Source organism: Panicum hallii, chromosome 9 (genome assembly GCF_002211085.1).
Source record: "Panicum hallii strain FIL2 chromosome 9, PHallii_v3.1, whole genome shotgun sequence".
NCBI classification, from domain to species: Eukaryota; Viridiplantae; Streptophyta; class Magnoliopsida; order Poales; family Poaceae; genus Panicum; species Panicum hallii.
In genome coordinates this window covers 27,938,269-28,010,357 of record NC_038050.1, presented here as the reverse complement: position 1 = coordinate 28,010,357, position 72,089 = coordinate 27,938,269, and the positions used below count along the sequence as shown (strand labels likewise).

Genomic DNA, 72,089 nt, shown 5'->3' with positions numbered 1-72,089 from the left:
TAGTGTTTGGGGTTGCTTTCATGACGTGCTGGCATGAAAGGTTCGTTATATACAATTGTGGTTTTCTGCAGGTACATTAACCACGATTAATAGGTTAAGATGGATAGGATTTATCGACTAGTTAATATAGGGAGAGACGTATGTATTGTGCCACCGAAATTAACCACGTAAGTCCAAAGATATTTGGCAGTTGTTTTTTGTTGTGAGGTCGAATAGTACGTGCATGCATAATCCATGATCAAACAAAGTGAGTGCATTGAATGTGTTGTTCTTTTAAGGACGTATAGAGTGTTGTCTATCTCCAGTGCAGTTTCGATAGGATTCTTGCGGCAGCCTTAGTTGAGTTCTCGGCAGGTGTCGGTGTTTAACCGGCTGCCCACCGAGGGATATACCCAAGCTGGTAAGTTTTGGGTGAGGGGACGCTGAGATCAGGAACTCGAAGGTACAAGGAACATAAAGCTTAGACAGGTTCGGGCCGCTAAGTGCGTAATACCCTACGTCCTGTAGTGGTTTGTATTGCCTTAGGTGTAGAATGATCTAGGGATCGTGTTTTGAGAGGGGTCCCTATTCTCCCTTATATATCCGAGAGGCCAGGGTTACAAAGATACTAACTAACACCAGCTAAGGAATTGTACCAGAACATATCCCGAGTAGATTCACTCTGTGTCGATTAGCTCTATCTCCTATTTAAACGGGATAAATAAGAGATAAACGAGATAAATAAGAGATAAGACGGACTTAATCTCTTTAACTACGCTATGCACACAGCCCCGTTGCCCCAGGTCTGACAAGCCCCCGAGCTCTTCGTAGCTGAGTACTGTAGGCCTATCGAGTACTTCCGAAGTAGTTTTTGACTTCTTCAAAAGCTTCAACTTGAAGTCCTTCTTCGAGTACTTGCTTGGCTGCATCAAAGCTATGAGGTGCTCATGCCCCGAATTTTGTTTTTAACATGGTGTGCGATTTGAAAAAATCGCACTCCATATGGAGTAGCCCCCCAAGCCTTAGGTTGAATCGGAGAATCAGGCTGAGGGTCCCATTAGTTTGTAATCCTGCTTATCCTTCAAAGAAATTTGAAAAATAAGTAGTCGATGCCACGTATCCCGCAGCCCCCGAGCCTTGATTCCAAATCCCACAAAATTGGAGATAAGGATCTGAAAACCGTAGCATGCAGGCTAAAAATGACAACTTGAGAAATTACCAAGATGATGATACAAATGATGGAAATTAGATCATGAATCCAAAAACCCCTTTTTTCGGGCTAATTAACCCTGAAAAAATAAGTAGGTGGATACGTAATCCAAACAGTCCACCAAATGACCCCTCAGCTTCGGAATATTCCCAAAAATGACTCTTGAACTTCAGAACAGCAAATTTTCCCTACCCCACAGGTTATTTAACCCCTGCGGCAACAGTGAGAAAAACTGTGCTTCCAATTTGCATTTTGCCAAGATCCACAAAAATCCCCAACCAGAGCCACGCGCCGCCGCCATCCCCCTCAAAGAAATCCCCCAACCCTGATTTCCCCGCCCCTCTCCCCGCAGCCCCCGAGCATCTCGTGGCAAGCGAATCGGAGATGGCGCCCAAGAAATCCGAGATCGAAGGGAAAAAGAAGGAAGCGCAGCCGTCGACCGGAGGGTGGACCTATAGCAAGTGCTCCCTCACCGATCTGAATAGGCTAGTTTCTGAGGGATTGCTGCAAGAGAAGAGTCTGGTCAACTGGCGCCCCTCTTTCCGTGAAGCCTTTCCCATGGAAAATGTTGACGAAATCGTCACATTTTACCATTTTGCTGAACGGGGATTGGCTCTCCCCTCCTGTTCTTTCTTCCGTGGCCTTCTGTATTATTACGGGCTTGAGTTCCATCACCTCAACCCAAATTCCATCTGCCATATTTCCATTTTTATCCATTTCTGTGAAGCCTTTCTCGGAATCGAACCCCACTGGGATCTTTTCCGCTTCCTCTTCCGCGTCAAACCCCAGCCAACCTCGAAAAAACTTTCTATTGTGGGGGCGCCGGCATTCAACTGTGTCAGCAGGCCAGCTAAAGATACCTCTCATACAAATTCCTCTCCAACCTTCCCGGTTGGAAAACCATTGGTTCTATTCTGAAAATCACGCCCCCCAGCTACCCGAAAAAACAAATAACCGACCTGTGGTGAGGCTGGAGTGGAATCTCGAACCGTCCGGAGGAAACATGGATCAAGTTGAGGAGCTGTTAGTCCTCATAGAGGCACACAAGATGACGGGGGTGACTGGTGCTTCCGTCATGTTTTCTTTCTTCAAACGCCGAGTCCAACCATCCTACAGTGCCACCGACTTGGATTCAAGTACACAGGCTCTGAAGATCCATCTCGCATGTGCACAGAGGAGCTGTCAAACGACGCCGCCCTCCTCCGAGTCAGGCGAGTGCTGGTGGACGTGGACGCCATGCCGTTTGTGCCGAAACTGTTTACCGTGCGGAATCCGCCCAAGCCTGTAAGTACTCGACTACTTTTTGTTGAAAGCTACCTCTGTTATGCCATCGCTGACTGAGAGCCTTCTGCAGGGACACACCGAACTATACTGCAACTACCCGCCGCGACCCGATATCCCCCGGCCAGACCACCTCCTCCCCAGCGCTGCTGTAGAAGCCAAAAGGGCTCGCATAGCTGCAGCTCAGCGCAGCAGCGGGTCCTCAGAGGATGTGAGCCCCCAGGCGGAGGAGGAAGCTGAAGGAGAAACACGACGGGATAACTCCTCCAAGCCAATCGTGGAGTTGGCCGACGCTTTGCCGCTGGTGCCGCAGGGTCGTCGGATAGTGCGGAAGCGGAAGGCGCAAGAAATCGAATCCTACGGGTACTTGCTGTTGCCTTGGTGTATTGCTATGTGTTGATAGTGTGTCATGCTTACATGTCCTCATGTATTCCTTCCGCCTCCTCCACCCGGGCCGATCCCGAAGAAGAAGAGGAAGCTCCATCGGCCACCGCAGCAGTCACCATCGCCGTGGCGGGGACCGCGCCCATGGCTGGTGAAACCCCACCGCCCACAACGGGAACGCCATGACAGGCCTTGCGGGTGAGAAGGGCCATCAAAAAGAAGTCTACACTGTAAGTTTGCCTCTGGTTGCACAATAAATATTTTGATCTTTTGACTTGTGTGTTGACTGACATCGACTTCATTAGAGCTGCGACCGCCACGGACCTCCAGCTGACGCCGGCCTCGACTACCCCAGCCCCCGAGTCTTTGACCCAGGAAGGGTCTTCGGGCGTGGGGCCAGTCGCGGCAGCTCTAGCCCCCGAGCCATCGGCCCTCGAAGAGTCAACGCCCGCGGAGCCAGCCACCGAGGCGGACGCGACGCTGCCCGACCTGCCGCCTCCCGAGCTCCAACAAGTCGAAACCGGAGCTGGTGGCGGGGAACAAGTCGAGGCCCCTGATGCCGCTCCTACGGATGGCACAGGTAAGCAATCGACTGCCCCCGGCTAGCTGCCGAGATCCAAGCGCTATATGCTGAAAACCCTTTGCGCTTGCAGGTGCTCAGCGGTCACCGCCTGAAGAGGCGACGGGAACCTCAAGGAGACCCGTTGAGCTGCTCCTGACCGGGTCTGGGTACCAGGATGTCCTTGCCGACGACTTGGCGGATGATCCGTTGCTGACGGACAACAACATAGAGAACTTCAGGAAGGCGTTTGGCTTTGCCATGGTACGACCTGAGTACTTTCCTACTGGTAAACACTGTTGAGTTGCTTATCTGAATTTCCCTTCTTATGCAGAATGTGATCGCTCACTCCCAGAAGAAATCAGAAAAGCTGAAAACCGTTGTGGGTGATCACCAAGAGCTCACCGCCTTGGAAAGGCGCATCGCTGACGACGAAGCAAAGATCTGCTCTCTCGAGAAAGCGAATTCTGAACTCCGAGGACAACTCAAGGTGCAAGGGAAAGCGCACCAAGAGCAGCTCAGAGAGCAGGAAAAACCGCACCGGGAGCAGCTCCAAGATCAGAGGAAAGCGCACCAAGGTAAGCCATTGCTTCCCTCGAGTACTTGCATTTATCAATTTGTCCTGGGTTCTGAAAAAGCTCTTCACCACAGAACTTAGGAAAATGTTAATATATAGAGAAGAGCTGCTTACTGACGTGAAGAACCTGTTGTATCAGCGTATAGATGATGTCGAGAGGCTGCAGAAGGTGATCAGCGATACTGAACAATAGTTCGCCGAATGCCTTCAGCAAGTCAAGACGCTGGGCGAGGAGAAAGAGCAGCGACAGAGAGAGCTCAAAGATCTCAGGGGGGCTGCCCGGGAATTGGTGGACATGGTGGATCCCCCAGAGGAAGGCGAAGCAAGCCCGCGGCCCCTGCTAGAGCAACTCCGCGAAGCCCCGAAGAAAGTGCTAAAATTCCTCACCGAGGCTCCAGTTGCGTGCGTCAGCAATGCCCTTGCTGTTGTGAAGTCTTTTTTGCCGAACGCGCGATTGGAGATATTTGCTCAGGGCATGGCTGCAGACTGCACCGAGGGTCAATTCGACCAACACCTCCAAGAAGCCCAACCTGTAGCGGAACAAATAGTCCAAAGCGTATTGCAGGATTAGGGTATAAAGAACAAGTTTTTACTTTCTTGTACATATAGTTTCTTTGATGTCTCTACTTGTGTGTGTGTGCCTTGGCTGAATTGGAATCCAGGCTTACGAGGCTAAGTAGTAGACACTACCCTGGGTGCAGCGACCTGGAAGGTAGTCATAGCTCCGAGCGGGTACTCATCTAATAAGGTAGCCACAACTCGACCGAGCGGGTCCAAACTGTTAGGAAAGATCGCGAGCATCATCGTGGAACTGCCGTGTGTAAGGTAGAAAAACAAAACTACCCCGAGTGCATCGACTCTGGGTGTAGTCAAAGTTGCTCCCCTTATGAGCGCGCTCCTTGAGTTAGGTAAGAACCGGACGAACGGTTAAAACTCGATGGGAGCGGACGCGGGCATCGCCGTGACTCTGCCGTGTTAGAACGACTCACGATGTAGTCGAGGTACCTCTTTACGCGAGCCCATCCAACAAGCTGGATATAAACCAGTCGAACGGATCGATTTGTTGGGATAGATGCGACTGCTGTTGCGTGCAACCATCCAAGGTCGCGGTGGAAGTCGAGCCGTAGAAGATATGAACGGAGCGGATGGTTGCGTCGAGACATGAAATCGATGAGATAGAAACGTGGCCATGGCCTCCGTACAATTCATGACAAGGAGCGGAATTATGTAAATGCTGCAAGTGGCCGTAGCCTCTGCATGTTCACAGAGAAACTTTCAACCCGAGTCGTGTGCCGTGTAGCCTCCGAACTGATTCGAGGAAGGGGGCCATCTAAGCCCCCGGAGATTCAGCTATATCCGGTCATCTTCTCATGGGTAAAACTTGCGCAGGTTCTGGATGTTCCAAGAGTTCGGAACGTCTTGACCCTCGGGATATTGTAGTCGATAAGACCCTGGTCTTGTAACCTATTTGACGACAAATGGGCCCTCCCATCTTGAATTGAGCTTGTGTAGGCTGGACTCGTCTTGAGTGCGACGCAAGACCAAGTCACCAATGCTGAATGACCGCTCCCTCACGTTGCGATCATGATATCACCGGATCCCCTGCAGGTATCGGGCTGACTGAACAAGAGCGGTGCAGCGAGCCTCTTCGATAGAATCGAGCTCTAATTGCCTCGCCTCGTCCGCCTCGCCTTCATTGTACATTTCAACCCTTGGGGACTTCCACATGATATCGGCCGATAAGATAGCCTCAGATCCGTATATGAGGAAGAAAGGCGTTTGTCCTGTGGCTTTGGACGACTGAGTCCGAAGCCCCCAGACGACGTGTGGCAGCTCATGTATCCATTTGCCCCCTTCTTGCTGTTTTCATCGTAGAGTCTCTTCTTGAGGCCGTCGATGATCAAACCGTTCACCCTTTCGACTTGTCCATTGGCCCTTGGGTGCGCGACCGAGACATACTTAACCTTGATGCATGCATTCTCATAGAATTCCCAGAATTGGTTGGCTGGTAAATTGGATCCCAAGTCCGTGATGATGGTATTGGGGAAGCCGAAGCGGTGCAAGATATCCGAGATGAAGTCAATAACCCGATCTGGTGTGAGCTTGGCTATCGGCTTGTACTCAATCCACTTGGTAAACTTGTCGATAGCCACCAGAACGTGGGTGAAACCGCCTGGCACCGTTGTGAAGGGCCCAATCATGTCGAGGCTCCAACAAGCGAAGGGCTAGAATGACGGTATGGTGATGAGGCTGTGGGCAGGAACATGAGTCTACTTGCCGAAGAATTGACAATTTTGGCATCTGCGCATGAGATCCTCCGCGTCGGATACTGCAGTGGGCCACTAGAAGCCGGCCCTATATGCCTTCCCCACCAGCGTTCTTGAAGCTACGTGGTTACCGCAGACACCCTCGTGGATCTCCCGCAGAATGTCACAACCTTCTTCCTTTGTGACGCATTTCATGAGAACACCTGACCGAGCGCCGTGCCGATAAAGCTTGCTGTTGACCAGGACAAAACCCTTGCTTCTGCGCATGACGCGTGCCGCCTCTGCGCTTCTGGCATCAATTCCTGCCGGTAACTTTTGATCCCGGATGAAGTCAATAAAAGCCTCTCGCCAGTCCTCTTGCAGCACCATAACCTCTCGACCAGGTTGTTGGGGACCCGCATCGATGGTTACCTGCGGAGAAGACTTGATGGATGGCTGCTTGAGCTCCTAGACGAAGACTCCCGGTGGGACCTGAGCACGTGTCGACCCCAGTTTGGACAAGGTGTCTGCGCCAACATTGTGCTCTCGCAGCACATGATGAACCTCCAAGCCGGAAAATTTATTTTTTAGCTTGCGCACTTCCTGCACGTAGGCCTCCATCATCTCCTTGTTGCAGTCCCACTCTTTGTTGACTTGCTGCACAACGAGAAGAGAATCGCCATACACAAGTAGTCGCTTGATCCCTAGTGATATTGCCAAACGAAGCCTGTGAAGCAAGACTTCATACTCGGCTTCATTGTTGGATACCGCCCACAGGATCTGAAGGACATACTTCAATTGTTCACCTCGTGGAGAAATAAGCAGAACTCCAGCGCCGCCGCCATCGAGTTTGAGGGACCCATCAAAGTACATGGTCCAGTGCTCTGGCTTATCGACCGGAGTTGGGACTTGATTCTCCCACCATTCAGCCATGAAGTCAACTAGAGCTTGAGACTTGATTGCAGTGCGTGGCTTGAAGTCGATTGACAAAGCCCCCAGTTCCACTACCCACTTTGATATACGCCCCGTGGTATCTTGATTATGAAGAATATCGGCCAGCGGGAAATCCGTAATCACAGTGATCTTATACTCGTCGAAATAATGGCGCAGTTTTCTTGATGCGATTAGAATTGCATATAAAAGCTTTTGCACGGCGGGATATCGTACCTTGGATTCGGAGAGTACCTCACCGACGAAGTAGACAGGCCTCTGCACTCCAAATGCATGGCCTTCCTCGCCTCGCTCGACTGTAATAGCACTGCTAACAACATGAGTTGTTGCCGCGATGTAGAGTAGTAGGTCCTCCTCTAGCAATGGTGCTGTAAGGATCGGAGGTGATTGAAGGTGATGTTTCAGATCCTGCAGAGCCCGCTCGGCCTCCTCCGTCCATTGGAACTTATCTTGGTGTTTCAAGAGCTTGAAAAAGGGTAGTCCTGTCTCCCCGAGTCGGGAGATGAACCTGTTCAGGGCTGCCATACAACCTGTTAACTTTTGCGCATCCTTGATTGTGGCCGGAGCCTCCATATCCATGATGGCCGTGATCTTGACAGGGTTGGCTTCGATGCCCCGGTTGCTAATGATGAACCCGAGCAATTTCCCTGAAGGTACTCCAAAAATGCACTTAGTAGGATTCAGTTTCCACCGAAATCTGCGCAGACTGCTAAATGTTTCCTCCAAATCTGCAATCAAGTCATCGGAATTCCTGGTCTTGATGACCACGTCATCCACATAGTCTTCAACATTCCGGTTCAGCTGATCCGCGAAGCACATCTGGATCGCGCGCTGATAGGTTGCTCCTGCATTCTTCAACCCGAAGGATATGGTTTTGTAGGCATATGTCCCGTACGGGGTGATGAATGCAGTCTTGATTTGGTCCTCCTCCTTGAGCGCTATCTGATGATATCCTGAGTAACAATCAAGAAAACAAAGAAGGACACAACCAGCAGTCGAATCGAGATCGGTGTAGTCCTTTGGGCAGTGCTTGTTGAGATCAGTGTAGTCAATGCACATTCTCCATTCATTGTTCTTTTACTTTACAAGAACGGGATTAGCTACACACTCTGGATGGATGACTTCTTTAATGAATCCAGCCGCGAGAAGTTTAGCTATCTCCCATTTGATGGCCTCACGCTTATCGTGAGCAAACCTTCGCACGCGTTGCTTCTTAGGCACAGCCTTTGGGTGTACATTCAAAGCATGCTCGATCAACTCCCTGGGCACCCCTGGCATATCCGCCGGTTTCCACGCGAATATGTCTCGGTTAGCCCGAAGGAAGCTGACGAGCGCGAGTTCCTATTTGTCACCTAAGCCCGCGCCGATGACAGCGGTTTTAGATGAGTCTCCGTCTTGGATGCTCGACTGGATGCTCGACTTGCTAGCCTTCTTGGAGGGAATCTCCAGCCCGGATTGGGATAGCTGGTGCGCGGCCGCGAGTACTTCTCCGGAAGCATCTGGAACACGAGTAGTCGAGGAGTACTGAATTGCCTCCTGATTGCAGTCGTACGACCTCTTCAAGTCACCTCGGAGAGTAAGAACTCCACTTAACCCTGGCATCTTGAGAAGTAGATAGACGTAATGTGGCACTTCCATAAACTTGGCAAGTGCCGGACGGCCCAAAATTGCATGGTAAGAAGATTCGAAGTTAGCTACTTCGAACTTGATAAACTCAGTGCGGTAGTTCTCCCTTGTGCCAAAGGTGACTGGGAGGACGACCGTACCAAGTGGATGTGCTGCGTTACCTGGGACGATGCTGTAAAAAGGGGACTTGCTGGGAACCAGCATGTCCTTGAAATCCAGGCCCATCTTCCTCAAAGTGCTGACGAAAATGAGGTTGAGCCCGCTTCCGCCATCGATGAGGACCTTGGTGAGCTTGACCTCCGTCACCACAGGATCGAGGACCAAGGGGAACTTTCTGGGTTTCGAAAAGCTCGTCCATTGGTCGTCACGGGAGAATGAGATGGGGACCTCCAACCAACGGAGTGGTCGTGGTACCGCCGGCTCGACGGACATGATCTCCCAGAGAAGCAGCTTCTGGTCCCGCCTGGAGCTAAAATCGTCATCCCCCCCCCCGAAGATGACGTTGACGACCTTCGAAGCGTCCTAGAACTTCAGGTTGCGCCCTTGGTCGTCGTGGTCATCATCCTCAGGTTCTTTATCTGCAGGCTTGTTGTTCTTCTTACCACCACCGGAGTTGCTGAACGTTCTCCGAAGGTGGTAGCAGTCAATAGCAGCATGGTTGGCACCCGGGTGCCATGGGCACTTTTTCTGCAGGAGCTTCTCGAACTCCTCCTGCATTGTTGACTTCTTGCCCTGCAAAGGATGATCCATAGCCGCGATGATATCATCTGGCTTTCGTTTTCGGGGTGGACCTGAAAAGTCCCGCTGGCATTTGTCGTTTGGGTGCCTCAGGTTGCTATCTTGACGCCACAGGAACCGCTCCCGCATCTTCTCCTCCTGTTCAGACCAATCGTGCATCATATCACGAAGGCCCGCAACAGTCTTCGGCCTGTTCCACCCAAAATCTCTGTAGATGCCTGGGTCGGTGATGCCGTTGTAGAAGCAGTCGATGATGTCGTCCTCCGAAATGTTCGCGATGGTGGCGCGGACGTCGAAGAAGCGACATGTGTAGGACCGCAGGAGCTCGTTACGTTCCTGCTTACACTGGGCAAGATCGTGACGAGTACCTGCACGAGCGATCGCTCCCTGAAAGTTGTCGATGAAGACCTTCTTGAGACGCTCCCAGGAGTCGATGGAGTTGCTGCTGAGGCTCTCCAGCCAGGTGAGCGGCGCCGGGTCCAGAGCCATCAGAAAGTAGACGACTTTGGTGATGTTCGAGCCCCCTGCAACCTCAATAGCTGTGGAGTAGCAACGGAGCCACTGCTGAGGAGCCTGCTTGCCGTCATACTTGGTGATGCCGATCGGCTTGAAGCCCTCATGGGACTTATAGCTGCTGAATGGAGTAGAGAAAGCAGGAAAACGATCACTGCAATCAGTCCCTTCAGTCTCGACCTCTTCACGTACCTTACACCTGGAGGAGATCACCGTCCGCGCATCACGGCCTTCATAAATGTGCTAGCGCAAGTCTTCTGTAGGAGGCCGATGATTGGCCTGTCGCGGGTTACCCCCTGAAGGTGGCTGTTGCCTCCCGCCGGGGGCCTGGCTCCCACTAGCGTTGTTGTTGTTGTGGCTAGGCTGAAGTCGAGGACGACCGCCAGCCGTTCGGCTGTGAGCCTGGCTCCGACTCTCACCCTCGCGCTCCTCCCTGATGGTGGAAGCTGGATTTTGTTGATCCAACTGGATCCAGGCCCTCTGCGCATAAAGGAGTGCTTGGAGCACGTCCGGATCGTGGCTGCGCTCGAGGATGGCCGCGACCCTGGCAATGTTAGCCACCGGGGTCCTGAAACCCCGTTCACTTACAGCGACAAACTCAGGGTCAAGCTCGCGATACATAGATCGCCTACGCTTGTTGGCCCTCCTTCACCGGATCGCGCGGGCCCTGTTCCTGGCCCTCCGCGCCTCGCGATCGGCGTCATTCTCTTCGCCAGCGTTCGCAGTGGCCTCATCCTCAGAGACCGCTTCGAAGTCGACGATGGGAAAACCACCATCATCCTCGCCTTCTTCCGCCATTAACACCTGGCGGGAGGAAAGCTCGTGAGAGCTCGCGTCGACTAGTTCAGTCGATCCCTCCGCCGCGGTAGCCAATGGCCTGCCCTCTTGAAAGGGCAAGGGCTCGAGGTGAGCCACAAGTCGACCCTCTGCCTTGAGTAGATCGGAGAGCGCCATGCCCCTCCAATGCACAATGCGCCCCTCCGGCATGGAGGTGATCACCAGATCACTAGCGCCTAAACAACCCGAAGCCCCCCGACACACGGTGGCTTCAGGCTTTCCGTCCTGGAGCAGAAAGTCCAGGTCCTTCTCTAACATGGAGAGGGACCCAGAGACGTTGGCCTCCTGGAGATCAGTGGCCGGTTTGCATGAACCGAGTTGGGATTGGCTATGCGGATCCCTAGATTGGAACGAATCCAACCCAGGGGAAGTTGCTGCAACGCTCGAAGAAGTCGAGCCTGGAGCAGACTCCACCTCAATCTTTGTTGCAGGAGCACAGGTTGACAAGTTGTCGAGATCGTCAATGAACTTGTCGAGGTCGCTGCAGAGATCCGCAGCGAAAGTCTTTGGCTTCATGTCGACGAGGAATCGCCGAAAATTGCCCACACCATCTGCGATGTAGACCCACGAGCCAAAAACGAATGTCATACCCTGAGAGGGAACTGACCTGGAGAATTTGAAAGTCGCCATCGAGCTCGCCGATGGATCTTCGACGCGTCCCCCTACCTGGCGCGCCAGCTGTCAGTGTTTAACCGGCTGCCCACCGAAGGATATACCCAAGGTGGTAAGTTTTGGGTGAGGGGACGCCGAGATCAGGAACTCAAAGGTACAAGGAACACAAAGCTTAGACAGGTTCGGGCCGCTAAGTGCGTAATACCCTACGTCCTGTAGTGGTTTGTATTGCCTTAGGTGTAGAATGATCTAGGGATCATGTTTTGAGAGGGGTCCCTCTCCTCCCTTATATATCCGAGAGGCCAGGGTTACAAAGATACTAACCAACACCAGCTAAGGAATTGTACCAGAACATATCCCGAGTAGATTCCCTCTGTGTCGGTTAGCTCTATCTCCTATTTAAACGGGATAAATAAGAGATAAACGAGACAAATAAGAGATAAGATGGACTTAATCTCTTTAACTACGCTATGCACACAGCCCCGTTGCCCTGGGTCTAACAGCAGGGTAGTCACATTCCGGCCATTCCATGCATCTAAACTCACCTTTATTGCCCCAGTCTATTCAACTAATTGTTGAAAACCTTCAATCTCACCATTTGAATTCTTGCTTCAGATGGCGGAATTTCCAAAGATCTTTTGGGACCACGAGGGACATGCTCATACCAATGCCTTGCATTGGGAGGGTTTTCCACATCTTTTGTGGGAGTCACTTCAGTTATTTTGCTACACCGAGCCCTCGCAATACGATGGAGTTGAGTATAGAGAAGAGGGCATTCCTCGGTGCAGAGTGAAGATGACCATCCCTCAACATCCTTTTTGATCTCTGTGGCAGCCCATCGAGATTAATGTGCTTGGCTATCGCCTCATTGACACTATAGAAGCGGCAGCCCTTGAAGCTATCCACATTTTCTGTGACCAACATCCAGAAGAAGTTGCCGGGTATCCTATTGGCCTATTCCCTGCAGCTGATTCTTGTGACCCCGAGTGGGTTTTTCGAGTATCACATTGTGGCGATTTGCTGGGAGATTTGGCCGAAGAGACACTATGTGCTACAATCAGATTCATGAATGCACAGCACCACTATCAGATACTTTAGCACCGCGGTATGAACCAATTGACTAGCATAGCTCAAAGTCATCACAGAAATGTTGACCAACAGGTTACTCAGATTGAAGAGCTCCAAGCTATGATCACGGCTAAAGATGAAGTTATCGCACAGCAGGATGAAACAATCATTCATCGAGAGGATCAGATCATTGAGAGTGACACATTAATCATTCAGCGCAATACCATTATTGAGTTCCTCCAGGAGCAAGTCCACGACCTCACCCTTGAGCTAGATGACGCCATCGCCCACATCAATGTGCTCCAAGAGAAGCCGGTACCTCTTGATGTACCTGAGGAGCTTGAGAGTGAAGATGAGGAAGAAGACCCAGAAGGGATTGAAGGAGTTTCAGATCTTGATTCCGAGCATGGAGATCCAGAACCTAATCCTCAACCCAATCGTTCTTCTTCTGGCAGCCAGTCGTCTGTGGGCAATCTCGACGATTTCTAATTCATCCGTATCGTCGATATTCTAGATGTGTTTAGTGTAGTATAGTGTAACATAGGGAGTGAGTAGTCTAGTTTGACCTAAGGGCCACTTGTTGTATTATATGTGGCATGTGTAGGTATGGTTTGATGTTAGTTAGTAGACTATCGAGATGTAACATAATGACCACTAGTTATGATCTATAGCCTGAGTTCCTGTCCGGTTATCTTTTGAGCTATCAATCTGTTGCACAATCTCCATATGTTTTATTTTTATGCGGTATATTTCTAAAAATGGAAGCAAGTATTGGTGATTTCTAATGGATATCTTCCATTCTTGAGATGGTTGGCGCTACACGTGGAACCCCTGAAAGTTTCAGGCCGGACCAGGCTAGCGGTTCCCAACAACCGCCCCCAGCGCCTCCAAAAGTAATGGCACGACAGACTGAGTTACTTAATCAGCTAGTGTAGGCACAGATGAACCAATTCCATCACCAGCATCGAGGTTGGGATGAACCTCCATCTGCTGGTTATCAGGACTTCTTCAGCACACAGCCTCCACTTTTCCACAAGACTGAAGAACCTCTCGACGCTGATGCTTGGCTCCATACTATTGAGTCCAAGTTTGCGCTACTATCCGCACCATGTTCAGAAGCAAATAAGGCACTTTTCGCAGCACAATAGCTTCACGGCACTGCCCGCATTTGGTGGGATCATTATTATGCCATGCAGCTAGAGGGACATGTAGTCACATAGGAAGAGTTTTGGACTGCCTTTAGGGCGCATCATATTCCTGAAGGACTTATTGAGTGGAAGCTCAATGAATTCTTAGCTCTTACCCAGGGAACCCGCACCGTAATGCAGTACGCATAGGCTTTCAATCACCTATGTCAGTATGCGGGTTACCATGCAAACATCGATGCCAAGAAGCGAGATCATTTCCGTCGTGGCCTGAACACCAAGCTCAAAGAACGATTGAATCTTGTGAGGGTAGACACTTTCAACAAGCTGGTCAACATAGCCATTACTCAAGAAGATTGCATTTTAGCCCATAGGGCTGAGAAGAAGCGAAAGATACCCACTGGACCCTCGAGTGTTCAATCCCTGAGGTATTGGTTAGTCCAGAATACAGCTACACGAGCCCCACCCCGGAACAATCAGTCAGGCAGATGGGTAGTTAGACCCCCTCAGCAGTCTAGATTCAACAGGCCACTAGTGCCTCCGCCTCAGCAGCAGCAACAGTCTGGATCAAGACTGAACTTTCCGCAGTTCAACCAGGGAAACAAAAACAATCGTTATTTCAATTGCGGCAGTTCATCGCATTTCATCAGAGATTGCCCTCAACCTAGGAAATCATTCCAAGGGTAGACGTCCAACACGAGCAGCAAGGGCAAGGGCAAGAAGCAAGTTGTGCAAGTCCGCCAAGAGAGGGTGAATTTCACAACTCTCTCCGAACTTCCCGAGGGTCCACCAATAATGACGGGTACATTCACTATACACCATCAACCCGTAGTGATACTTTTTGATTCTGGTGCAACTCATAGTTTTATCAATACAAAGTTTGGAACAAAAGTAGGCTTGGATACTATCCTACTAAAGGAGTATATATGCTAGTGACTCCTGGCGGTAAAATTGTCTCAAATCAAATCTGTAGAAATATGCCAATTCAGTTGGGTAGAAATCTGGTAAAGACAGATTTACTTGTGTTAGATCTAGAAGGAATGGATATCCTACTAGACATGGATTGGATGAATAGACACCGAGTATCATTAGATATCTCTTCCCGAGCAGTTGAGATAGACTCACCCTACCAAGGCACTACTATTCTTTATCTCTCACCATGGAAGTGCATCAACTCTTGTGCCTATGCTGTAGAAGGAATCAAGCTAGAGGATATCCCTATTGTATGTGAGTACCCAGATATTTTTCCGGATGATTTGCCTGGGATGCCTCCAGATAGAGACATTGAATTTATTATAGAGTTACAGCCCGGCACAGCCCCCATCTCAAAGAGGCCATATCATATGCCACCCAATGAGCTGGCCGAATTGAAAATTTAACTTCAGGACCTCCTTGATAAAGGTTTTATTCGTCCAAGTGCTTCACCATAGGGATTCCAGCCCTATTCATGAAGAAAAAGGACAATAGTCTAAGATTATGTGTAGACTATCACCCTCTCAATGCGGTAACCATAAAAAAAATATCCACTTCCCCGCATTGACATCTTGTTCGATCAATTAGCCGGAGCCAAAGAATTCTCTAAAATTGACCTTCGCTCTGGATATCACCAGATAAAAATTAGGCCCAGTGATATTCCAAGAACAGCCTTTTCCACCAGATATGGACTCTATGTGATGAGGACATCGCCACTAACGATACATCCACACCTACACCAGTATCTACTTCAACAACACCTCTTGGTCCTATTACGCGCGCTCGTGCTCGTCGGCTTACCCATCAAGTAAGTTCACTCTTAAGCTCAGGTTCATCATATTTAGAGAATGGAGACACGTGCACTCTTGTTTTACTCAGGAACCATGGATTGGATCAAAAGGGAAGAGGCATCGCGCAGGCTGGATTCGGACAGCAGGACAGACACGACTTGTGATGACCGTCACGACTTCATCCGGATTCCGTTTTGGTCGGTCAAGTACTTTCTGGAAAGCATATCAAATCTACTTTCCAACAGATCTGGAATCACCTCAATATCTGTTCGGAGTCAACCGCAATATTAGATTTACTACAGAGTCCTTTTCAGCCACGGTGCTGCGTCACCCTAATTGGCCCAACGGGCCGTGTATCAAGTAGAGTCCAAGACGGATGCGTCCTAGAGTTGGAACACGACCCCAGCACCCTTGTGGTCATTCTCCCACTTCTTTATAACCTTTAGCCACCGTCAAGAACACTCGGGTTTTGTTAGATTCAAGTTTAGCTTTTGCTAATTCCTTGTAGACGCGCGTGCTGATCCAGCCGTCCGTCCACTTGTTTTGGAACCCCACCATAATTGAGATTCGGTTTGAGACCTTCAATTACATCTCGTAATTTCAGTACTTGTTCTACTTGTTCTTGCTAGTTCTTCGATTGCTTGCAGGACAAGTGCCCTAGTGGCCGGGTATCGCGCTCCACAAGATCGCGGCAACCAAAGGAGGTGGTGTATCGGTTGCTAAGGCGCTGCATCCTTGGAAGGCTGTAGTCGGGCCGTGAACGTCGTCTCCTCTATCAATCGAGTTATTCCACGCCTCTCATTGAAAGATCAGGAACAAACCCTAACGGGTTCACATCACTATAAATTTCTGGTTATGTCTTTTGGTCTTACCAATGCACCAGCATATTTTATGTATCTTATGAACTCATTCTTCATGCCAGAGCTCGATAAATTCGTTGTGGTATTTATCGATGATATCCTGATCTATTCCAAAAATCTAGAAGATCATGCAAGACATCTCCATGTGGTTCTTCATAGATTGAGAGACCACCGTTTATATGCCAAGTTCTCCAAATGTGAGTTTTGGTTGGATACAGTTAAATTTCTAGGTCACACCATCTCCAGTGACGGCATATCCGTCGATCCGAGTAAAGTACAGGAAGTACTGGATTGGAAGCCTCCTACTTCAATCCATCAACTCCGCAATTTTCTTGGTCTAGCTGGCTATTATCTTCGTTTCATCCCTGACTTTTTTAGAATAGCCAAGCCCATGACCGAGGCACATTTGTCCAAGTTTTCCTTGCACCCCGGCAGTACCAAGATGTACCAAGACTTGAGACAAAACTTCTGGTGGACTCGCATGAAAAGAGAGATTGCAAAGTATGTCTCGGAATGTGATATTTGCCAAAGAGTTAAGGCAGCCACTTAAAAATTGCTGGAACCCTTCAACCATTACCCATCCCCTCTTGGAAGTGGGAAGATATCAGCATGGATTTTATCGTTGGCTTACCAACACTTCCCAAAAGCATGATTCTATATGGGTAATCATTGATCGATTAACCAAAACTATCCATTTCTGTGGCAGAACCAACCTGAATTATACCGGCTCAAGTACACGAGTCCACTCCAGAGGGCTCCAACGTACTTCAAACGGTATAATCCCTTGGCCTGTCGGGTAACGTCCCGATAAACCACTGATACAGGATCGAATAAGGTTACCTCACACGAAGGTGAGTCCAGAGATACAGTCACCATCATATTTTACATCACAGGAAATTACAATACAAGAGTTCCTTAAAGCAGTACGAAGTTCCAAATTTAGAGAAAACATTACAAACTGTTAAAGCTATGGTTTTTGGCAGCGGAAAACATACGCGATGATTTACAGCACGTCGTCAAGATGGATGTCATGCTAAGCCCAGGCACGACATCACTCGGTGTCCTCAGTGTTGGCCGGGGACAGATCCCATTCCACGGACCAACTGTCTGGAAGAGCACAAGGCCAAGGCAAGGGAAGAGTAGGGTCTTCAAGACATTACCTGCAAAACATATAACTAGCAAGGCTGAGTATACTAATACTCAGCAAGGCTTACCCGTTTCATGGTATACTTAGCCATGTAATTAGACTTATGAAGGCTTATGAGGGTTCTGGGTTTAGTTTCAGCTGAAAAGCAACAAAAGTAGATCCTTAATTTCAACTTTTAGCTTTTAGGTTCTAGTTGATTATCCATTCTAGATAAGCACCTATATCTACTCAAGTAAGGTAGAGCTCTTTACATCAACCATCAGCATTACTCATCATATAGTTGCTCTTGTTACTCTGTGTGATAAAGGGATCAAGCAGTCTCAATCATCGTGAGAAGCGGATGATTCTGAATCGAATTTAACCTTGCAAGGTAAACCTAACTCACACGCTTGGAACATCCAACGATAGTTCCGAAGCAACCGTTTGCCTTTCATTCCGACTCGTGGACAGGTCCACCACAAGCGACTGCAGGACCATACGCACTTCCAAAGTGCAGGACATACGTCTGTAGCGCGACTACAAAACCCGTATTCCTGGTTGCCCTTGCAACACGTATTCCCACACGTCGAACTAAGTAACCAGAAGAAGCAAGACGAGTGGTGGGAGGTATGTCCACTCCTCGGGCCGATTGGTTACTAGGCTTGCCGCTTACCCAAAACTCACGGCATGTGGTTAGTACTTTCAAACGCTTAACCCCGATCGGCACACACCGCGACCTTAACCAATTTAACAACACAGACGGGGTATCATTCCTTTCCATGATACTGCACATAACCCCGTCCGTCATCCTTATAGTGATTACAGTAATGTAAACATTACAACTCCTATATCGCGCGAGTGATAGGAAATCACCCGACTTCTACCGGTCCTATTAGCATAGCAGCTAGTCGGACTCAAGTTCTAGTATTCAGTACATCGGTTCCTGGGGAAATGCAACTAGGGTTTCATCTCAACTCATAGACCTAATGCAAGATATAATATATGGGTATATAATTGCATAATGTAGTAATTTGAAATACTGGGTTATGCACCGGGGCTTGCCTTTATTGGTGGGGCTGGAGTCAGTAAAGTTAAGATCTTCCGAACTTTGTTCGGGGCTTCCGATAATCCCTTGGTGACGTTCACTTGGTCTTCAAAAACATCCTCTGCAAACTTCTAGGAGATCTCGTAGGTACCGTTTGCGGAAGTAGTCGTGTCTACATGTAATGCAACATTACATTCAAAGTGTGCACATAAAACTATCTCACTTCACAATAAAGTTGCAATCCAACACTCATTTAACACACTACTCACATAATAACCAAAAAGATCTGAAACTAAACTTAGATATAGCTTTAGGTGGACAACTAATTAAGATCGGCTATTTGTTGAAGACTACGACAGAGTCGTTTGGAAACAACAGGGTTTTAGCCGATAAAATCGGCAAAGGAGGGAACTGTCTACTGTGCTATCTTACTGACCTAGGGTTGTGTACTTTGGTCTGGGTAGCTGATTGAAAGGTGTATCGGGTTCCTAATTGATCGATGAAAGCATCAATCATTCTAACAGAGGGGTGACTCCTAAAGCAGCTGTGTTTTAACTGAGATGTGCTTAAGTGTTATCCTAGGTAACTAGGTGCGGTTGCATCAGCTCGATGACGTCAGCACAATAATTGAGTGACGTACAGCTGATTGGAGTGTGATTGAGGGTATGTGACCTATAGGTATATAGCCGATCTCTCAGCCGATAAATCAGCTGATAGAAGTGTGTGGATGAAGATGGGAAAACTAAGGATTGATCGGCCATATTAGATTGATATGAAAGACAAGTAGAATCGGCTTGGATCGGCCGATAGCAAGAACTCTAAGATTGTGTGTATACCTTTGATACATCGACTATGCGCAGCCGATGTAGGACAGAACAAAGGAATTGTATCGGCAATAGATAACTAGCAAGACTGTAGCCGATATTAGAAAGATATCAACCGTATCAGCTAACCAGCCGATGGTAGAAGTATAATCAAAGAAATGCATCGACTGATAGCTGTTACACAGGAACATCATAGACTCAAAGAAAACGGATGCTTAGCGGCTAAGCCAATAGTCGACGCTGAAGCATAGCTGCAGAGATGTATTGGATAAGCAGCAGATGTACATGAACTAACAAGGATCTTTATACGACAAGGAACTTAAGGAAACGGCAATCAAGACAAGGATGACGTCTTGATGGCAGGGACCTGAGCACTCGTGTGAAAGGATTGTCTAACTATCACACATCTCCACTTGAGGCATACATTCTATGAGTTACCTTTCAGCTACAACACATGCTTAACACATAAAGTACAAACAAAGCATCCATTTCCTAATATTTAACCTAGACCACAAATCAAGGACTTTCAACTCAAGAGCACAACTCCTTCGCAAACCAAGGAAGAAGCCAGTAGGGCTGGATTGGTTCGCTATGCCAACTCCTTCGCGAACCTCAGGGTTTTCCTGCTCACGGGTTAAACCTCCACTGCTCACGCGCGTGTGCTGCAGAAACACGGTCGGCACACCCGCGTAGCCTCCGGCAGGACCGTCGCTCTTGGTTGCATCTCCGGTGCGCTGCTCCCCTCTGCATGGGTGGAGGGAGCTCGTCGTGTCTGGCTGCTCCATGGCTCCTCCGAGCTCGTTACGCCCAGCCGTCGCCTTCGCTCCACAGTTTCTCCTTCCGATTCGCCACGCCACACTCACACCTCCGCCTTCGCGAGGACCGTGGTCTGCCTGTATTAGGGCTGTGCCTTCCGCTGCCTTCTCCTCGACGACCTCCAACGTCCATCACGCGCGACCCCGCAGCTCCCGTGCGGATCCGCCCACAGCCGTCGTACTGCAGCTCCTCCCGCACCGCGCGTGACCTACCTGCACACCGTTGTCCTGCACGCCGTGCAACTGCTCCTCCTCTTCCTGCTGCTGGACACGCGCTCGCTTCGGCCTTGCCGCGTCACATCTGCACATGTCCGAGCCGCGCGCATCCTTGACCCGCTCCCACTTCGCAGGCTCGGCTTCACTTTTCCCGCGGCTGGCATTTCGCCGAACACCTTGGCTGCGTCCTCGATACGGTCACCGCGTTCCCGCATCCCGCGCAGAAGCTTTCCACCTTAACTCCTCCTGCGCGCGCCTAGTCGCCAGCCATCACTTGGTTCCCCCCACGCGCAGCCTCGTTGCCTGTGTCGCCTGAATCGCGTGCGTTCTTGGCCCGCGCTACGTCTGCTGCGGCCGCCCTTCTTCTGCTCGCACGCCGCCACCTCGCTGGGCACGCGCACCACCAGCCTTCGCGCCCACTCCCGCACCTCGCGTGCCTGCGCCGGCCGAGCCGCCCGCGTCGCGCCGTGGCTCCGCCCAGCGCTCAGCTCTCCCAGGGCCGCCCACTCCAGTACGAGCCGCAGCTCCACCTATCGCACTCCAGCACCGCCTGCTCGCGCCCATGGGCCCGCTTCAGCGCCGTGCCCGCGCTCCGCTCTAGCGCTGCCCGTGCCGCACGCCCTGCTCCATCCCATCCCAGCGCCTGACGCAGCTGCGCGCCACCACCGCCCAGCGCCTGCGCTCTGCTCTGCACGCCGCCGTGCGCTTGCTCGGGCCGCCAGCTCGCCCGCAGCCGCGCCCACGCGCCAGCGCTCCGCTCCCCAGCCGAGCCGCTCCGCTCCGGCCATCGCCTGCGTCAGCGCCTCCCGAGCCGCGCCCCGCACCGCGCCGGCTCGCGCTGCCGCCCGCGCGCTTCCGCTCTGCCGCCGCCTGGAGCTACCGCCCTGTGCACGGCCGAGTTGAGTGGAGGAGAGGGAAAGAAGCAGGGGAAAATCCCCTGGACAGAGGCGCCGCCGGCCAAGGAAAAAGGAAGCGCCAGGGAGAAGATAAAGCAGAGAGAGAAAGAACAGAGGAGAAAGGGAAATGGAACTCCCCAAGGACTTATGCGCAAATTCAAAAAACTACAAGGGCCTTTCTGTAGAGCATAAATTTCCCATTGATTTAAAACCCTAATGAAGAAATGCCCAAAATGAAAGTTGGAGAGTTTTTCAAACTCTACAACATTGCTTTAGGGCTCAAGTTTAAAAACTCAAAACTTATATCTTTACACGTGAAGTTTTGAATAAAAGTTGGATTTGAATTACTTTTGTCCTAAAGAGCGTAACTTTATAAAATTCAGGACCTAAATGCAAGCATTTATGACACGTCATGATGACGGGATAGACTCGTCATAATGTTTGGATAGACATGTCATGATGACTTGCACCTTTTACACTTTAGTCCTAAGTAACTTTGAGAATTACTTTTGTAAACCAACTACTTGCATAAAGGGACTTGTACTTTTTATAAAATTACATAAATACCCTTATTTTCACCACTTTACCCAAAATTTTTACGCACTTCAACACACACATTTCAAATGAAACTTTTGGATAAAAATATAGTTTTTGCAGGGGATAAAGTAAGAGAGAGCATATTTGCAAAACCACCCTTCACTTATTTTGGAGTTACCTCCTATCAAATTACATTTTGCAAAAACAACCCTAAGTTTTCTATAATTACAAAAATACCCTTTTTACTTGCACTTTAGATTTTCAAAGGCTTCACATAAACACACACAAGCTTTACACTCACAAGCACATACTTCACACTAATAAAATATATGTCTAGCTTACAAGCTCATGAACTGTCACAATTTCTTTCCCGTGCATACTACTTACAATTCTAAGAAGTATGCCGAGATTTATCTAGACCATATCACTCGTCTCCATGGAGTACCTAAGACGATCATTTTCGATCGTGGAGCACAATTCATTGCTCGTTTCTGGGAGCAACTTCAACATTCTCTTAGGACCAAGTTAATTCGAAGTTCCGCATATCATCCGCGGACTGACGGACAAATAGAAAGAGTAAATCAAATCCTAGAAGATATGCTTAGAGCCTGTATAATCCAGTATGACAAGAATTGGGACAAATGCTTAGCTTTGGCAGAATTTTCCTATAATAACAGCTATCAATCGAGTCTTAAGATGGCCCCATTTGAAGCATTGTACAGTCGCCGATGCCGAACTCTTTTGAGATGGTCTCAAACCGGTGAGCGTAATATTTTTGGACCCGATCTTGTTACTGAAGCAGAAGAGAAAGTGAAGATCATTCAAAGTAATCTAAAGGCAGCCCAATCTCGATAAAAGAGCTATGCGGACAAATAAAGAAAACCATTATAGTTTGAAGTTGGTGATTTCGTATATCTCCGAGTATCTCCTAACAGAGGTATTCAACGGTTCGGCATAAAAGGAAAACTCGCTCCTCGATATGTTGGATCTTTTGAAATTCTCAAAGTCTGTGGACCCGTAGCTTATCGTCTTCAACTTCCTCCTCAACTAGCAGCCATTCATAATGTCTTTTATGTGTCTCAACTTAGGAAATGCATCAAAATCCCTACCGAGATCATCGATTCACAAGCCATCGAAATTGAATCAGATTTGTCTTATACTGAGCACCCGATCCGAATACTGGATACCTAGGAAAGAAGTAGAAGAAGAGAGACCGTCATGATGTTTAAAATTCAGTGGAACCATCACACCAAAGAAGAAGCAACTTGAAAAACCGAATCATATCTCCAAAACAAATTTCCAGACTTTCTTAAAGCCAATCCACATATCTAATTATCCGATTCCATCCTGTTCCAGAATCTCGGGATGAGATTCTTTTTAGGGGGGAAGGCTGTGACATTCAGGTACTTAGGGGATAGGCATGCTAAATTCTAGTATATGTTGCCCTTGTTAGAATGAAGTGTGTGTTGCTTTGATAAATGCTTTTAAAACCTAAATGTAAGTTAAAGGGTATTTTTGTAATTATGCAAAAATTAGGGTTCTTTTGCTAAATGTGATCGAAGGTAGGGTAATTTCAAATTGTATGAAGGTTAGTTTTGTAAAGGCAAGAATTTACTTTTAAACCACTGTAAGAAGTAGAATTATCCTAAGGTTTCATTTGGAATGTGAATTTTCAATAGGTTTTATGTGAAATTTGATAGTTTGTCGGATTTTTAAATAGTTGCAAAACCCTAACTCTTTTGAAGCTGACCCTTAAAGAAAAGTTGTAGATCTTCTTAAACACTACACTTTTGCTTTTGGGCATATTTTCATTTGGGCTATGGTTTGAAAGAAAATCTTACTTCATAGTGAACCCCTTGAACTTTTAAAAAATTGCAAACAAGTCCCGTCGTCTTCCTCTCTCCCCTCCCTCTCTGTTTCTCTGCTGCTCTGCTCCACCGACCGCCGCCCCTCGCCAGCGAGCTCCCACGCTGACAGCTGCCCCTCGCCGCTCTAACCCCACCACCTGGCCCTCTAGCTCACCCGCCCACCGCTCACCCGACCCCTGCTGGTTTTTCCCTCCCCGCCACGTCGTGCTGCCGTCGCCCAAAGCCGCCGCGTCACGCCGCCGGTTGCCAGCAGCTGCTCCAGCTCACTCGTGCCCCTTCTTGGTTCCGCAACACGTCCAGGAGTTCTCCTCGACTTCTTTTACCTCCTTGCGCGGCCGCATTTCGCTTCCTCGCTTCTTCTCCGCTCAGCACCGCCGCAAGACCATCGCCCCACTCTCTGCTTGCCACCATTAGTCAACTCCGCCGCCCCACGTCCGCAACCCGGTGCTTCCCACCGAAGCTCCTTGACCAGTTCTTCTCCATCCTCTCACACTTACGCCGCACAGAACGCCGCGCCGGCAGTCCTGTCCACTGCCACCGCTCGGCTTCACCGTCATCCAGACGTTTCGCCCCCTCTCGGCCCTCACCAAGCTCACCACCAGCACCACATCTACGCGTGGAAGCTTCCTAGCCACTTCTTCGTCGCCTTCCTGCACTCCGGCCACCGGAACGCCGCCGCCGCCTCGGGACCTCGCCGCGCCGGTTCGGTTCTCCGTCGAACCGCCGTCTCCACACCTTCCTGCTTCGATTCCGGCCACCCCCGAGCCCGCCGTGAGCTCCTGAATCTTTTTCCCCACTTCCCCCTCGCCGCCGGTGATCATCCTTGCCGGAATTTGATCGCCGCCGTTGCTGTCCCTCGGTTCAAACCGGCCAGGGACCCAATTGCAGACCTTCTTTTCTTTCTAAGGTCCTCTCTGCAAAATATCAGTACCCCCCCCCCCCCCGCAATTCAAATCAGCCAGCTTTGAAAATCTGTAGAAATTTGTAGAAAAATCCAAAAATTGTCAAACCTATTCTGTTATACTCTAGAACTCCAGTTCTACAACTTTTGTTACTAAAGATTAGTTTGAAACTTAATGCTTTAAGTGTTATTTTAAAGTTTAACAAAAGCGAATCTTGTACGTATCTCTTGCATGCTAGCTTTATTTCATGTGATTTTTGGTATGCAACTTGTATATGATATGAGTGAACTTGTGTGTAAATTTTACCACCAGTACTACACTCTAACTTGAACTCTTTTAAATTTGTGCAAAGTAAGCTTGAAATGAAGTAAATTTATTCAAGCATGTTACTGATGCTTCCATGCTTAAATCTTTTTATCATTTGTTGTTCTGATGTTGAGTAATTCGTAGTAAATTTTGAATAATTTTATAGCACTGTTTGCCTTAGGATTTGATTTAAACTTGAAATTTAAATTTAATTCAAATAACTTAGCTTCTGCTTTCAAAAATTTATGAAAAATTTATGGCAAGCTCATCTGATAGAGGTGCACACACTTATCAAAATTCAAGGCCAGAACCTTTGTAGATTTCAATATAAAAATAAAACTTGTTATCTTAAGTTTTAATTTGTCCATTTTATACTACTATTCTGTTAAGTTTAAAAATATGAAAAATTAACAGATGTCTTGTATTAACTTCAGGTATGTGTAGTTAAATTCCTAACCTCAGTGCTCCTAAGCCTAAAGCTAAAATTAATTATGATGTTAGTGGAGTTAATTGGTTTCATTTATGATAAGTAAATTTGAATTCTTGGAATTCAAATCTATTATTTTGTGATGTGCTGAATGTGAGTTTTTAGATTGCAACTTTATCATAAAAGAAAATTATTAACGTAATAAATCACTTAATTCAAATCACTGCATATCATATAGAATCGACGATGCTTGAAGATGGAACGTACGAATTGGTCCCGGAACCCGAGCAGGGTACATCTGAAGACCAAGTGCACGTCGCCGAAGATCTTACTGAAGCCCCGAACCAAAGTTCGGAAGTGATTGACATTCCTGACCCTAGCCCCACCCAAGAAGGCAAGCCCTGGTGCATAACCTAGTATTTTAAATTATGCACTTAAATTACTATATATCTATCTTGTGCATTAAGTGTTAGGAGTTGTGATGAAACCCTAGTTGCATAAAATCTAGGAACCTATTTAATGTTTTCGAGTCCTTATCGAGTAGATGCTTTGCTAATAGGACCGGCAGAAATTGAGTGATTTCCTGTCACTCGCGCGATATAAGAGTTGAATATTTACTATTTTGCAATCACTATAAGGATAACGGATGGGATTATGTGCAGTACCATGATTTGGAATGGTACCCGTCTGTGTTGGTTTGAGTTTGATAAGGTCGCAGTGTGTGGTAGTGGTGGTCAAGTGTTTGAAAGTACTAGCCACATACCGTAAATATGGTACGCGGTAAGCCTAGTACCTGATTGGCCCGGCAAGTGGACTTACCCCACCACTCAAATTTTGGTTTTTGTCGAACACATGCACCGACGTGTGGGAGTACGTTCTGCATAGCAGACAGGAGTACGGTCATACGGTCGCGCTGTAGACGTACGTCCTGCACATTGGATGTGCGTATGGTCCTGCAGTCGCTTGTGGTGGCCCTGATCCACGCCCCGGAATATGAGGGGAATGGTTGCCTGGAAAGGAAAGTTTCCGAGCGTGTGAGTTAGGATCCCTTGCAAGGTTATGAAATTCGATTCAGGAATTGTCCGTTTCTCACGGTGATTGAGACTGCTTGATACTTCTGCCACATAGAGTAATAACAGTAACCGTTAATGGAATAATTTTGATGTATGCTTAATATCTACCTTGCTTGAGTAGTATACCGCTTACCTAGAATGGTTAAAGGAAACTAGAATCTGAAAGCTAATATATGAAAGTAAGGACATACTCTTTGTTGCTTTTCAGCAAAAGAAAATTAGAGTTGTTCAATCTATCATGGTCTAGTTATGGGATAAGTATACCCAATGTCGGGTAAGCTTTGCTGAGTATTAGTATACTCAGCCTTGCTAGTAATATGGTTTTCAGGTATGTCGTTCGTGACTCAAGAGGATAGTCTGACTTGGCCTGGCACTGTTCCGCTTGGCTGATCCGTGGAATGGGATCCGTCCCCGGCCGGCAATGACCCTTCGATGTAATGCCATGCTTTGGGCTAAGTATGGTGCCTACCTCTGCGACGGGTATAGTCGCGTTGTTGTTCCGCTGCTAACTCTGAATACTGTCTGGTAAACTTGAATTTTCGAATAATACTTGTATAAATGTGTATTAGTTAGGATGAAACAAAATCTCTGTGTAATAATATTTAATTATCCTGTGGTATAAAAATTGTGAGCTGTTGTAAGGCTGGACTCGCCTTCGTGCGAGGTAAACCTACGTCGATCCGGTGTAACCGTGGTTGAATCGGACGGTGACCCGACAGACCAATGAGTTGTTCCGTTTGAAGTGCGCTGAGCTTCTATCGCTTGCCTAAGCGAGGACTAGCGCGCTTGAGCCAGAATAATTCAAGCGGTTCTGCCACACGCCGTCCCTCGACGAGCGGCAGCCCCCTCGGGGGAGCAGCGGCCCTAGGCAAGGGTGCCCGCTACAGCGGCCTCCGGCGAGGGTGCTCGCGGCGGCCCCCTGCAAGGGCGCATGCGTGCCCCCGGCGAGGAAGCGCCTCGACGGTGGCTCCCCCGTAGCACGACTGCCTCAACATGCTCAGGATGGAGGCGAGCCTGGCGTCCTTCGTGCGGCTCCTGGGGCGCGGCCGCGCACGGGCCAAGGCGGAGCTGAGGCCGGTGCTCCAGATCTGCAGCCACTGCGCCGGCAAGATGAGGCCTGCTATGCTCCTCCTCGTCCCCCTCCCCCGTCGTCCTCCTCTTCCTATGATTCATATGTCAGATCAGGAGAGTTCTGATGGTTCGTGAGGGAAACAGGTACTGTTTGTTCATCTTTTCCTTCGTGGTCAGGAAGAACATTGCATGATAGATTGGGCACACTCGATGACACGGTGCCAGACCAACAAAGTAGTGCTGCAGTCCATTAACGCAAATTAGATGCAAGATGACTCCGTGAACTTTCAGCATGGATCGTCAAACAGTGCATTTCTGCTTCTTGTAGCTGTAGGTGCTATATCAGTTCATCCACTAATTTGTTGCTCAATGAAATGAACCAAGGACTGCAACCACAACCCTCATTTATAATTAACCTTGGATAGCAAAACACATGCAATTGTTAGTCACGTGTGTTTGTTAATACAATTGTAGGTTCATCTGATGCACGATGTGGGACTATTGTGTTCCTTCATGGGGCTCCTACTCAATCATTTTAGCTACCACGTGGTTATAGCTCAGGTTAGCTTCATTGAACCCATACACCATTGAAGTAAATACAGCTTATGAAATATCCGTTTGTTGGTACTGCATATTATTCAGTCATAAATAGGGTTCTAATTCTGGCAGTTTATGAAATGTCTGTGTACCTTGTTCCATGTGTTGCTCACATGCACCATCGCTTCCTCCTATGTTGCATCCAAGAGAAGCTGTATGGCAAGGAAGCTGTATGGCAAGGTGGCCGACTAGGAGATGGTGAAGGAGCATATTAACCAGGTGTTGCTCGAGTTAAGCAATTTACATATCATGGATAAGTAATCTGCGTCCATTTTAGTTGTGTGCTCACTATATCTTTTATTTCTAAGGTTCGGTGCAAGTTATCTGCACGTGATGTGTTTTGTATGAGTCAAAACTACGAGTCACCAATTTTAGCTATGTGCTGGTTGAATTGACATCTTTCAGATTTTTTCTTTAATTGATAGGTCTGTATGCAGTAAACATGTTAGATCTAGTTTTATTAGGACGTGGCCAGCTGGAACTAAGATATTACGGTTTTATTAATGGTATTTTGACAGCAATTCCAATGCAATTTCACCTCTAGAAATAGGAAGGTACATCGCTGTTTGCTAGCATTTTTTAGTAATATGGGCAATAGCATTGTATTAACTGCCTCTGACATGGTGGAGCCGTACAAGCCTTTATTTACTATATACCTTATTAGACACTAATGAGGTTATTAAGAAGGCAATAATATAATTCTGGAATAGGCAAAATGGTATACTGAATTAGGCAAAAAATATGGTTTGATCAGGCAGTAATATTGTTCTGGAAGAGGTCAATAAGCTCATTTTTGCTATCAATCATTTCAATTTTACTAATGAACTTGTGGAATTCATTTGTAGGCAAGTTATGCAAAATCAACAGGCAAATTATTCATTTTAGGTTAGCATTTTTTATTCAGCACAGGTTTTACAATTGCTAGCAGTACATAGTTGTATATTGGATAGGTTTTGATTTCACACTTGATCATTTTCTCTTTTTTTAGTTTTGCATTCATTCCATTAGTGTGTCTTCTTTAATTTTCTTATGTATCCTCTATCTACTGATCTTAGTAGATTTCATTTTCCTATTGAAGTACCAGGCTGATCTCAGTAAATTTCATTTTCCTATTGAAGTACCAGGCATAGAAGCAAGTTGTAGATTAGGACGAGAGATGCAGCTGTAAGCACCGCACTATAATAGGATCCGATGAGGTAGCTACAGGCGCAGGAGTAAGATTGAGTAGGCAAAACTGTAATTTTTTACAAGCATAGATGCATTTGTAATAGGATGCTGAATTTATTTTATTTTAGATCCAGTAACCGGAACAGTGGTGGTTCTTTTCATTGTTCATTAGGCAAAAACGTGCTACTAAATTAGGCAACTTATATTACATCAACAAGCAATTTATCCATTGTGGTTCAATACTTTTGTGTTATGGTTCTAGCAATCTTTTCATAGTATGGTGAATTTTACTATTTTGGTCTACTGAATAATTTCAAGCAAAAAATCATTCTTACATTAGCATCTCATATTCTGATTATGTGCCCTCTTTGATTCAATTCTTTGTTTGGTGCCATAGCAGGCTTATAAAAATCTGATGATGGTGCCCGTCCATGTTGTTTTTTGATAGAGAATGAGTCTTGAAGACTTGCTTTATATCATTGTCTGAATGTTTAGATTGGTGAAAAATACCTTTGTACATGTTCTAATTTTCTAATTTTCTTAGAGTTGTTTAACTTTGCTTATAAGGTCCCAAAAAGTTGCTTCATTATATAACCATTGAGTTGAATTGGTAATATTATTGGAGTAGAAACGTACAGAAATGAGCAAATTAGGAGCGGCGGTGGTGGGTCTGGTTCTAGCAGGAAACTTACTCAACATGCCAGACTTGCTGTTGTATTGATTGGAGTGATTTACTGTATATGGAAGGTAATATTTGCTGATTTTATTTGCCTTTCCTAATCGGGACGGCCGTACGGCCGGCCTAATTTACGGCCGGCCCTACGTTAGCTGTGTCTTAAAGCAGGTCTTACGTCCGATTTATTTAAATATTAGTTAGTATACACAGCGTGCACTTGCTGCCCAATCGGGGCAATGTAAGCGAGCGCAAAGGTAGTAATAAGGAATTATTTGACCAACAACCAAGCAATAATAAATCCAGGGCCGGAGCAACGTTAACGCACTAAGAAAACCAAAGCCAGATCCACCAATCATCTGAAATGCACTAGTAGTAAACAGTGAGATTGTATAGAATTTCCCAATTTCTATAGGGGTGCGCTGACCCCGATAAGTACACGTAGCGTGCTAACTTGGATGGTTGATGGTGATCGATACCTTTATTCTCTACGCACTAGATATCAGGCCCTAGGTTGAGGTTTCATGTGTTACTAATACGGCTAGTCTTTTAATGGCAAATGACTTGTATGTCAACATCAAAAAGTGCTTTTAAATGTGCATAAGAATAGGGTGTGCGTCACTCCCAGGGCTAAGTATATACTATAGTTACGATTCTGTACTGTATCTCAAGAAACAAATCCATAAGACCGCAGCCATTTTCTGGATATTATGAAGTTTGCAAGAAAAATATAAAATTATTAAAATCTACTAGTTATCAAGACTTTTCTCTCTCTTTGCATGTCGCATTAGACCCGTTCTAAGTCAAAGTTATCCAACTTCGATCAAATTTATAAAAAAATAATAATATTTACAATACTAAATTTATTTCATTGAATCCACCGTGAAATGTAAGTTGATAGTGCAAATTTATTTTATTGAATCCACCGTGAAATGTAAGTTGATAGTGCAAATATTAGTTAATATAGTTGTTGCGCTGTTTTTCTAAAGATTTGGTTAAAGTCAGACAAGTTTGATTTAAGACAAACCTAATACTTACATAGAAATGGAGGAAGTATTACATAAAAGATTAGAGAATATTAAGTTAATTTCTCTTCGCACTTTTGAGTTTCGGGCGTACCCGTACCTTGGTAGGGTGCACTGCTACAATAGTGGATGCGCAAAAGATGCTCACAGCATCACACAGCAGAAACTAAAGCACTGAGGTTCACATGATGCTGCTGAAAATTCCACATGAGGACGGTTTGGCGGCCTGAATGGCTTATGGATATCGTCTCCATCATGTACCTTTCCGGCAGGACAGGCATCTGCTCCGATTCAGGATTTGGATGCGAGATCTAGTCTGCTGGGTTCTGTTATCTGATTTTACTGAGAACATTTCTTCAGGACTGCAAGTCACTAATTTCATTGTTACCAGAGACAAGAGATTACTCGGTCCGTGACCAGTTAGAACGAACTTGAGTTCAGTTCATCTAAAAGGCTCGTCGAACTACACTTAGAGGTTGGCAACAAAATATGTTTTCTCTAAGATATATGAAACATACAGCCATGTAATTATGATAAGCCGCAATTTAGGTAGCGTTGAGCTAAAACAAGAGCCTAATAAACTTTGGCGCTCGTAGCAACATGTACTAGCGTGGAACTAAATAGGACCAGATCACAAGTTCATTGATGAACTCAGTGCTGGATTTACCATTTCGGCAAGTGGTAAGAGTTGTAACTTTAGAACCAACTAGATTCGTCTAGTTAGTTTAACTATTGAAACCCAGCAGCCATCACGCCGGACGTCATTCAATATTTTATTCACCTAGGGAACAACCAATCCCCCCTCCCAAAAAAAAAACAACCCTCCTATGCATTTTTCAATATTTTGATACAACTGATTCAACCATATGAACACTAAATAACATTTATGATAGACTAATAATTCAACATGTTACATCTAGGTATGTTTATTCCCCCCCCCCCTTAATTGTAATCATAACCATCAACTGTACCACATATTTTAGGGTGTTTTTGGTTGGGTTTTCCAACGTGTTTTTGCTTTTGCAGAAGTCAAAAGCCAACCAAAGGGTTTAAATGCTCCAGGTGCTTTTGCCCAAAAGCAGGTTTCACCGTAGTACAAATGCAAAAGCACCTCTCGCCCTGCTTTCAGTGGCTTTTGGGGTAAAAAATTACCCACCTACCACTGGTTATAAAAAACGGTTCATTCTAATCTCCCCAACCCGTGTGACTCCCGTCCCCATCCCACCCCCGCCTCCCGCCCCACCCCATCCGACGCCTCGCCCATCGCCGCCCCGGTGCCGCCCCGCCCGTCGCCGCCCCGACGCCGCCCCGCCCTGCCCTGCCCCGCCCCGCCCCGCCCCACCCCGGTCCGTCGCCGACCCGCCCCGTCGCCGCCGCGCCGCCCGGCCACGGCGCCGCCCCATACTGCCCCGCCTCGCCCCGGCCCGTCGCTGCCCTGCCACGCTCCGCCGCCGCCCCGCCAGCCCTGGCGTCGCCCCGACCGGATACTTTCTCCCAGCCCTGCTGTGACCCTGTGACCGCTCATCCTCTGAACACCGACACGTCTTGGCTGCTACTCCCTGAACAGACAGTACAAGCAATATTGTGATGCGATTATTGCAATTTATTGGTGCTGTAAAGATTCATTAGATTTTAGATATATTAATGGACCATTAGTGCAAAGTTGATGTATGGATTGACTGCTAATTATTATTTTAATTTCTTGTAAATGTATTGTATATCTATTCAAGATAAAAAATAAAGAAATTATTGACATCTCCTTGTATTTAGTAAAAAGAAGATATCATCAGTCTCGGGGGGCACTTCAGACATCTTAACACTCAATAAGAGAATCGGTCGAAAATAATCAGAAAAGCCAAACACTAAGCTTATGTTGACATATATCGCCATTTATCTTGTGTAATTGCTATAGTTCTATTTATGTGGACCATATCGATGAAAACTTAGAAAATTTAATATTTTCCTTTCCAAAAGATACATTTACATGCGAAATAGTGAACATATTAAATTTGTACGAGTATTTTGGTATATAGATAGTCCCACAAACCTTCAGGAGTATTACAAGTATTTCACCCACAGTACACAGTTTCCCACTGCTCACAACTGCTCTAACCAAACGGTCTTCTGCCTTTTCCACAGCAGATTTTTCACAGCAGCTTTTCCACAGCCCGCAGCTCACAGCAGTTTTTGCAAAAATCACGGCCCAACCAAACACACCCTAGAAGTTTCATATGAAAAAAAAGGACTTGCGGAACATATATATGATTTCCGAGCTAAACGTCAACCATGAGATCAAGGCCCGTGCGGTGTGGGCTAAATTTTGGACTATTTGGGCCGTATCTGAAACCGTGGTGTGCTGTATAACGGGTGGTACGTGAGAGGATGGAGATAAGCGAGAGTTTTTTTTTCTCATCACTGTAAGAAACCCTGACTTAGCCGATTGAGGAATGCATAGGAGCGTCTTGAACATTTATTGCCAATCATCGTCTTTCATAACGGCATCGACCGCAGCAGGGCGGACTCCACTAGAGGAGAGACGGACCTCCTTGAGTGCATCACGACATCGACAGCCACACCTGTTACACCGATCGAGCAGGGATAAAAGGGACATTTGCAGCCTAATGGCATCTGTGTCCGTCACCTCAGGACAAATAATCAATAATCAAGTTCTAATTAATCTCAGTTAGGCGTTCATGTGTTTCGGCTAGTCAGGATCCTCCTTGTTTGGATCCATGGAGTAAATTTAACGTCTAAAATTTAATTCATTAGGTGATCCAAATAGGTGGACTAAACTTTGAACTATAGTTTAGTTTCATCCCAATTAAAGTTTAGTTCATTAGCCATAGAACCTATCTAATTCGAACTAAAGTTTAATTTCACCTATTTATATGTTTCAAATGGTTTCCTATTTTAGTCCATGGATTCAAACATGTATGGATTAAAGTTTAGTTACCTAATATTTACTCACCTAAAGTTTAGTCCGAGCCAAATTTTGGTCCTATATGATCCAAACGGGTCCTTAACTCATGTTCTATTTTGTTGATATATCTGCTAAAAGAAGGGACAACAAGGGTCTGGCTCAATGCCTATATATATGCTGTCCAGGTCAGCTATATCCTCCATGATTTCTGCATGATCCTTTCAAAAGCACACGTCAATTGCACAGCGAGCGATCCCGGCACGACACACCCTTCAATAGCCCATTTCTACATGCTCAAGTCTAGCTAGTTCGAAAAGCTAGCATGCACTAGACCGGCAGAGGCCGCTTTTCTATCCTTTGGAGGTTTGGATACGCAAGCACTTTAGGGTGCATGCTCTCACCCACGTTAATTATTCATGTACGAGTTGCAAGTTGCAACGACATTCTACAAGTGGGCAGCTGCTTTTTACTACTTATGGCCAGGTGACCAACTAGTCATAGTATTTAATATTTATGCTGGAATCCATTTATTATTTCAGAGTTTCCAAATAAATCTTAAAAGGTCCGTGTGTGCATGAGGAGAGGGTGGAAGTGGTGGAAATCTTTAGTTTCCTGTAGCAAGTGCAAGTGGAGGATAATCAAATATAAATACGATGGTTGTCCCTACTCCATGCAGCTATATATGTTAGAAGAAAGGCCCCAAAAGCACGTGCCCGTCTCGCCGGGGTGAATGGCATGGGTGCGTGGCAACTACGTGAATGGTCCATCGAAATCCAGTCCCTCGCCTTCCAGAGGCATGACTTTATTTTGTTGTTTTATTTTTTGGAACTTCACCTATAAGTCTGAGAGATATGGAAAGTGAATTGTTTTAGATCGCAATCACGATGCGAGATAATTTGGGTTCCCTATATATACAATATTATGGGTGCCGTTATGGTTTAGATCGTGATCACGATGCAGGATCATTTGAGTTAGGGTTTTATCCCTTCTCGCAGCTGCGCCGACTCCATAATCTACTCCATCCTTGATGGGGACATCATTCCTTTGAATTCATCCAATACACCTCAAGTTGATATATAAGGTCCAATCACTAGAGCAACAGTGACTAAATCAATAGGTGAGCTCATTCCTTTGTACTTTTCATAATTCTAAGTGTCAGATTTGTACTCAAGCAAGTCCACCCAAGGTATCCTCAAGTAGTAGATTTTTGGTGAGGGAGATCGCAGGTACAAGAACTTGATGGTAACACAAGACGTAAAATAGAGGTTCGAGCCACCGAGAGCATAACACCCTACATCCTGTGTTCTGTATTGTACTATATGGCTAGGGTTTCTGTATGAGATGGTTCGCTAGGTAGTTTTCATGTTTGGTGGGTACCCCCACACCTCTTATATATCCGAGTTTCCGTGGGTTACAAGATTGGCTAAGATCTACTTGGGTTGTTTACATGGAAATGAATCGGTTAAGATACATGATATCAAGGTTATCCTGATCCCTAAGGACCCTTCCCACCGTCCAGCCGAGTGCCTAGCCGTCGGGTTGTTATGCAGAGTCGTTTCCTAAAGAACCGGAACCCCACTCAGTGGGGAGGTACCAGGGTCTACCTCCGTCAAGCCCCCGAGCGTTGGGTTGCTAAGTGGATTCTTGCTGAAGCCTCAAAGTTGTTCGGTGCTCATAACGGCTAAAGCACCCTTCATGGGTCCTCAGCCTCCTCAACAATCTTGACGTCGATAGACTCCTGCCCAAGCTTCAGTCTTCAACGGATGCGCCCCTAGCGCACCCGTTAGATGTAGCCCTCGAGCCTCGGAAGGGTTTGCAGAGGCGTTTCGAGGGTCAATAGACAAGGTCCAACCCTCTTCATCAGTTGATTTCAAGTCAAAGGGACATATCGAGTCAACCCATAGTACCCAGCCCCCGAGCAGGGTCACTGGCGAAATCACGGAGAAACGTCTAGTTGATGCACAGTGCCTAGCCCCACGAACATGGTCACCGGCGGAATTGATGTGAACCCGCTAGAGTTTGTTCTTGATCTTTCGGTGAGAGGGGATGGATAACTCGATTGGTGGATGGAGACGATGTTCACGGCCCAACTATAGCCTTCCAAGGATGCTGCACCTTAGCAACCAATACACCACCTCCAATGGCTACCGCGATCTTATGGAGCGCAACACCCGGCCACTAGGGCACTCGTCCTGCAAGCAATCGAAGAACAAGCAAGAACAAGTAGAACAAGCAACTGAATTGCAAATATAGAGATAACAACCAATCTGAAATCACAAAGGTGGGATTCTGAATCAAGTAGAATGGATGGTCTAGCCGACACACGCGTCTACAAGCAAGTAGCAATGGCTAAACTTTCAACAAAACAAAATCCAATCTGTTTGTGGTAGCTATGGTGGTATATGAGAGGGTAGAGGACGACCACGACATGGTGGAGGTTGTCCCTAAACTCTAGGATGCGCCCCTGTTGGGCCCCACTTGATACACACCCCATCGGGCCAAAATTAGGTGGCGCAACACCATGGACAGAAAAGATATTTACAGTAAATCAACGATTGCGGCCGCCTCGGAGAAGATATGGACATGAGTCTGGATCCATATGAAAGTAGACTTTATAAGCTTTCCGTGAAATCCAAGAACTCCCCAATCGGAGTCCATATGAAGTTGTGGCAGCCACACACGGCTTTATCCAGTCAAGTAATTCTAAAAATGAGAATGCACAGAAATCGTAGTGCAGCATTAATTGTTCAAATGTATCGAATTTAATCTTGATATAGAGTTGATTCACCTTTGGGCATGAAGGCACTAATATGGTCGTATCCATGCTAGTGATGTCATCATCAGGAATCACGGAGACACGTTGGGTTGATGCATGGCATGCCCTAAGCAGGCTCAATGGTGGAGTCACGGAGACATGCCGAGTTAATAGGCGGCGCCCAACCCTAGAGCAGGTCACTGGCAGAGTCACGGAGACACGCTGGATGGATGCACGGTGCCCAGCCCTCGAGCATGGTCACCGGCCGAGTCATGGAGATACACCAAGTTAATATGCAGCGCCCAGCCCCCGAGCAAGGTCACTGGCGGAGCCATAGAGACACGCCGGGTTGATGCACGGAACCCAGCTTCCAAGCAGGGTCATTGGCGGAGTCGTGGAGACAGGCTGGAATGGTGTACGACGTCCAGCCCCTGAGCAGGGTCATTGGCAGAGTCACGGAGACATGCCGAGTTAATATGCGGTGCCCAGCCCCGAGCAATTTCACTGGAAGTGTCAGGGAGACATGCTGGGTTGATACACGGTGCCCAGCCCCCGAGCATGGTCACTAGCCATGTCGCGGAGACATGCCGAGTTAATATGCGGCGCCCAGCTCCCGAGCAGGGTCACTGGCAGAGCCACGGAGACACGCCAGGTTGATGCACGATGCGCAGCTCCCGAGCAAGGTCACTGGTGGATTCATGGAGACACGCCGGATTGATGTACGGCATCCAGCCCCCGAGCAGGATCACCGGCAGATGACGGAGACACGCTGAGTTAATATGCGACGCCCAGCCCCTGAGTAGGGTAACTAGTGAAGATGCACCAGTAAATTTGAATTCATTTCCACGAGAATAATCCAATCAAACAAGAACCATCAGTTCCGGATCAATTCGCTGGGGAATCTTCCAGCACACCACTTAAAATTCAGCCATTGGCCGCCTGACGCCGTCCTTATTGTTACCGTTGCCTTTATCTGGGACAACAAAGGTTTTAATTGTTGGGGCTAATGGCTCCGTTAAAGAAATTACCGTTTCACTGCTCCTTCCAAGGCACGCTCCCCGCCTGCTGTTTGCGCCCTTTCCAATTTTGTGGAGAATGCGAATCAGCCCGTTAGGTCTCAAGTTTTAATAAAAGGGATCGACCCGGCTTCTCCCTTATCCACTCGCTCCTGCTTTCTCTGCCTTCTCCGCCACTGCTAGTCCATTTCAGATCTCACTGGTGTTCCCCAAGCTCTTGGCCTTTCTCTTGCATAGCCACCACCGCTTCGTCACCAGATCCATATGCCCCACCAAGTCATAAGATGGTTAGCGTCTCCTCTACTCCCTCCTTGTCGATGGCTATGGACTACAGCGATGTCCCGCCACCATCCAGCGAATCATGGGTGCCCAACACCCTAACTAAGGAGGACCTCAAGGAGATGGAGGCACGCGGCCTCCTCCCGGAGAAGGCGATCTCCAGATGGAAGTGCTGGCATAGCCAGGATTACCCAATGGAGGACCGGGCCGAGACGTTGGTCTTCCGGTCCTTCTATGAGAAGGGCTTTGGCCTGCTCACGGGTGCATTCTTCTACGGGCCACTTCATTACCACTGGCTGGAGGCGACTCACCTTAAGCCCAATTCGATTGTGCATATCGCGATCTTCATCCATCTGTGTGAGTGCTACTTGGGCATTCCAGCCCACTTTAACATCTAGCGGGCACTGTACCACCTGAGGGCGTACCCTTCAAAGGGGATGCCCAGCGTGGTGGGCGGCACTACCTGATACCACTTGATAAAGTCAGAGTGCCCGATCTTTCGGTGAGTGTGATGAGGACATCACTAGCATGGATACGACCATATTAGTGCCTTCTTGTCCAAAGGTGAATCAACTCCATATCAAGATTAAATTTGATACATTTGAACAATTAATGCTGCATGATGATTTCTGTGCATTCTCGTTTTCAGAATTACTTGACTGGATAAAGCCGTGTGTGGAAATTACATGAAAAACATGGAGGACCAAAGAAATAGATTGGGGACCAAGCCCAAGTCTTCCCAATGTTCTCCACCAGGCCACCACGTCACTTTTGGTGCAAGGAAAGGAAGAGTCCAAATCCAACACGTTTTGGATATTGGATTCGGACTGGAGGACAGAACCAAGTTGTAACGGCTGCCACGACTTCATATGGACTCCAATTGGGGAGTTCTTGGACTTCACGGAAAGCTTATAAAGTCTACTTTCATATGGATCTGGACTCATGTCCATATCTTCTCCGAGGCGGCCACAATCGTTGATTTACTATAAAGACCTTTTCTGTCCACGGTGCTGCGTCACCTGATTTTGGCCTGATGGGGCGTGTATCAATTGGGGCCCAATAGGGGCGCATCCTAGGGTTTAGGGATGACCTCCACCACGTCCTGGTCATCCTCTACCCTCTCATATACCTCCATAGCCACCACGAACAGATTGGGTTTTGTTTTGTTGAAAGTTTAGCCATTGCTACTTGCTTGTAGACGCATGTGTCGGCTAGACCATCCGTTCTACTCGATTCAGAATCCCACATTTGTGATTTTAGATTGGTTCTTATCTCCATATTTGCAATTGAGTTGCTTGTTCTACTTGTTCTTGCTTGTTCTTCGATTGCTTGCAGGACGAGTGCCCTAGTGGCCGGGTGTTGCGCTCCACAAGATCGCAGCAGCCATTGGAGGTGGTGTATCGGTTGCTAAGGCGCAGCATCCTTGGAAGGCTGTAGTCGGGCCGTGAACGTCGTCTCCATCCACCAATCGAGTTATCCATCCCCTCTCACCGAAAGATTGGGAACAAACCCTAACGGGTTCGCATCAGTTGGTAATCAGAGCAAGGTTGTTCGGTGAGAGACTTCCAATCCTTCGCTATTTTTATTTTCCTACAGTCCAGAAAAATCCAAAAATAGTAGAATTTTTTTTCCCCCACCGCAATCCTATAGACCCTTTTGAGCCTTTACTAGTACTTCTTAGTTAGGGCTTGTTGAGTTTTTGGTTGCATCGGTTGTGTCGAGTTGCTGGTCTTAGTTGTAGTCCTTTAGAGTTTCGAGTTCTTGTCACCAAATTTTGTTTCGGAGTTTCAATTCAGCCCGGGAAGAAAACTGCTATAGTTTCTGTGTTCAGTATCCGATTTGGGAGTCTTAAGACAATCTAGAGAGCTCAACTCATGCTCTTTCCAACGGATCTGACCTTGGTCACAAACTTCATCTCAGCACTCCAGAATCGACTTGGAGATTTGTGCGTCTGGCTGTCTGAAACAAGATTTGTCATTCTAAGTTGGTAGAGGTTGTATGCAGTAATCTTTTTGTTTTGGTTGTCAAACAAAAGATTTTATTCCCCTGAAAAGAAAAGAGAAGAAAAAAACAAAAGAAGAAAAAGAAACGAAAGAAAAAAAAGAAGAAGAGAAAAGGAAAAAGAAAGGGGCTGTTCTTTGTGTTTCTGTTTTGATTCTGAAGGTGTGTTGTGACTTTCCTTTGTGTCCAGGCTCGCGCCTCTAGCACGGTCTAGGTTAGGACCAGCACACTCCCGCCGTTGAACGATTACTGAGCTTGCTTTTGTGACTAATGTGGTGCTAGTATTTCCTTGTGTTTTTTTAGCCCACCTACAGCTCCACATATCCGACTATGGCTTGATAGGTTTTGTTGCTGCAGCACCGATACACTTCTTTCCAGGTGCTTGACTTGTTGGTTGCCGACCTGTCCTGTTTTGGCTTGGTAAGAACTTGTAAGAGCTTGTTTTATACAAGTTGAGTTTGAGAGTTTTACAACCAACACATCCTATTAGTTGACAGGAGGATACATATTATTTTTGTGTTTCTTGTTTTCTACTAATCATGGCAGGTGATACGGTGATTTTTGAGCTAACGGAACTACACCTTCAGATTCAGGATGTCATTCAACACTTGCCGCTATATGATGGTAAGTTTGATCCTAAAGGATATGTTAAATGGGAACTAGCAGTACATTTAGAATTTCGCAAACACGATTTGTCAGAAGAGCAAAAAATTCTAGCTGCTGGTGGAGTTCTTATTGATTATGCTTTGGCTGTTTGGAAACGCTTGTGTAGACATGATAAGGTACCTAAAACATGGAATGCGTTGAAAACTATTTTGAGAGAGTACTTTGTTCCTGAATATTATGCTAATCATTTGCTTGCTAAGCTACAAAGTTTGAAACAAGGTAGTAACACCGTTGAAACATACTACTTAGATCTCCAGATTCTCATGTTGCAATGTGGTTTGATAGAATGCGAAGATGCTATTGAAAATAGATTTTTGAGAGGGCTGAACAAAGAAATCTATGATATTCTTGTTCATGAAACATACACTTCCTTGACTCAATTGTTAAAATTAGCTTGCACTGCTGAAAATGAGATTTTGTTAGCCTTGCATACTTGCAATGAAGAAGTGCTTTCAGCAGAGGAGATTCCTTTTGTTCCTGTGTATGGTTTTAACAATTTGCAGGAAATTGGGCCCATCTCCAACTCGGGAGATGAGCTGCCATGTGCATCAATGGATAATCAAGAAGACAAGCTTCTTCTGCCATCCTTTCCTAAGGAGGCTCATATAGGTAATGTATGGAGTGTTTCAGATACTAGAGGTGAGTGCCATCAAGATCAAACGCAATTGTCCACTTATCATGCTACTAGAGAACATCAAATAGTGGAAATCATTGCTGATTTGCCTTTGTTACATGGTGATTTGTTTGTTGATCCTTGTGATAAAGAGGAGTTGTGTGATCATACTTCACTCAAATCTACCACACAACTAGTACATGGACATGTGCAATCTGATTTGAATGATGAACATGTTGCTTTTCCTCATGTTCGTTGCGTTAATAATGAGAACGAAGAGCTGAAACTCATATCATGTTTGAATACTTTGGGTTACATTGAGTTTGATATTCTTTGCAATCTAGATTGTTTAGAGAAGAAATTATTTCAGAATTGCATTTCGCCATGTTTTGATCATTGTTCATTCTATGGAATTGGAAAATATAACACTCGTGGAGAGTACATGGTGCGTCGGGTGTATATTTATTTAGATTTGAAACCTCCTTTAAGAGTGCCTCAAAGCGATCAGCAAATGACTTGCATTGAAACTACTTATACCATATCGAGTTTCTTTGCTATTGATAACATGTTGCAGGTCAATTTTCAAGAAGGGGAGCAAATCTTGCTGCCTTGTATTTTATTGGAAGTTTCAGGATTATATTTGAAAGAACTTGAAAAGACTCCATTACTGAACAACACTCGTAACGCCAAACCGAGGACGGTTTGCAGCCAAGAAGGGGAGAATGATGAGGACATCACTAGCATGGATACGACCATATTAGTGCCTTCTTGTCCAAAGGTGAATCAACTCCATATCAAGATTAAATTTGATACATTTGAACAATTAATGCTGCATGATGATTTCTGTGCATTCTCGTTTTCAGAATTACTTGACTGGATAAAGCCGTGTGTGGAAATTACATGGAAAACATGGAGGACCAAAGAAATAGATTGGGGACCAAGCCCAAGTCTTCCCAATGTTCTCCACCAGGCCACCACGTCACTTTTGGTGCAAGGAAAGGAAGAGTCCAAATCCAACACGTTTTGGATATTGGATTCGGACTGGAGGACAGAACCAAGTTGTAACGGCTGCCACGACTTCATACGGACTCCAATTGGGGAGTTCTTGGACTTCACGGAAAGCTTATAAAGTCTACTTTCATATGGATCCGGACTCATGTCCATATCTTCTCCGAGGCGGCCACAATCATTGATTTACTATAAAGATCTTTTCTGTCCACGGTGCTGCGTCACCTGATTTTGGCCTGATGGGGCGTGTATCAATTGGGGCCCAATAGGGGCGCATCCTAGGGTTTAGGGATGACCTCCACCACGTCCTGGTCATCCTCTACCCTCTCATATACCTCCATAGCCACCACGAACAGATTGGGTTTTGTTTTGTTGAAAGTTTAGCCATTGCTACTTGCTTGTAGACGCATGTGTCGGCTAGACCATCCGTTCTACTCGATTCAGAATCCCACATTTGTGATTTTAGATTGGTTCTTATCTCCATATTTGCAATTGAGTTGCTTGTTCTACTTGTTCTTGCTTGTTCTTCGATTGCTTGCAGGACGAGTGCCCTAGTGGCCGGGTGTTGCGCTCCACAAGATCGCAGCAGCCATTGGAGGTGGTGTATCGGTTGCTAAGGCGCAGCATCCTTGGAAGGCTGTAGTCGGGCCGTGAACGTCGTCTCCATCCACCAATCGAGTTATCCATCCCCTCTCACCGAAAGATTGGGAACAAACCCTAACGGGTTCGCATCAGAGTGGGGATAAATTCGACATGGTGGAAGATGACCCTCACGATCCAACTACGACGAGCGAGCCCGAAGCGCCAATGCAATCACTGAACCAACTCCCTGTGGTTACCGACCTTGTTGATGCAAGGTCAGCCTGATCACGAAGATCATTTCCTATTCGCAATCGAAGAACGAACAAGAAAAAGATGCGAGCAATCTGATTATCACTCGAAGGTGGAGTTCTGAATTACACGAGGACAGCACTATTTTGCGCATGTCAAGAGTAGCTAAAGCTAAATGTAAACAAACTCGAGTCTGGAAAGAAATGATGCCTCTATCTAAATAGAGGGAGAGAGGGGCGCAGCCCCTAGGAGAGGGGCGGCCAGGGAGGGGGCGCAGCCCCTAGTGGTGGCCAGCCCTAGGGGCCCACACAAGGGCCTCAGTTGGGCCAGCATCTATTCTTCTGGGCCTTCATTCTTCAGTAGCATGACGAAGTTTAGTTCTCTTGCACGGGCTCGAGTGATTGGCCCAGAAGGAGGTGGCGCCTGTGGTGGAGGAGCATCTGGTGTCACCGGTAAAGGTGCTGCTGGCGTAGATGTACTCGTGTTGTAGTTGATGTCCTCATCACTACCTTCTTGCTCCATTAGGAGGTGAAGTACCTAGACACCACCCTCAAGGACAACAATAAGAAGTGGGCGGAGGAGTGATTGATCGTGGTGAATCCCGCTCCTAGCCTTCCGTCTTGGACCGGGTTCCCCCCGGTCCTCAACAAGAAGTGGGAGGAGATGCCCACTAAAGAGGACATAATCCAGGTGAGTGTTGGTATTTCTTAATGGTCACTGATAAATTTGCGGGCGCATGGATATACCGTTGTAGCATTTCACCCGGAGAGTATCAGAGTATCGTCATTTATATTATCCCAAAGGATGGCATGGTGTAAAAGAGTTTACTAGATACATATTGATATGCTCACGTCTAGGCAGCACGTGTAGCAATTTGTTGTGGCCCGATCTTCTCGTAGGATCTGCGAACTTGATAAATTGTCACTGCGTGACCTGGTGAAGAGGCAGCGCACCGCGAGGCTGTCCACGCGACGAACTACCGAGACAATCACCCTTCCACGTAACAACGTAACAGCCCACGCAATCACGCCCTATAGACGTGAAGGCACGAACTGGGTGAACCGCAGTTCGGCGTTCTACAACTCCCTCAGGAATCGAAAGAACAAATGTTGCAAGCCTCTCAAGACTCACGCATAAACAAAACTCCACGAGTTTGTGTATTCTGAATTCAATAAAATAAGATCTGACTTTTCATTGTCTAGTACAAGATATATATAGAGATAGGGGCGTTCAGCTTTGAGTAAATGGCTGCATGCGCATGCTCTAGTGGATTTCGTGGCTGGTTCGCGCGTCTTTTCAGCTTCTGGCAGCAGTTACTAAAATGAGCATAACTCCTTATTAGGATATCCAAATAATGAACCGTTTGATGGACTGGAAAGTAGACTTGAAGACGCTTCCATCCACTTATTGAACACCGTCTAACTCCTTGTATTCTGTCCGCAGTGATGCTTGGAATTCGTACCATGTGTCAGTCATCTAGCTTCTGGTTGCATTCCCATGCTAAGGTGATGAACCTCCATTTTATTCATGCACACCATAGGCTTCTTGGTTCAGATGTCCAGAGGCTTGAATCCATCTTGATCCCATGCTGGTTCATACACTCCATCATTCCTAAGGACATTGAAACAAGAACTCAAAAGCATAGGCTCATTCAACATAGACTGATTATTAAACATAAGGTTAGCGTTCACCTGAGAATGAATTTCCTTCTGCAATTGTTTAGCTCTACTCCTTGTAATTGGACCAGCTATATCAAGTGGAGTTTCATTTGAAGATGAGTGAATGCTAGGCATGTCCTCATTAGCCTCCCCCTCTTGAGAAGGAGTCGTCCTCGACTCAGGCTCACCAACAAATGGAAGCAAGTCTTTGACATTGAATGTTGTACTCACATTGGAATATTCAGGTGGCAGCTCAATTTTGTAAGCATTATCATTTATCTTTTGGAGAACCTTGAACGGACCATCACCCCGAGGAGATAACTTACTCTTACGCTGTTGGGGAAAGCGATCCTTTCGTAGATGCAACCATACAAGATCTCCTGGCTGAAATGTAACCTTCTTCTTACCTTTGTTTGCTTGCTTTGCATATTGTGCTGATTTCTTCTCAATATTCTTTCTTGTCTCCGCATGTAACCGCTTGATAAAGTCTGATCTTTTTGTGGCATCCAAGTTAACTTGTTCCTGTAATGGTAAAGGCAAAAGATCCATGGGAGTATGCGGTTTAAACCCATAAACAATTTCAAATGGACAAGAGTTTGTTGTAGAATGGACTGCCCTGTTATAAGCAAATTCGACATGTGGAAGGCAGTCTTCCCAGAGCTTCAAATTCTTTTTCAACACAGCACGCAACATGGTTGACAAGGTACGGTTGACAACTTCAGTTTGCCCATCTGTTTGTGGATGACAAGTGGTTGAAAATAACAACTTTGTGCCGAGTTAGCCCACAATGTCTTCCAAAAGTAGCTGAGAAATTTTGTATCCCGGTCTGAAACAATAGTCTTTGGAACTCCATGTAAACGAACGATCTCCCTGAAAAACAAATCAGCAACATGTGAAGCATCATCGCTCTTATGACATGGGATAAAATGTGCCATTTTAGAAAAGCGATCTACAACAACAAAAATAGAATCCCTCCCCCTCTGAGACCGAGGTAACCCCATAACAAAGTCCATAGATATATCTTCCCAAGGTACATGTGGAATAGGTAATGGAGTATATAAGCCATGGGGATTGAGGCGGGACTTAGCTTTCAAGCAAACGATGCAGCACCCAACATGCCGCTGGACATCACGTCGCATATGTGGCCAAAAGAAATGATCAGAGAGCATGTCCAATGTCTTTTTGACACCAAAATGACCAGCTAGTCCACCTGCATGTGCTTCTTGCAAAAGAACTTGATGAATCGAACAAGCTGGAATGCATATTTTGTTAGTCCGAAACAAGAAGCCATCATGCACATAATATTTATCCCAACCTTTTCCATCAATGCAACGAGAGAAAGGCTCTTTAAATTCAGCATCAGCAGCATAAAGTGTTTTAATGGATTCCAAACCAAGCACTTTTGTATCTAGTTGTGTAATCAACGCACATCTTCTAGACAAGGCATCGGCAACAATGTTATCTTTACCACGCTTATGTTTGACAACATAGGGAAACGTTTCAATGAACTCAATCCATTTAGCATGTCGACGGTTCAGCTTGCCTTGACTTTTAAGATATTTCAAAGCTTCATGATCAGAATGGATTACAAATTCTTTAGGTAATAAGTAATGTTGCCAAACTTCCAAAACACGAACTAAGGCATAAAGCTCTTTGTCATAAACCGAGTAATTCAGATGTGGACCATTTAGCTTTTCAGAAAAGTAGGCAACAGGTTTACCTTCTTGCAGCAGTACACCTCCTATGCCAATACCACTTGCATCACATTCGATCTCAAATGTCTTACCAAAATCAGGAAGTTGTAGCAGCGGTGCTTCACAAAGCTTTGTTTTCAGCTCATTGAAGGCTTGGTCTTGTTCATCTCCCCACTTGAATGGAACATCCTTCTTTGTCAAATTATTGAGGGGTGCAGCGATCATGCTGAAATCTTTAACAAAACGCCTGTAAAAACCTGCAAGACCATGAAAGCTTCGAACTTGGCTCACATTTACCGGTGTAGGCCAATCCTTTATTGCTTTAACCTTCTCTTCATCAACCTGAATACCATCTGCGGAAACAACAAAGCCAAGGAAAACAACACGGTCTGTGCAAAAGGTGCACTTAGCAATGTTGCCATACAATTTCTCTTCCCTCAAAACAGCAAGTACTTGATGGATATGATCAAGATGTTCATCAAATGATTTGCTATAGATCAGAATATCATCAAAATAAACAACAACAAACTTGCCAATGAAAGCTCGTAAAACATGATTCATTAAGCGCATAAAAGTTGAAGGAGCATTTGTCAAGCCAAATGGCATCACAAGCCATTCATAGAGACCAAATTTAGTTTTAAACGCTGTTTTCCATTCATCACCAAGTTTCATGCGGATTTGATGATAACCACTACGCAAATCTATTTTGGTGAAAATGATAGAACCACTCAATTCATCTAACATGTCATCAAGTCGTGGAATGGGATGGCGATATCGAACAGTTATAGCATTGATAGCACGACAATCAACACACATGCGCCAAGAGCCATCTTTCTTTGGGACTAAAAGAACGGGAACTGCACATGGTGATAAGGATTCACGAACATACCCTTTGTCCAAAAGCTCTTTTACCTGTCGCTGAATTTCCTTTGTTTCTTCAGGATTGGTGCGGTAGGCTGGACGATTTGGAAGCGAAGCACCTGGTACCAAATCAATTTGATGCTCAATTCCACGGAGTGGAGGAAGTCCAGCTGGTATCTCATCAGGAAAAACATCTTCGAAGTCCTGTAAGAGATCAAGAACAACACTAGGCAGCGATGAAGGTAAATCGTGAGTTGAAAGTAGGACCTCCTTGTGCAAGAGCACAAAGAATGGGGCTGTGGTGTTTCTCACTTCTCTCAAATCACTCTTGCTCACAAAGAGACACTCAGTGTGGCGTGGCTGTTTAGGATTGGCATGAGGCTTTATGTGGCTGGATGGGTTAGAACTCTCTCCCTTACTTGGGTTGGGGGTCTCACTCAATTTTCTTTTGTCTGATTCCTCTCTTTTCTTGCGAGCCATATCTGAAGTATGTATCTCCTCTGGAGATAATAAAACAAGAACCACCTTCTTGTCATTGTGAATGAAAGTGTATTTGTTAGACCGTCCAAAATGCACTGAGTCCACATCAAATTGCCAGGGCCGACCAAGCAGCAAATGGCATGCTTGCATGGGGACAATATCACAATCCACCTCTCCATGATAATCACCAATGGAAAATGACAAACGAATCATGGCTGAAACCTTAACTGTCCCGGAATTATTCAGCCATTGCATATGGTACGGATGTGGATGGCGACGTGGCTGCAAACCAAGCTTCTCAACAAGCAAAGCACTAACAATATTATTGCAGCTCCCACCATCTATGATGAAACGGCACACTTGGCCTTGTACTTTGCATCGGGACTGAAATAAATTATGGCGTTGTCCTTGTTCAGCAGCAACAAACTGAGTGGAAAGAACTCTCCTAACCACCAAAGAAGGAGATGGTGTATTCATTGTAGAAGGCTCGAAATCAGGAAAATCAGCAAGCAACTCATCAAAATCAGCACTAGTAATCTCGTCAGAAGATGGAGAAATAACATCTTGTAACATGTCATTGTGAGCAAAAGTTGGAATAGGTTGAATTGCTAAACAATTCAGACCTAGCTCAAATGTACCATCCTCTGCTGAATACTCACAAGTGTCAAGATTAAAATCTGAAAATACATTGGTAAGCTCATCCTCCTCTTCACTTTGTGAATCATAAGAACCATCTGAAAATACATTGGTACGACGATTGGGACATTCAGCTTGTTTATGCCCATGACCACCACACTTAAAACACTCAATCTTGCTTATCTTGCGTTGGGTGGCTGCAGTAGAAGAAGTGGGCTGATTTGAACTCACAGCTTTACCTTTCGTATCCAATTGTTTGGAAGAAGGTGGAATAGATCTATTTGTTCCACGAGATGAGGATTTGGGCGTTGCAGCTCCTTGCTGTTGGAATTGAGGAGTGACATCCCCTTGCTGTTGGGAATGACGCCATGAAGCATTGTATTTGTAAGACGTAGCAACTTGTCGTTCAGCCCTCTTTGCAAAATGAACCAACTCAGTGAGACAAGTGTAATTTGTCATATCCACTTTATCAGCAATGGGTTTATTGAGGCCAACCAGAAACCGAGCCATTGTTGATTCCTCATCCTCAGTTATCCCTGTACGAAGTAAGCACATTTCCAATTCCTGAAAATATTCATCAACACTGCGAGTACCTTGCACAAGACGTTTCAGTTTCAAATGTAGATCACGAGAATAATATGCAGGAACAAAACGACGTCTCATTTCCCTCTTCATGTCTTCCCAAGTTATACGATCATGCCCAACTCTTTGATATTCAGTACGGACCTGATTCCACCAAGTTATGGCATAACCTTTAAACTCAATGGCTGCAAGCTTTGCCTTCTTTTCAGCAGGGTATTCATACAAATCAAATAGTTGCTCCACTTTGGTTTCCCATTCAAAGTAATCATCAGCATTCTCCTTGCCGCTGAATGGAGGAATGGACACTTTAACCTTGCCCAAACCATCATCATTGTGACGTCGTTCATGATGACGTCGACGGTGATCACCATAACGACCACGGGCTCCAAAACGGCCAAAGTTATCACCACCATGATCATCATATGCACCACGGCGACCATAAGGATCACCTCCATGTTCAGCACTATAATTTGAAAATGTTTCAGCATCAAGATCAGGAGGATGCCCAACAGGAACACGTCGTGCACGACCAAAACCAGCAGCAAATCCTCGGTCACGGCCACCTGCAAAGTTATCAAAACCAGCAGCGAATCCTCGGCCACGACCACCACCACCGCCACCGGCATGTTGATCATCATCCTCAATGTGTTCATCATCATGAGGTGGATGCTCCCCATGTTGTTGCTGTAGTGATCGTTGAAGCGCTTGCATCCCTTGCATCAATTGTTGCATTTGTGCACGCACTTCCTGAATTTCTTGTGCAGACACAGTGTGAGAAGGGGAATCTTCATTTCCTGCCATGTTAGTAACAAAGAGAGAAAGTAATAGGACAAAATATATGTGGAATCACTCCCTCACCACTTACAAAACAAGTTCTTTCTCTCCCTGAAAAGAGCAAGAACCGGGGCTGCAATTTGTAGTGGAAGAGTGATTGTAACAGCAACGATGGTGCAACAACTCACGGTGCGGTTTAAGTGGAGCTTGGTGGGGTAATATGTAAGTGGAATGCGCTGATAAATGTAGTTATGCAAAACCGAATAATAATCCAAGAACACAAGTCTAAGTTGCTGAATATAAAGGAAAAGATGCACAAAGAAAGGAACACGATGTAGGAAGTGGATAGATGAACACCAATTGCACCAAACGAAACTTGTTGCTGCCCAAACCCCTTTTTGGTGTGCTGAACACAATTCTCTTTTATTTCTTTTCTTTCCTTTTTTTTTTGAACAAGAACTCGTTGTTTTCAGTCCTTCTTTTGACCAATATACATCTTTTCTTTTAAGATTTGTGACAACACAGCAAAACTTTCAACTGAGGGGTGCACAAGGATCAACCAAGATGGATGGTGCAGCACAAAAACAAGAAACTCGGAAGGGGAATATGCGGCGGGTAGAAAACAAGGGTGGGACGGGTGGGTATTTTTTTTTGTTATATATATGCAGCAAGCAAAGACGATCAGATCAAGGATGGGATGGAACAAAGATAACAGCTAGAACAATGAGGGGAAAAAATTCAGCAACTAGACAAATCTTAAAGGATTAAAACTCGATAAAGCAAACTACAAAATCAGTAGCACGTATGAATTTGGGCTGTAGGTTTTCTTTTTGGCTATTAGTGGACAGTAGGTATATAAAATCTATCCTACCAGAAACAAGAACAATCCTACTGAGGAAACGGAGGCTCTGATACCAGATGATATGCTCACGTCTAGGCAGCACGTGTAGCAATTTGTTGTGGCCCGATCTTCTCGTAGGATCTGCGAACTTGATAAATTGTCACTGCGTGACCTGGTGAAGAGGCAGCGCACCGCGAGGCTGTCCACGCGACGAACTACCGAGACAATCACCCTTCCACGTAACAACGTAACAGCCCACGCAATCACGCCCTATAGACGTGAAGGCACGAACTGGGTGAACCGCAGTTCGGCGTTCTACAACTCCCTCAGGAATCGAAAGAACAAATGTTGCAAGCCTCTCAAGACTCACGCATAAACAAAACTCCACGAGTTTGTGTATTCTGAATTCAATAAAATAAGATCTGACTTTTCATTGTCTAGTACAAGATATATATAGAGATAGGGGCGTTCAGCTTTGAGTAAATGGCTGCATGCGCATGCTCTAGTGGATTTCGTGGCTGGTTCGCGCGTCTTTTCAGCTTCTGGCAGCAGTTACTAAAATGAGCATAACTCCTTATTAGGATATCCAAATAATGAACCGTTTGATGGACTGGAAAGTAGACTTGAAGATGCTTCCATCCACTTATTGAACACCGTCTAACTCCTTGTATTCTGTCCGCAGTGATGCTTGGAATTCGTACCATGTGTCAGTCATCTAGCTTCTGGTTGCATTCCCATGCTAAGGTGATGAACCTCCATTTTATTCATGCACACCATAGGCTTCTTGGTTCAGATGTCCAGAGGCTTGAATCCATCTTGATCCCATGCTGGTTCATACACTCCATCATTCCTAAGGACATTGAAACAAGAACTCAAAAGCATAGGCTCATTCAACATAGACTGATTATTAAACATAAGGTTAGCGTTCACCTGAGAATGAATTTCCTTCTGCAATTGTTTAGCTCTACTCCTTGTAATTGGACCAGCTATATCAAGTGGAGTTTCATTTGAAGATGAGTGAATGCTAGGCATGTCCTCATTACATATGCAGGACAATATGCTTAAGCTATAGAACACATTTCATATGGGTTAAGTTATGATAAATGAAGTATAGGGTAATATGACATAAACACAAGTCAATCTCAAGAATAAAGAATAACAAATAAGCCAAAGGTTAGTGGGAGCATAGGCATATAAAGAGGTTGTCCTAGTGGTATCTATTCAAGTTAGCAAGGGTTATACAACACATGGTTCGAATTAGATTTAAGCATTCAACATTATGGGGAGACTACCCGGTACTGGTGTGCTAGCACCTTGGAATAGCACTTTAGACTCCTACACCACATCCGAACATGGGGGACTAAAAGGGATGGACAGGACTATCACCACCTGTCGCCTACCCCAACAGACCCTGGGATGCAATCATATTCGATGTATCCTGCATGCCCCAGGCACCACGCCCGTGCACATGATCACTACTCTAGCCGCTCCGAAACCCCGACCATGATGATCGACAAGCATAGAACTGGAGCAAGCCCGAAAACATACCAAAACAATGTTGGGACTTAAAGCTACACTAAACATGATTATATAACTTGAGGGAGCACAATCCGTTGTAATCTTGAGTGTAATAGTTGCAAGATGAACCTGTACTGTACTGATCAGAAGTATATGTGGAGCTTTGGGTAGGCACAATATGTAGCAAGGAATATCAAAAATTCAATTCAAAATTTCAAGAAGTATATGTTCGAGCCCACCTCGGAGCACAGGAGCAGCAGGCACCAAAAATGACGACGAAGTTGTATACAGAGTCCGTTATGGACATTCTTTATATGGATGGAAAGGGAATTTTATAGAGCTTCCAATGGAACCAGTCCCACATCAAAATTCCATCTAAGGCAACGGGAATCGTCGAAACAAGTGGAAGTCTAGAATCTGTCAGGGTGCTAAGCCACCGTCTTTTGGGCCATTGTCCCATGTATTGTGTTGGAGCCTATAGGGGCGCATCCAGGGGGGTCATCCCCGAGCTAACCCTCACATATTTAGTAGCCGCCGCCACATTAGATTGGGTTTTATTTAGTTTTTGTTTTCCATCAAGAAACTGAGATTGATGCATTGTAACTATGGTGACAAGTCCTTTTACGGTGCTCTAGGGCCCCTGTTCTTGTTCTCCTTGACCGTGTCGACTAGTCCTTTCAAATTGAGAGCTCAAACCTTTTACTCAGATCCGTTTCATATACATCTGTAGTTTCAAATTGCATGTTTATACTTTCTTGCTTGTGTTCTTCGATTCGCTTGCAAGGAAAAGCCTTCTTGGTGAGGTCAATTGAGTTGTGCTTGGTTGATAACCAACGGAGCAGCAGTGTAGCGGTTGCAAGGATTCGAATTGTGACTGATTACAAGCTCGGATCGCCAACATCGAGTTCTCCACCAATCGAATCTATCATACCTATCAGAAAATTGGGCCAGTGCTACATCAATAAGACATGGTATAGCATACTATCATGATAGTAAGATAACCATGAATCAACTCTATATTATGAATAGAATACCGACAAGTTGGATACAAAGCCATACCAAGGGCCGAAGGTTGCTCAACGACCCCGAGAACAACTTGGATTTGCTAAGAAGAATTCTAGCCTAGCTCTACTAGCCTAAGGATTACAAGTCACAACTAGAAAGAGGGAGAGAGGCTTCAAGTGTGGTGTGTCTTGTGGGGGCCTTCATCTCCTCCTTTTATAGCTTCCAAAGGCGGTTCTGGCGGAGGTATATTTGAAACATAGCAAACTGACTTCAAGAGGATAAGAGTGAATCTTCCGCCAAGCTGCACCAAGATTGGTGGCCCCCTGGCCACCGCCTTCGGGTGGCTGGCTGACTGGTGGGTCCTCTTCTAGATTATGTGTGTTTGCTACCTTTATATATCAGTTTGCCCTGCCATGTGGGCTCTCTTTGTAAGTGTGATGCAGGATGGGATCTTTTGTGTACTTCTTCTACGTCCTCTGTGTGTTTTTCCACTTATTTTGGACTCGCATCCCTAAAATGGCTTGATAGACAATACATCTGTGGAAATAGTTTAGTGATACAAATATGTAAGTAAGGTGTTCTTCTTTATTCTTGAGTATAGTTAATGGTTGGATTTCGCATTTTAGGACCATCACAACTCCCCCAAGCTAGCCCTTTGAGACTTAGGTTGTTGATCAGGAGTTGCTACAATATTGCATTCCCAACTTATACCATAGGCACAACAAAGTGTTCTTGCCATGATTTTGAATAAGTTGGCACTGAACTCACCTTTTAATCCTGTGGGGCTTATAGCTTCACTTTATCTTTGGCGGTTGAGAGTTAGAATGGTTTCGTAGAGTGCCTTTTACTCACCCCTTGGCTCAGCCATCAATTTGGAGGATTTATAAAGTTTTTCAAAAGAAATTTTATAGCTCCTCGAATGATCTCTCGAATCATTCAGTGTGTTTGATTCATCACCTAGGCTTGCATTTCGCCTTTCTTTCTCATCTAACTCCTGATAGCTTATTTTTTTGGAGCTGTAGGTATGGAGAATTTGGAGGCATACTTGTTGCTCATATTTTGCTAAGTCAAAAACCAGATCCAAAGGAGAGACAAGTCATAAACCTTGATCAAGATGCGCATGTGTGTGGATGTTTTAGGTGGATGGTGTATGGACTCCTTTGCATGGACCATCTCTCCTTTATTCCTTTTCTTGGACATGGGCTATCTTTTTTTTTAGCATCATGCTTTCTTGAGCCCATATCCTTTTGCTCATAATGATAACTTTGGAGAGAGTGGTCATGGAACAATATGGAGTTTTATTTTGTGTGGATGAAAAAAGTGCTTGCTATCTTCTAGTGTAGAAGCATAGCATATGGTGGAGACGTGTACATGATCTTGATCATAGGAGTATGAAGTGTATCTCACAAAGGGTCACAACAATTTAACAAAGGTCAATGAGATAATAAGTAGCATATGTGAAAGGTTTTTAAATTTAATCAACATATTCTAGGATATCAAGCATCACGTAGGAGAAGACCATAGCAAGCATCACGTAGTAGAAGACCATAGCAACTCTATTCTATCATACCATATCTCACAACAACCTAGTTTTGGATCATGCTTTTTGCTACCCACAGGTTTCAAGCTTAAGATTTGATCATGTAAGCCAACAAACTTAGAATTAGGTAGAGCACAAAGTTGTAACTAGCCATAGGAATGAAATTAATAGAGCAACTATTCATCATCTTAACAAGGAAGAACTACACCATGCTTACTATACATAAGAAAACAAATAAATATTTTTGGTGTTTTTTAAGTTTTGCAAAAAGAATTGGTTTTGCAGATTTTTATGTTGTTTTAGATTTTGCAAATTTTTATTTTGTTTCCTACATAAGTTGAAAATAGTTAAAGGATAGAAGATACAAGGTACCTCTCGTGGGGGTCCTCCCCCCCCAAGCTAGTTTCTGGCTCACTGCTGTTGTAGCTACCTCTGCTCCATGGCATGGATCCTCTTGCCAGTGTGTAACTGCCACTCTTGGTTGGTCTGGATGTGTTGGTTCAACAACTCCTCGATGTCATTAGCTTGGACCTTGAACTTGCCTATTTGCTGGGTGAGGGAGCTAAAGTCTCGGGTCAAGGCCGTACATCGTGCAAGGTGTGGGACTCCGTTGGAGCTCGAGCTGGTGGACATGCGTGCATGGGCTTGCTGTGCCCACTAATTTTTGTCTACGCTCTGCCATGGCAATCCACCTGCCTCATGTGGATGGGGTGGCTAAGGCTGTGGATGCAGTGGTGTTGATGCGGCTTGCTTCGCATCATTCTGCCAGGTAAACCAGAAACACTATGCATGTGGGCTTCCTCTTGTGGGACACGATGAGTGGTTAGCCACGGGAAATTATACAAATGGAACCCTGCATTAGGTAACGTGATCCCATTTACATAGCCAAGGGAGCAGAAAATCAAAGAGTCATTCAAGCCTTTCTTGAGTGTGTGACCTTGGATCAAATAAGCCTCGTCGATCCCCTCAATGAAAGGAATAACATTCCCATCTAAGATCCCGATGCTTGAAGCGATGCGAGTAACCAAAGAAGTGCCCTCAATAGGACCCGTAATCTTGAAATTCATAAGCCATTGCTTAACCATAGATTTTACGGGGGAGACCTTGATCTTGTTGACCATGGCATATAAGATTGTAAACTCATTGTTGCGCACAGGCCTAACATCATCCCTTGGGAAGAGAGTGATGGCCAACCACTTGTGCATCAAACGAAGAGTTGGATTTTGAATATCATTGCACCTAGGTTAAAATTTACCATGGACAATTTGACCAGAAATCAAACCCCAAAAATCATGGCGATTGAAATCGCGGCAAACATGTTAAAGAGAAATTGGCATGAGCGTGCTAAAACTGAGGTGCTGAGTCAAAGTTCTCCAAGTAAAATAGTATTCATGACCAAAAAGTCAAAATGAAAGATCACCATCTACCTCTCGAAGGATGCAAAGAACATGGATGGTGAGGAGACGAGAACCATTCTCCTCAATGGGCAAAAACCATCCCATTGAACCGCATGCCAAATGCGAGCAAAGTCCACATCCATACTTGTTTTCTCGAGGAGGTCCGTGTCAAAAGCTTTGGTGTGACCAAAGTCCTGACACTTGAGGATGGTGTAGGCTTGCCTCTCGCGGTCGTGTGCAAGTCGAGGTAGGTGCGTCATTGTCGTCCATCTCCATGTCCTCGGCTTGCGGTTCAGCTTGCTCCTCAGTGTGTTCTTCTTGTTCTTCTTCATAGTCCATTATGCTTGGGCTCAGTGTAGGAGCGGGAGTGTGGCAGGAGCTTGAGCAACCCCAAAAATAGGATGAACTTGCACCCATCATCTTCCTCAGCGCACCAAAGAGCTTCCGACCCATACCTTTCATGGTTGAAGCTCGAGAAACAAGAACAAACACGAACAACTTGAAATGGGTTATGTTACTAAAAACCAAAATGAAACTCTTACTTAAGAGTTGCAACTCCAACATTGTGGCCAATCTTGCAGCAAAATAATGACAGAGAGAGGTTCTTCCACTTGAACTTGAGCAAAAATCCAATGAAAACCCTCAGCAAAGTTTGAGAGAGGAAATGAGTGAATGAAATGAGACTGGAGTGAAGAATCCTTTCCTCTTGGGCTCTATTTAAAGAGCCACGAGCATAAACCCCCAGGTACACATAGGCAACAACGGCTTGTAGCTGTTGGAGCTGGTGGGGCCCAGGAGCCGTTGATCCTGGTTCAGCTGACCCCTGGGTGGCCCTTCTACTGACAGCTGGGGCCAACTAGCTCCCCAACGGCTACATGCTTTGATCCTTGGGTGCTTCAGCCCAAATTGCTCCAAAAAGATGTTCAATTATTTTTTCAAAGGATTTTATGCTCAGAAACATTTTTTAGAGTTTTTGTAAAAAGAGAAAATAGCTAGAAAAATTCTAGCAAGTAGAAGAGTGTTGGGAAAAAAATCGATTATGCAATGGGAAAAATCAAATGGTGTGAAAAAGCAAATTTTGAAAAATTCAAATATGAGATAACTACCGATTTACCTTTGGCAAGAGCTCATTGTTTTGAGTTTGACGAGCAGGACTCTTCTCCGGTGTGCTTAGCATTTGGCGTCCCATCTTGGAGAAGTAGATAAGGACACACTTCCCACCTTTCGCCACACCTTCTTCATTTTCTTTCTTCTTGCTAGTATGATCGGTGGATTTTCGGGTTGGGGCTGTGGTTCTTCCGATATCCCACTTCCCTTACTGTCCTGATGAAACAAGAAATTCTACTCTTCCCTATGTTGAAATTTGAAGAGCATTCAATCCTTTCGATGCGGAAGCAGATTTCTCTGGTTCCGACATTGATCCTTGCCTTGGCATCCCTTAGGAAAGGTCGCCCAAGAATGAGCTACATTCCGAGGTCTCCTTCTATGTCGAGGACTACAAAGTTGGCGAGGATAAAGGAATTCCGGACCCGCTCCAATAGATTTTTAACTATCCCTTCGGGATATCGAACTGTCCTGATGAAACAGGAAATTCTGCTCTTCCCTATGTTGAAATTTGAAGAGCATGTTGTTCCTTTCGATGCGGAAGCAGATTTCTCTGGTTCTGACATTGATCCTTGCCTTGGCATCCCTTAGGAAAGGTCGCCCAAGAATGAGCTACATTCCGAGGTCTCCTTCTATGTCGAGGACTACAAAGTTGTTTCAAATTTCAGTATCAGCACAGCTATGGATCAAGAGATCTAATTAATACACCCATTTCCTAGTATTTATTCTAATTCAAAATATCCACTTATCCAGCTCAAGATTATTACATAAAAGTTGTAGAGTTTACTTCAAGGATTCAAACAAAACTGGTTTGACATTTTTCTGAATTTCGTACGAATTCTTAAAAATTTCTAAAGATCACTGATTTTGAATTGAGGAGAGGGACTGGAATCTTGCAGCCAGGCTCTCAGAAAGATTTAAATCAATGCAATCAAGTCCCTGGCTCATCGGGGAAGAGAGCTGAGACTCGCCGGCCAAATTTCGGCGACAGTGGTCGCCGGTGGCGAGGGGGAAGCGGCCAGGAAGGACCAGGGGGCTAGAGGGAACCTTGCTGGGGGTGCTGTGCAAGTCAGGGTTGACCGGAGGGGGTGGAACAGCGACGACCCGAGGTAGCGGCGATAGGGCTCAATTATGGCGGCGGTGTTCTAGCGTGGCGGCTCATCGGCGGTGGATCGGAGGTGGGGGAATAGCTCCAGGGGATCAAGGCGGTTCTATTGATCACCTTGGAGAAAGCTAGGACGGCCGGAAGGGTGGGTTCCCACGGCGACCCGGAACGGCGGCGAGGGGAAGAGCTCGTCGGCGAGGTGGATGCAGTGCTCAAGGGTGGCAATGGAGGGGCTGGTGAGCTTCACGGAATCATGGCGAAGCTATAGGAGGTAATGGTGTGGCTTGAGAAGGGGCGGGGCGAGCTAACGACGGCACGGTGGTCGATGGCAGACGGCGAGTGCGGCGGTGGTCCACTGGAGAAGAAGGTGAGAAAGCGAATTGCGGCCGTGCGAGCGGATATAAGTAGTCGAAGAGAGCTCCTGGTCATGCTGTGGGACTAAGAAGAGGCATGGTATGTGGCAGAACCAACCTGAATTATACCGGCTCAAGTACGCGAGTCCACTCTCGAGGGCTCCAACGTGCTTCAAACGGTATAATCCCTTGGCCTGTCGGGTAACGTCCTGATAAACCACCGATACACAGGATCAAATAAGGTTACCTCACACGAAGGTGAGTCCAGAGATACAGTCACCATCATATTTTACATCACAGGGAATTACATTACAAGAGTTTCCAAAAGTAGTACGAAGTTCCAAAATTTAGAGAAATTATTACAAACTGTTAAAGTTAAAGTTCTTGGCAGCGGAAAACATGCGCGACGATTTACAACACATCGTCAAGACAGATGTCATGCTAAGCCCGGGCACGACATCACTCGGTATCATCAGTGTTGGCCGGGGACGGATCCCATTCCACGGACCAACCATCTGGAAGAGCACAGGGCCAAGACAGGGAAAGAGTAGGGTCTTCAAAGACTTTACCTGAAAAACATATAACTAGCAAGACTGAGTATACTAATACTTAGCAAGGCTTACCCGGGTTTGGGGATACTTTAGCCCGTAACTGGACTCATGAAGGCATTTCAAGGATTCTGGGTTTATTTTCAGCTGAAAAGCAATAAGGAGTAGATCCTTAATTTCAACTTTTAGCTTTCAGGTTCTAGTTGATTATCCATTCTAGATAAGCACCTATGGCTATTCAAGCATGGTAGAAACTTTAGCCAAACATCATCTTTGATAATCACAAAGTTGCTCTTGTTACTCTATGTGGTAAGGGATCAAGCAGTCTCAATCTTCGTGAGAAGCGGACGATTCTGAATCGAATTCAACCTTGCAAGGATAAACCTAACTCACACGCTTGGAACACCAAAGGGTTGTTCCGAAGCAACCATTTGCCTTTCATTCCGACTCGTGGATCAGAGCCACCACCAGCGACTGCAGGACCATACGCACTTCCAAAGTGCAGGACGTACGCCTGTAGCGCGACTACATATCCGTACTCCTGGTTGCACTCGCAACACGTATTCCCACACGTCGAACTAAGTAACCAGAAGAAGCAAGATGAGTGGTGGGAGGTATGTCCACTCCTCGGGCCGATTGGTTACTAAGCTTACCGCTTACCATATTTCGCGGCATGTGGTTAGTTTTTTCAAACGCTTAACCCGCACTACCACACACTGCGACCTTATCAAATTCAACAACACAGACGGGGTATCATCTCAACCATGATACCTCACAAAACTCCCGTCCGTCATCCTTATAGTGATAACCGGAATGTAAACATTTCAACTCCTATATCGCGCGAGTGACAGGAAATCACCCGACTTCTACCGGTCCTATTAACATAGCAGCTAGTCGGACTCAAGTTCTAATGTTCAGTACATCGGTTCCTGGAATTATGCAACTAGGGTTCCAAGCAATTCCTAAGAACTTAATGCATAGAATTACATAAATAGATATAGATTGCAGTGTAATTAAAATAGTGGGTTATGTCCGGGGCTTGCCTTTACTGGTGGGGCTGAAGTCAGGGATGTTACTATTATTATCTTCCGAACTTTGGTTCGGGGCTTCCGATACTCCTTTGGAGTTCACTTGGTCTTCAGGAATATCCTCTGCAGACTCCTGGAAGATCTTGTAGGTACCGTTTGCGGAAGTAGTCGTATCTACATGCAATGCAACATTACATTCAAAGTGTGCATATGAAACTATCTTACTTTACAATAAAGTTCCAATTCAACACTCATTTAACATACTACTCACATAACAATCAAAAACATCAGAAACTAACTTAGATAGAGTTTTAGGTGGACAACTAATTATGATAGGCTATATGTTGAAAACTACAACAGGGTCGATTGGAAACAAAAGGGGTTCAGTCGATAGAATTGGTAAAGAAGGGAACCATCTACACAGCATTAGGAAATCTGTTGATTTCTATTCGGAAGAGAATCAGCATGAGTAGTTTCTGGATATGAGCAGAAGAGATTAACCGGTTTGGTCCCACCAAAGGTTAAAACGGCTGATAGAGATAGGAATATTAAAGGTACAGTGTTACAAGGATAGAACAAGGAAGGATCTTGCCGATTGGATTATCAGCATGTTTCTGGTCTATCTAATTGGTTGGTGCATTGGTCTTGGCCTTAACCGATGAGGATGCATCAGGTTTAGCCGATTGATGTGCTTTGGTCGTGCCTAACAGAGGCGTGTCTACTGTGTTAGCTTACTGATCTAGGGTCGTGTACTTTGGCCTGTGTAGCTGATTGAAGTGTGGTTGAGGGTATGTGACCGATAGGTATATAGCCAATCTCTCAGTCGATAAATCGGCTGATAGAAGTGTGTGGATAAGGATGGAAAAACTAAGAATTGATCAGCCATATTTGATCGATATGGAAAACAACTAGAATCGGCTTGGATCGGCCGATAGCAAGAATCTTAAGATCATGTGTACGCCTTTGATACATCGACTATGTGCAGCCGATGTAGGACAGAACAAAAGAATTGTATCGGCAGTAGCCGATACTAGAAAGATATCAACCGTATCAGCTAACCAGCCGATGGTGGAAGCATATCAAAAGAATTGCATCGGCTGACAGCTGTTACACAGAAACATCATAAACTTAAAGGAAACGGATGATTAGCGGCTAAGCTGATAGATGATGCTGAAGTATAGCTGCAAAGATGTATTAGCAAAGCAGCAGATACACATGAACTAACAAGGATCTTTATACGAAAAGAACCTAAGGAGACTGCAATCAAGACAAGGATAACATCTTGAGGGCAGGGACATGAGCACTTCGTGGGAAAGGATTAACTAGATATCACACATCACTACTTAAGACATACATCCTATGATTTACCTTTCAGCTACAACACATGCATAACACATAAGGTACAATAAAGCACTCATTCTCTAATATTTAACCTAGACCACAAATCAAAGACTTTCAACTCAAGATCACAACATAAAACTTGTAGATTTTGGCCCAAGGGTTCAAACAAAACTGGTTTTGTATTTTTATGAACTTCTTACGAAAATCTATGAAATGTAGAAGTTCACTGATTTGAAATAAAGAAGGCTCTAAAAATTTTATGGAAAACACCCCAGAAGTTTCTAAATCAAAGCAATTATGTCACTGGTCGGGGAAAACAAAGAACAAGAAGATAACAATGATATTCCGGCAAAGGAGTCACCGGCATTAGGAAGATTCAGTGGATCAGGGCAAACCTCGAGATAGCCTTGGTTGTGGAGAAGAACAGGCGGAAAAGTGAATTCCCATGATGAACAAGATCGGCGATGAGAAGTGCTTGACGGTGAAGAGGTTTCGTGGGTGACGAAGAAGCTCGCCAGGGAATTGTAGTGGGTGAAGAATGGCTGGAGGGGTATTCCTCACGGTGACCTGTGGCTACGATAGCCGACTTTGCCATGGCGACGATGTTTCAGCGAGGGGATCCGAAGAGGCTCGATAAGAGGGTTCACGAGCTTTCTTGAGGTGTTGTGGTCTCGCTTGAACAATCGGCGAGGAATAGGAGTTGCTGGATGTCGTGGACCATGGAATGAGACGATAGAGCCAGATTGGTTCGCTATGCCAACTCCTCCGCGAACCTCAGGGTCCTCTTGCTCACGGGTTGAACTTCCTCTGCTCACGCACGTGTGTCACAGAAACACGGTCGGCACACCCGCGTAGCCTCCTGCAGGATCGTCGTGCTCGGTCGCATCTCCTGCACACTGTCCTGTACTGCTCTCACACCACTGGCCCTTAACCTGCTCGCGCGTGGCCTGTTGGCTTGCACGCGCACTCGCCTGCGGAATCGAGCCGAGCCGGCCACTGGCAAAACACTTCCGCTCGCACTCGCGAACGCGCCGGTTCAATTCCGCTTGGACCTCCGAGTTCTGCAACTCTACCGCCCTCTCCATCTGCGGTGATGCCGTCAAGGTTGACCTACCACCGCCGCCGGTCTTGCGCTACGCGTCGAATCTGTGCTGCGTTGCTTCTGCCCTGACCGCCTTGCCGCTGCGCAGTGGCTCCTTCCGAACTTGCCGCGCCATAACCGTCCGAACTACAGCTGCTCGCCTCCACGAGGACCGTGATCTGCCCGCATCAGGGTCGCGCCTTCCGCTGCCTTCTCCTCGACGGCCTTCGATGTCCTCCACGCGCGGCCCTGCTGCTCCCGTGCGGATCTGCCCACAGCCGCCGCACCGCACGCCGTCACCCTGCACAACTACTCCTCCTCCTCCAGCTGTTGAACCCGCGTTCGCTCCGGCCTTGCCGCGCCACACCTGCACATGCCCGAACCGTGTGCGCCCTTGGCCCGCTCCCACTTCACAGGTTCGGCTTCACTTTTCCCGCGGCCAGCACTTCGTCGAACACCTTGGCTGCGTCCTCGATACGGCCAAACTTGCATCACCCAGAGATCACCATGGCGTAGGTGTACTGACTGCCACTGCGTTCCCGCATCTCGCGCAGAAGCCCGCCACCGCAACTCCTCCTGCGCGCGCGCCTGCGTGCTCCAGCTCCTGCACTACCAGCCGTGCCGCCCTGTGCCAGCGCCTGCTCGTGTCCACGCGCCAGCGTCCGCGCGCCCTCGCACCTTCTCACGCCGCCAGCCGCGCCGCTGCCTGGAGCTGCCAGCCGCTCGGGGCCGCCCGCACGGCGCCTGCTCCGGCTCCTGCGCTGCGCCGCGCCCACGCCCCGCTCTGGCGCCGCGCTCCAGCCAGCCACCAGCCCAGCGCCCCGGCCTTGCTCGCGCCACGCCTGGGCCGCACGGGCTCTGCTCCGCCTGAGTCGCCGCGCCTCCACTCGCCCGCGCCGCGCGCCTCCGCTCGCGAGCCGCTCGCCCGCGCAGCGCCTCCGTTTGCCCGCGCGCCCACTTGCCGCCGGCTCCCGCGCCGCGCACGCTCGCTCGGCGCCTGCCGCGCCCGAGTCGAGCCGCCCACGCCAGCGTCCGCCGCCTGCCCGGGGCAGGAGTGCCCCAGGGCGCTGTTGCCAGAGCCGGCCAAAGAAACGAGAGAGAGAGGGAGAAAGACAGGGAAAAGGAGCGCCACCAGTGGAAGAAGAAAAGAAAGAGACGCTAGGGAGAAAAGAAATAGAGGAGAAAGAGAAAAGATACTTCCCAAGGACTTATGCGCAATTTCTAAAAAACTGCAAGGGCCTTTCTGTAAAGCATAATTTCTCATCAATCTAAAACTCTACTGAAGAAATGCCAATACGAAAGTTGGAGAGTTTTTCAAACTCTACAACATTGCTTTAGGGCTCAAGTTCAAAAACCCAAAACTTATATCTTTACACGTTAAATTTTGAACAAAAGTTGGATTTGAATTACTTTTGTCCTAAAGAGTGTAACTTTTATAAAATTCAGAACCTAAATGCAAGCATTTATGACATGTCATGATGACGGGATAGATACGTCATAATGATTGGATAGACATATCATAATGACTTACACTTTTTACACTTTAGTCCTAAGTAACTTTGAAAGTTACTTTTGTAAATTAAATACTTGCATAAAAGGACTTGTACTTTTATAAAATTACATAAATACCCCTATTTTCACAACTTTACCCCAAATTTTTACACACTTCAACACATACATTTCAAATGAAACTTTTGGATAAATAAATAAATATATATTTTTTTACAGAGGATAAAACATGTTTGCAAAACCACCCTTCACTTATTTTGAAATCACCTCCTATCTAATTACATTTTGCAAAAACAACCCTAGGTTTTTCTGTAATTACAAAAATACCCATTTTTACTTGCACTTTAAATTTTCAAAAGCTTCACATAAACATACACAAACTTTTCACTAACAAGCACATACTTCACACTAACAAATTATGTGCCTAATTTACAAGTACATGAACTGTCACATGGTAAGCCGGAGCAGCTGCTGTCGACCGGCGGCGCGTCGTGGCGGCCAGGCAGAGCTCGGGCAGAGGCGGGGTGGCATGGCGTGCTTGGGAGAAAGCCAGAGGAAGGGAACTAGGGCGGCGGCCGGCCTGAAGGCAACGCATGGGAGCTACTAGAGCAGGAGGTGGCGCCGACAGAGCTGCAGCGGCGGTGAGCGGCGGCGGCCTGCGACGGCATGGTGGCGGCTCGGGGAGGGCCAGCAGAGAGGGGCTAAGGCGGTGGGCGAGCTCGCGGGCGACGCGTGGAGCGGCGTTGGAGTAGGAGGTAGCCTCGGGCGGCGTGACACGACGGCCTGCGGTGGCGCTGCTGCACGGCAGAGGGGAAGTAGAGGAAGAAGAAGGGGGAGGGGGCGCCAGGGGATGAGACTGTGGCAGAACCGACTGAATTATTCCGGCTCAAGTGCGCTAGTCATCGCTATACAACCGATAATAACTCAACGCACTTCAAACGGAACAACCCATTGGTCTGTCGAGTCTCCGTCCGATACAACCACGGTTTAAGAGGATCAAAGTAGGTTTATCTCGCGCGAAGGCGAGTTCACAACCACACAATAGCTCACCAACTTTTAATTATAGAATATTAAACATTATTACAAACTGTTTCAAACTTTTAGTAGACTTATACAAACATTTTTTAAAATGACAAACCACACATGCTTGTACAGGTTCACAGCGGAAGAAAATAAACACGCGACTACACACGCCGTGAAGGTTGACACCATGCTCAGCCCAAGGCCTGGTGTCACTCAGGAGGGTCACTGCCAGTCGGGGATAGATCCCACTCCACCGACCAGCCATACGGGACAGCAGTTGGCCATGCAGAGCTATCCGTGGGGTTCTCAAAGGTCATACCTGAAAAATTTACTAGCAAGACTGAGTATTCTAATACTCAGCAAGGCTTACCCGAGATTAGGGTATACTTTGCCCATAACTAAACTTATGAAGGCTTGTAATGGTTCTAGGTTTAATTTCAGCTGAAAAGCAACAAAGAATATGAACTAATTTCTCATATTTTAGCTGTCAGGTTCTAATTTCATTAATCATTCTAGGTTAGCACCTATACTAGACAATCAATGTAGAGATTAACATCCATCCAGATTATTCCATAATAATTACTGTTCTTACTCTATGTGGTAGAAAGAATAAGCAGTCTCAATCTCCGCGAGAAACGGATGATTCTGAATCGAATTTCACAACCTTGCAAGGCAAACCTAACTCACATGCTTGGAACATCGAACGATAGTTCCGAAGCAACCGTTTGCCTTTCATTCCGACTTGTGGAACAGGGCCACCACAAGCGACTGTAGGACTGTACGCACACCAATTGTGCAGGACATACGTCTGTAGCGCGACTACACGACCGTACTCCTGTCTGCTGTGCGGAACGTACTCCTACACGTCGGTGCGTGAGAAAAACCAAAATACGAGTGGTGGGAGGTATGTCCACTCCTCGGGCCGATTGGTTACTAGGCTTACCGCTTTACCATATTTCGTGGCATGTGGCTAGTACTTTCAAACGCTTAGCCACCACTACCACACACTGCAACCTTATCAACTTTATCAACACAGACGGGGTAACCTTTCGAGTCATGTTGTTGCACATGACCCCGTCCATCATCCTTATAGTGATTGCAGAATATTAAACATTCAACTCCTATATCGCGCGAGTGACAGAAAATCACTCGTCTTCTGCCGGTCCTATTAGCAGAGCATCTATGCGATAAGGACTCAGGTACAATACATTGGATTCCTAGGATTTATTCCTCTAGGGTTCCATTTCAACTCCTAGACTTAATGCAAGATATAATATATAAGTATAAAATTGTAGTAAATTGAAATACTGGGTTATGCAACGGGGCTTGCCTTCTTGAGTGGGGTTGGGGGCAGGAGTGTCAAAGATTTCCGAACTTTGGTTCGGAGCTTCAGTTAGAGCCTCGGCGACGTTTATCGGGTCTTCAGAAAACCCTTGGTCTTGTTCCAGGACTAGCTCGTAGTCTCCATCGTCGAGCGTTGCTGACTCTACATGATATGCAACGATTTAAGTGAGATGGTTCTCAAGTTAAGGATTTCACTTCACGATAAAGTTGCAATCCAATAAATTAATGAACATAAACTCATGGAGCAAGGGGGGTTTAATCCCAAACTACTATTTACACTTAAGTCATGGAATTACTTTGAAGTAATTGACAAATTTGATTTTTATTTTAAAACCCATAAAGATTCTAACCTTGAATTTTTGTGGTTAAATTTATTTTCAATAATTAAGCTTATTGTGAATTTTTCATAATTTTCAGGAAACAAAAACTAAAACATTTGAATTTGAATTCAAACTTTAAGTTTAAATTCAAATCCTGAGCAAACAGAATTATAAATTCTTGAAAATTTAATTATGAACTGATTATCAATATATTAGGTTATGATAAAAAGATCTAGACAAAAGAGCCTTAGGAATATGTTTAAATAAATTTAAACTTTTCCTAATTTGATTTGCAAAAGGTTAAAGGAACTTAAACTACAAAGCTATGCTAAGCATGAAATTTTTATAATACTTTACTCATGATCCAAACAAGCTACATACCAAATATCACAAGAAAATAAGCTAGTATGCAAAATTTATGCATAAGATAATCTTTTACTTTAAGTTTAAAATAAATCAAAAAGCATTTAGTTTAAAACCAAACTTTATTAACAAAAGTTGTAGATTCATATTTCTAGATTCTAACAAAACTGGTTTGTTAATGTTTGAATTTTTCTACATATTCTTATGAATTTTACAAGTTGACAGCTAACTAGCTAGGGGTCTTGCAGAGAGGTCCTCGGTTTCTTGCACAGGGAACCCCAGAACAGGAAAAGAAATTGCAAAAGGGTCCTCAACAGCTCTCGACGGCGGCCGGCGACTCTGTCCGGCGTTTTCTCGCCAGCGGCGAGGGCTTGGGCGGGGAGGAACCGATCCTACACGACCTACAGGAGCTACTGATCACGATGGTGGGTGATGTGTTCGAGGGGTAGCGGCGGAGCATGGCCGGCGATGATGGATGGCGGCGGCCGTGGTGGCGTGCTCGTGTTCTCGGCGAGGGGCCGGCGAATATGGATGGACAAGGCGCGCATAAGCATCACGAGAGTGTGGGGATGCTATAGCAGTACCTAATTGGGCCGGAGATGGGGCAGAAGGGGGTGATCGACAGTGGGGTGGTTCGAGTTCTCACCAGCGGCGATGGCGGCGCGGTGTTCTGTCGTCCAGGGTGCCTGAGGGCAGTGGAGAAGTAGCTAGAGAGCTTCTACAGGTTGATGTGGTGCTGCTGGTGCCTTTGGCGGGGGTGAAGAGGCTCTGCAACGGCGGGGCGACGGCAAGGCCGAGCGGCGGCGGAACAGAAGCTTGCCGGCGCTGTGGGTGATGGTGGTCGGGCGTGGGAAAATGAAATTGGATGGGCTTGGGAGCACCAGTGATCATTGCGGTGCTCTAGTAGCACTGGATTGGGGCTCGAAGGCAGCGAGGACGGCTGACGACGGTGGGCAGTGGTGGCGGCGGAGGTCCGGTGAGGCGCGGGGTCGGGAAAGAGAAATGGCAGTGAACTTGTGGTTGCAGGAGTAGAAGAGAGGATGCATATGGAGCTTAAGACGTGCTTTAAGTTACTAAAGAGGGCACAGTGGGCAAGAGGCAATGTTTGGGGTCGACGGCATGCGTGGAGACCGCGGCGGAGCTCGGATAGCGACGAGGTTAGCGTGGCGCGTGCGGAGGACGGCAGCGGGGAATTAAAGCGGCGGTCGGCTAGGGAGCGACGCGTGGGGTTTACAGGGAGCAGGAGGTGGCGCTGGGGTTGCAGCGACGGCGAGCGGCGGTGAAGAGCGGCTCGGGCAGATGGCCGGGCAGCGTGGCACGCGGGGAGAGGCCAGCGCGGCTCGGGGAAGCGGTGGCGCTGGGCTGAGGCGGCACGTGGCTCGGCTCTGAGCAGCGCGGGGGCGGCGGTGCGCGGCACATGGTCGGCAGGAGCGGCGGTGGCGCATCGGGCAGAGGAACAGAGGAGGAAGAGGGAAGGTAGACGAAGGGGGACTGAAATGGAAATTATCAAAAACACAAGGACTCCACTGTAATGTCTAAGTAACTTTCAAACCAGGGCTCAAATGGAAATGGGCCCAAAAGAAAAATGTAGGGTTTATCAAAATATACAACTTTGCTTTAAGGTTCATTTGCAGAAGAGCTAAGGATTTGAAATTAATATAAAACTTAGCAAAGTTTCTAAACTTTATATAAATCCTATTTAAAAACTACACTACATTTACATCCTATGTGTAGTTTCACCTATATTTGCAATTTAAATACAAGTTTTTGAGTTTTGCCAAAATAACCTTCATGTATTTGGGTTCCACTTCCCATTCTCACCCTTTTAGCACTAAAGGACCTTTATTAATTTATAACTATATAAACACCCTTTTTCCTTAGCATTTAAATTTTTGAACACACTTTCACCACATTTTGCACCCAATTTCATACTAAAATCTAGTGTGTGACAATACTAAGTACCTAAGTGTCACAGCCTTCCCCCTAAAAAGAATCTCATCCCGAGATTTCGGAACAAGATGAAATTGGACGATCAAGTTTGAAGGTTGGCTTGAAGGAAGTCTGGGAAATTATGTTGAAGATAAGATTCGGTTTCCCATGTTGCTTCTTCTTCCTTGTGATGGTTCCACTGAATCTTATATATTTTGATGGTTTCTCTTCTAGTGCTTATTTCTTTGGTGTCTAGTACCCTAATTGGATGTTCTGTATAGGTTAGATCAGGTTCGATTTCGATGGTTTGGGAATCTATGACCTCTGTGGGAACTTTGACACATTTCCTAAGTTGAGATATATGAAAGATGTCATGGATGGCCGCTAGTTGAGGAGGAAGTTGAAGACGGTAAGCTACGGGTCCACAGATTTCAAGAATCTCAAAGGGTCCGATGTATCGAGGAGCAAGTTTCCCTTTTACGCCGAACCTTTGAACACCCCGGGTAGGAGATACTCAAAGGTATACGATGTCTCTGACTTGAAACTGTAATGGTCTTCTTCGTATACCAGCATAGCTTTTCTGTCGAGATTGGGCTGCCTTTAAATTAGTCTGTATAGTCTTCACCTTATCCTCTGCTTCAGTGATAAGGTCCGGTCCAAAGATTTAACGCTCGCCAGTTTGTGACCAACTCAAAGGAGTTCGGCATCGGCGACCATACAATACTTCGAACGGGGCCATCTTGAGACTGGTTTGATAGCTGTTGTTATAAGAGAATTCTGCCAATGATAAGCATTTGTCCCAATTCTTATCATACTGAAGGATGCAGGCTCTAAGCATATCTTCCAGAATCTGATTTATTCTTTCAGTCTGTCCGTCTGTTTGAGGATGATATGCAGAGCTTCGAATTAACTTAGTTCCTGAGCTTGTTGAAGTTGCTCCCAGAACTGAGCGATAAATTGTGCTCCACGATCAGAAATGATCGTCTTAGATATTCCATGAAGACGAACGATTTGATCCAAATAGATCTCAGCATACTTTTTGGCATTATACGTAGTATGCACGGGAAGGAAATGTGCAGTCTTGGTCAATCGATCAACGATTACCCAAATGGAGTCATGCCTTAGAGAAGTGTTGGGTAAGACAACAATAAAGTCCATACTGATATCCTCCCACTTCCAAGAGGGAATAGATAGAGGTTGAAGAATACCAGCAATTTTTAGATGACTGGCTTTGACTCTTTGGCAGATATCACATTCTGAGACATATTTGGCAATTTCTCGTTTCATACGAGTCCATTAGAAGTTCTGCTTCAGATCTTGGTACATTTTGGTACTACCAGGGTGCATAGAGAATTTGGATAGGTGGGACTCGTCCAATATCTGTTTACGAAGCTTATGGTCCTTAGGTACAACGATACGTTCGTTGAACCATAAAACTCCTTCACGATCTACTTGAAAGCACTTCTACTTTCCTTCTCCTTGTGTTATCTTCTGCTTAATGATTGTGACCCCTTTATTGCGCTGTTGGGCTAGAACAATGTTATCCCTAAGCGTGGCTTCAACTGAAAGATGGTTCAAGCTACCTTGGGAAATGATTTCTAGATTAAGCTTTCTCATTTCCCAACAAAGAGTTTCGTTGAAAGCTTCCACAGATAAGCAAGAACAAGTTGTTTTGCGACTGAGTGCATCTGCGACGATGTTGGCCTTGCCTAGATGATAGTGTACTTCCAAATCATAGTCTTTAATAAGCTCTAGCCAGCATCTTTGCCTCATATTTAGATCTGCTTGTGTGAAGACGTACTTGAGGCTTTTGTGGTCAGTATAGATATGGCACTTCGTACCCATCAGATGATGTCTCCTGATCTTAAGTGCATGGATGACAGCTGCGAGTTCAAGATCATGGGTAGGGTAGTTCTGTTCATGAGCCCTGAGTGCTCGTGATGCATATGCAATTACTCGGTTGTCTTGCATAAGCACACAACCAAGTCCGATTCCTGAAGCATCACAATAGATATCGAAAGGTTTTGACACATCTGGTTGAGCTAGGACTGGGGCGGTCGTAAGATGGTCTCGGAGAGTGTGGAATGTATCTTCGCATTTTTGATCCCAGGAGAATTTTACACCTTTCTTTAGTAGTTCGGTGATAGGTTTGGCTATTCTGGAGAAGTCAGGAATGAAACGACGATAATAGCCAGCTAGACCAAGAAGACTACGGATCTGATGGACTGATGTTGGAGGTTTCCAATCCATCACTTCTTGTACTTTACTGGGGTTAACGGATATACCGTTACCGGAGATAGTATGACCCAGAAACTTCACCGTATCTAACCAGAACTCGCATTTGGAGAATTTGGCGTATAAGTGGTGGTCTCTTAATCGCTAAAGAATAACATGAAGATGTTTTGCATGATCTTCTGAATTTTTAGAGTAGATCAGAATGTCATCGATGAAGACCACAACAAATTTGTCGAGTTCTTGCATGAAGACAAAATTCATGAGATAAATGAAATACACTGGAGCATTGGTAAGACCAAATGACATGACCAGATATTCATAGAGTCCATATCTGGTAGAAAAGGCTGTTTTTGGAATGTCACTCGGCCTGATCTTGATTTGATGATAACCGGAACGAAGATCAATCTTAGAAAATACCTTGGCTCCGGCTAACTGATCAAAGAGAATGTCAATGCGGGGTAGAGGGTATTTGTTTTTGATGGTTACCGCATTGAGGGGACGATAGTCTACACATAACCTTAAGCTATTGTCTTTCTTCTTCACGAATAGAGCTGGACAACCTCATGGTGAAGCACTTGGACGAATATAACCCTTATCAAGGAGGTCCTGAAGTTGGATTTTTAACTTGGCCAATTCATTAGGTGGCATACGATAGGGTCTCTTAGAGATGGGGGCAGTGCTAGGTTGGAGTTCTATGATAAATTCAATATCTCAGTCCGGGGGCATTCCAGGCAGATCATCTGGAAAGACATCTAGCTATTCACAAACGATAGGGATATCCTTTATCTTGATCCCTGTTGCAGCATAGGTGCAA

General features: G+C 46.1%; 1 protein-coding gene across 1 annotated transcript; it reads right to left on the bottom strand.

The window, feature by feature from the left end:
* Positions 1 to 44,919: 44,919 nt before the first annotated feature.
* On the bottom strand, positions 44,920 to 56,252 carry LOC112872970 (the record flags this gene model as incomplete). The annotated part of the gene is made up of 8 exons (XM_025936004.1): positions 56,023 to 56,252; positions 55,533 to 55,834; positions 48,831 to 49,711; positions 47,627 to 48,035; positions 46,641 to 47,200; positions 46,133 to 46,550; positions 45,863 to 45,886; positions 44,920 to 45,275 (listed from the first exon to the last, which is right to left on the bottom strand). Coding segments are annotated over exons 1-8 (3,180 nt in total), but the record flags the coding sequence as incomplete, so codon positions are not given.
* Positions 56,253 to 72,089: the final 15,837 nt, after the last annotated feature.